This window comes from Salmo salar, chromosome 09 (assembly GCF_965601325.2).
Source record: "Salmo salar chromosome 09, fSalSal1, whole genome shotgun sequence".
Taxonomy (NCBI): Eukaryota; Metazoa; Chordata; class Actinopteri; order Salmoniformes; family Salmonidae; genus Salmo; species Salmo salar.
This window is the reverse complement of record NC_138299.1, coordinates 42,879,876-42,951,964: the sequence shown is the minus strand read 5'-3', so window position 1 is coordinate 42,951,964 and position 72,089 is coordinate 42,879,876. Positions and strand designations below refer to the sequence as shown.

The following is a 72,089-nucleotide window of genomic DNA, read 5'->3' as shown; positions in this document are numbered from 1 at the left end:
AGTGGGGAAGGCGGGTTTCTCTAGGGTAAGCAGTGGGGAAAGCGGGTTTCTCTAGGGTAAGCAGTGGGGAAGGCAGTTTCTCTAGGGTAAGTATTGGGGAGGGCGGGTTTCTCTAGGGTAAACAGTTGGGAAGGCGGGTTTCTCTAGGGTAAGTAGTGCGGAGGGCGGGTTTCTCTAGGGTAAACAGTGGGGAAGGCAGGTTTCTCTAGGGTAAGTAGTGGGGAAGGCGGGTTTCTCTGGGGTAAGTAGTGGGGAGGGTGGGTTTCTCTAGGGTAAGCAGTGGGGAGGGCGGGTTTCTCTAGGGTAAGCAGTGGGGAGGGCGGGTTTCTCTAGGGTAAGTAGTGGGGAGGACGGGTTTCTCTAGGGTAAGTAGTGGGGAGGGCGGGTTTCTCTAGGGTAAGTAGTGGGGAAGGCGGGTTTCTCTAGGGTAAGTAGTGGGGAGGGTGGGTTTTTCTAGGGTAAGCAGTGGGGAGGGCGGGTTTCTCTAGGGTAAGCAGTGGGGAGGGCGGGTTTCTCTAGGGTAAGCAGTGGGGACGGTGGGTTTCTCTAGGGTAAGCAGTGAGGAAGGCGGGTTTCTCTAGGGTAAGCAGTGGGGAAGGCGGGTTTCTCTAGGGTAAGCAGTGGGGAGGGCGGGTTTCTCTAGGGTAAACAGTGGGGAAGGCGGGTTTCTCTAGGGTAAGTAGTGGGGAAGACGGTTTCTCTAGGGTAAGTAGTGGGGAGGGCGGGTTTCTCTAGGGTAAGCAGTGGGGAGGGCGGGTTTCTCTAGGGTAAGCAGTGGGGACGGTGGGTGTCTCTAGGGTAAGCAGTGAGGAAGGCGGGTTTCTCTAGGGTAAGCAGTGGGGAAGGCGGGTTTCTCTAGGGTAAGCAGTGGGGAGGGCGGGTTTCTCTAGGGTAAACAGTGGGGAAGGCGGGTTTCTCTAGGGTAAGTAGTGGGGAAGGCGGTTTCTCTAGGGTAAGTAGTGGGGAGGGTGGGTTTCTCTAGGGTAAGCAGTGGGGAGGGCGGGTTTCTCTAGGGTAAGCAGTGGGGAGGGCGGGTTTCTCTAGGGTAAGCAGTGGGGACGGCGGGTTTCTCTAGGGTAAGCAGTGGGGAAGGCGGGTTTCTCTAGGGTAAGCAGTGGGGAAGGCGGGTTTCTCTAGGGTAAGCAGTGGGGAGGGCGGGTTTCTCTAGGGTAAACAGTGGGGAAGGCGGGTTTCTCTAGGGTAAGTAGTGGGGAAGGCGGGTTTCTATAGGGTAAGTAGTGGGGAGGGCGGGTTTCTCTAGGGTAAGCAGTGGGGAGGGCGGGTTTCTCTAGGGTAAGCAGTGGGGAGGGCGGGTTTCTCTAGGGTAAACAGTGGGGAAGGCGGGTTTCTCTAGGGTAAGCAGTGGGGAGGGCGGGTTTCTCTGGGGTAAGCAGTGGGGAAGGCGGGTTTCTCTAGGGTAAGCAGTGGGGAGGGCAGGTTTCTCTAGGGTAAGTAGTGGGGATGGCGGGTTTCTCTAGGGTAAGCAGTGGGGAAGGCGGGTTTCTCTAGGGTAAGTAGTGGGGAGGGTGGGTTTCTCTAGGGTAAGTAGTGGGGAAGGTGGGTTTCTCTAGGGTAAGCAGTGGGGAGGGTGGGTTTCTCTAGGGTAAACAGTGGGGAAGGCGGGTTTCTCTAGGGTAAGCAGTGGGGAGGGTGGGTTTCTCTAGGGTAAACAGTGGGGAAGGCGGGTTTCTCTAGGGTAAGCAGTGGGGAGGGTGGGTTTCTCTAGGGTAAACAGTGGGGAAGGCGGGTTTCTCTAGGGTAAGTAGTGGGGAGGGCGGGTTTCTCTAGGGTAAACAGTGGGGAAGGCGGGTTTCTCTAGGGTAAGTAGTGGGGAAGGCGGGTTTCTCTAGGGTAAGTAGTGGGGAGGGTGGGTTTCTCTAGGGTAAGCAGTGGGGAGGGCGGGTTTCTCTAGGGTAAGCAGTGGGGAGGGCGGGTTTCTCTAGGGTAAACAGTGGGGAAGGCGGGTTTCTCTAGGGTAAGTAGTGGGGAGGGCGGGTTTCTCTAGGGTAAACAGTGGGGAAGGCGGGTTTATCTAGGGTAAGTAGTGGGGAAGGCGGGTTTCTCTAGGGTAAGTAGTGGGGAGGGTGGGTTTCTCTAGGGTAAGTAGTGGGGAGGGCGGGTTTCTCTAGGGTAAACAGTGGGGAAGGCGGGTTTCTCTAGGGTAAGTAGTGCGGAGGGCGGGTTTCTCTAGGGTAAACAGTGGGGAAGGCAGGTTTCTCTAGGGTAAGTAGTGGGGAAGGCGGGTTTCTCTGGGGTAAGTATTGGGGAGGGTGGGTTTCTCTAGGGTAAGCAGTGGGGAGGGCGGGTTTCTCTAGGCTAAGCAGTGGGGAGGGCGGGTTTCTCTAGGGTAAGTAGTGGGGAGGGCGGGTTTCTCTAGGGTAAGTATTGGGGAGGGCGGGTTTCTCTAGGGTAAGTAGTGGGGAAGGCGGGTTTCTCTAGGGTAAGTAGTGGTGAGGGTGGGTTTTTCTAGGGTAAGCAGTGGGGAGGGCGGGTTTCTCTAGGGTAAGCAGTGGGGAGGGCGGGTTTCTCTAGGGTAAGCAGTGGGGACGGCGGGTTTCTCTAGGGTAAGCAGTGGGGAAGGCGGGTTTCTCTAGGGTAAGCAGTGGGGAAGGCGGGTTTCTCTAGGGTAAGCAGTGGGGAGGGCGGGTTTCTCTAGGGTAAACAGTGGGGAAGGCGGGTTTCTCTAGGGTAAGTAGTGGGGAGGGCGGGTTTCTCTAGGGTAAGCAGTGGGGAAGGCGGGTTTCTCTAGGGTAAGTAGTGGGGAGGGTGGGTTTCTCTAGGGTAAGTAGTGGGGAAGGTGGGTTTCTCTAGGGTAAGCAGTGGGGAGGGTGGGTTTCTCTAGGGTAAACAGTGGGGAAGGCGGGTTTCTCTAGGGTAAGCAGTGGGGAGGGTGGGTTTCTCTAGGGTAGACAATGGGGAAGGCGGGTTTTTCTAGGGTAAGCAGTGGGGAGGGTGGGTTTCTCTAGGGTAAACAGTGGGGAAGGCGGGTTTCTCTAGGGTAAGTAGTGGGGAGGGCGGGTTTCTCTAGGGTAAACAGTGGGGAAGGCGGGTTTCTCTAGGGTAAGTAGTGGGGAAGGCGGGTTTCTCTAGGGTAAGTAGTGGGGAGGGTGGGTTTCTTTAGGGTAAGCAGTGGGGAGGGCGGGTTTCTCTAGGGTAAGCAGTGGGGAGGGCGGGTTTCTCTAGGGTAAACAGTGGGGAAGGCGGGTTTCTCTAGGGTAAGTAGTGGGGAGGGCGGGTTTCTCTAGGGTAAACAGTGGGGAAGGCGGGTTTCTCTAGGGTAAGCAGTGGGGAAGGCGGGTTTCTCTAGGGTAAGCAGTGGGGAAGGCGGGTTTCTCTAGGGTAAGTAGTGGGGAGGGCGGGTTTCTCTAGGGTAAACAGTGGGGAAGGCGGGTTTCTCTAGGGTAAGTAGTGCGGAGGGCGGGTTTCTCTAGGGTAAACAGTGGGGAAGGCAGGTTTCTCTAGGGTAAGTAGTGGGGAAGGCGGGTTTCTCTGGGGTAAGTAGTGGGGAGGGTGGGTTTCTCTAGGGTAAGCAGTGGGGAAGACGGGTTTCTCTAGGGTAAGTAGTGGGGAGGGCGGGTTTCTCTAGGGTAAACAGTGGGGAAGGCTGGTTTCTCTAGGGTAAGTAGTGCGGAGGGCGGGTTTCTCTAGGGTAAACAGTGGGGAAGGCAGGTTTCTCTAGGGTAAGTAGTGGGGAAGGCGGGTTTCTCTGGGGTAAGTAGTGGGTAGGGTGGGTTTCTCTAGGGTAAGCAGTGGGGAGGGCGGGTTTCTCTAGGGTAAGCAGTGGGGAGGGCGGGTTTCTCTAGGGTAAGTAGTGGGGAGGGCGGGTTTCTCTAGGGTAAGTAGTGGGGAGGGCGGGTTTCTCTAGGGTAAGTAGTGGGGAAGGCGGGTTTCTCTAGGGTAAGTAGTGGGGAGGGTGGGTTTTTCTAGCGTAAGCAGTGGGGAGGGCGGGTTTCTCTAGGGAAAGCCGTGGGGAGGGCGGGTTTCTCTAGGGTAAGCAGTGGGGACGGTGGGTTTCTCTAGGGTAAGCAGTGAGGAAGGCGGGTTTCTCTAGGGTAAGCAGTGGGGAGGGCGGGTTTCTCTAGGGTAAGCAGTGGGGAGGGCGGGTTTCTCTAGGGTAAACAGTGGGGATGGCGGGTTTCTCTAGGGTAAGTAGTGGGGAAGGCGGGTTTCTCTAGGGTAAGTAGTGGGGAGGGTGGGTTTCTCTAGGGTAAGCAGTGGGGAAGGCGGGTTTCTCTAGGGTAAGTAGTGGGGAGGGCGGGTTTCTCTAGGGTAAACAGTGGGGAAGTTAGGTTTCTCTAGGGTAAGTAGTGCGGAGGGCGGGTTTCTCTAGGGTAAACAGTGGGGAAGGCAGGTTTCTCTAGGGTAAGTAGTGGGGAAGGCGGGTTTCTCTGGGGTAAGTAGTGGGGAGGGTGGGTTTCTCTAGGGTAAGCAGTGGGGAGGGCGGGTTTCTCTAGGGTAAGCAGTGGGGAGGGCGGGTTTCTCTAGGGTAAGTAGTGGGGAGGGCGGGTTTCTCTAGGGTAAGTAGTGGGGAGGGCGGGTTTCTCTAGGGTAAGTAGTGGGGTTTCTCTAGGGTAAGTAGTGGGGAGGGTGGGTTTTTCTAGCGTAAGCAGTGGGGAGGGCGGGTTTCTCTAGGGTAAGCAGTGGGGAGGGCGGGTTTCTCTAGGGTAAGCAGTGGGGACGGTGGGTTTCTCTAGGGTAAGCAGTGAGGAAGGCGGGTTTCTCTAGGGTAAGCAGTGGGGAAGGCAGGTTTCTCTAGGGTAAGCAGTGGGGAGGGCGGGTTTCTCTAGGGTAAACAGTGGGGAAGGCGGGTTTCTCTAGGGTAAGTAGTGGGGAAGGCGGGTTTCTCTAGGGTAAGTAGTGGGGAGGGTGGGTTTCTCTAGGGTAAGCAGTGGGGAGGGCGGGTTTCTCTAGGGTAAGCAGTGGGGAGGGCGGGTTTCTCTAGGGTAAACAGTGGGGACGGCGGGTTTCTCTAGGGTAAGCAGTGGGGAAGGCGGGTTTCTCTAGGGTAAGCAGTGGGGAAGGCGGGTTTCTCTAGGGTAAGCAGTGGGGAGGGCGGGTATCTCTAGGGTAAACAGTGGGGAAGGCGGGTTTCTCTAGGGTAAGTAGTGGGGAAGGCAGGTTTCTATAGGGTAAGTAGTGGGGAGGGCGGGTTTCTCTAGGGTAAGCAGTGGGGAGGGCGGGTTTCTCTAGGGTAAGCAGTGGGGAGGGCGGGTTTCTCTAGGGTAAACAGTGGGGAAGGCGGGTTTCTCTAGGGTAAGCAGTGGGGAGGGCGGGTTTCTCTGGGGTAAGCAGTGGGGAAGGCGGGTTTCTCTAGGGTAAGCAGTGGGGAGGGCAGGTTTCTCTAGGGTAAGTAGTGGGGAGGGCGGGTTTCTCTAGGGTAAGCAGTGGGGAAGGCGGGTTTCTCTAGGGTAAGTAGTGGGGAGGGTGGGTTTCTCTAGGGTAAGTAGTGGGGAAGGTGGGTTTCTCTAGGGTAAGCAGTGGGGAGGGTGGGTTTCTCTAGGGTAAACAGTGGGGAAGGCGGGTTTCTCTAGGGTAAGCAGTGGGGAGGGTGGGTTTCTCTAGGGTAAACAGTGGGGAAGGCGGGTTTCTCTAGGGTAAGCAGTGGGGAGGGTGGGTTTCTCTAGGGTAAACAGTGGGGAAGGCGGGTTTCTCTAGGGTAAGTAGTGGGGAGGGCGTGTTTCTCTAGGGTAAACAGTGGGGAAGGCGGGTTTCTCTAGGGTAAGTAGTGGGGAAGGCGGGTTTCTCTAGGGTAAGTAGTGGGGAGGGTGGGTTTCTCTAGGGTAAGCAGTGGGGAGGGCGGGTTTCTCTAGGGTAAGCAGTGGGGAGGGCGGGTTTCTCTAGGGTAAAAAGTGGGGAAGGCGGGTTTCTCTAGGGTAAGTAGTGGGGAGGGCGGGTTTCTCTAGGGTAAACAGTGGGGAATGCGGGTTTCTCTAGGGTAAGTAGTGGGGAAGGCGGGTTTCTCTAGGGTAAGTAGTGGGGAGGGTGGGTTTCTCTAGGGTAAGCAGTGGGGAGGGTGGGTTTCTTTAGGGTAAGCAGTGGGGAGGGCGGGTTTCTCTAGGGTAAGAAGTGGGGACGGCCGGTTTCTCTAGGGTAAGCAGTGGGGAAGGCGGGTTTCTCTAGGGTAAGCAGTGGGGAAGGTGGGTTTCTCTAGGGTAAGTAGTGGGGAGGGCGGGTTTCTCTAGGGTAAACAGTGGGGAAGGCGGGTTTCTCTAGGGTAAGTAGTGCGGAGGGCGGGTTTCTCTAGGGTAAGCAGTGGGGAGGGTGGGTTTCTCTAGGGTAAACAGTGGGGAAGGCGGGTTTCTCTAGGGTAAGCAGTGCGGAGGGCGGGTTTCTCTAGGGTAAACAGTGGGGAAGGCGGGTTTCTATAGGGTAAGTAGTGGGGAGGGCGGGTTTCTCTAGGGTAAGCAGTGGGGAGGGCGGGTTTCTCTAGGGTAAGCAGTGGGGAGGGCGGGTTTCTCTAGGGTAAACTGTGGGGAAGGCGGGTTTCTCTAGGGTAAGCAGTGGGGAGGGCGGGTTTCTCCGGTGTAAGCAGTGGGGAAGGTGGGTTTCTCTAGGGTAAGCAGTGGGGAGGGCAGGTTTCTCTAGGGTAAGTAGTGGGGAGGGCGGGTTTCTCTAGGGTAAGCAGTGGGGAAGGCGGGTTTCTCTAGGGTAAGTAGTGGGGAGGGTGGGTTTCTCTAGGGTAAGCAGTGGGGAGGGCGGGTTTCTCTAGGGTAAACAGTGGGGAAGGCGGGTTTCTCTAGGGTAAGCAGTGGGGAGGGCGGGTTTCTCTGGGGTAAGCAGTGGGGAAGGTGGGTTTCTCTAGGGTAAGCAGTGGGGAGGGCAGGTTTCTCTAGGGTAAGTAGTGGGGAGGGCGGGTTTCTCTAGGGTAAGCAGTGGGGAAGGCGGGTTTCTCTAGGGTAAGTAGTGGGGAGGGTGGGTTTCTCTAGGGTAAGTAGTGGGGAAGGTGGGTTTCTCTAGGGTAAGCAGTGGGGAGGGTGGGTTTCTCTAGGGTAAACAGTGGGGAAGGCGGGTTTCTCTAGGGTAAGCAGTGGGGAGGGTGGGTTTCTCTAGGGTAAACAGTGGGGAAGGCGGGTTTCTCTAGGGTAAGCAGTGGGGAGGGTGGGTTTCTCTAGGGTAAACAGTGGGGAAGGCGGGTTTCTCTAGGGTAAGCAGTGGGGAGGGTGGGTTTCTCTAGGGTAAACAGTGGGGAAGGCGGGTGTCTCTAGGGTAAGTAGTGGGGAGGGCGGGTTTCTCTAGGGTAAACAGTGGGGAAGGCGGGTTTCTCTAGGGTAAGTAGTGGGGAAGGCGGGTTTCTCTAGGGTAAGTAGTGGGGAGGGTGGGTTTCTCTAGGGTAAGCAGTGGGGAGGGCGGGTTTCTCTAGGGTAAGCAGTGGGGAGGGCGGGTTTCTCTAGGGTAAACAGTGGGGAAGGCGGGTTTCTCTAGGGTAAGTAGTGGGGAGGGCGGGTTTCTCTAGGGTAAACAGTGGGGAAGACGGGTTTCTCTAGGGTATGTAGTGGGGAAGGCGGGTTTCTCTAGGGTAAGTAGTGGGGAGGGTGGGTTTCTCTAGGGTAAGCAGTGGGGAGGGCGGGTTTCTTTAGGGTAAGCAGTGGGGAGGGCGGGTTTCTCTAGGGTAAGCAGTGGGGACGGCGGGTTTCTCTAGGGTAAGCAGTGGGGAAGGCGGGTTTCTCTAGGGTAAGCAGTGGGGAAGGCGGGTTTCTCTAGGGTAAGTAGTGAGGAGGGCGGGTTTCTCTAGGGTAAACAGTGGGGAAGGCGGGTTTCTCTAGGGTAAGTAGTGCGGAGGGCGGGTTTCTCTAGGGTAAACAGTGGGGAAGGCGGGTTTCTCTAGGGTAAGTAGTGGGGAAGGCGGGTTTCTATAGGGTAAGTAGTGGGGAGGGTGGGTTTCTCTAGGGTAAGCAGTGGGGAGGGCGGGTTTCTCTAGGGTAAGCAGTGGGGAGGGCGGGTTTCTCTAGGGTAAACAGTGGGGAAGGCGGGTTTCTCTAGGGTAAGTAGTGGGGAAGGCGGGTTTCTATAGGGTAAGTAGTGGGGAGGGTGGGTTTCTCTAGGGTAAGCAGTGGGGAGGGCGGGTTTCTCTAGGGTAAGCAGTGGGGACGGCGGGTTTCTCTAGGGTAAGCAGTGGGGAAGGCGGGTTTCTCTAGGGTAAGCAGTGGGGAAGGCGGGTTTCTCTAGGGTAAGCAGTGGGGAAGGCGGGTTTCTCTAGGGTAAGCAGTGGGGAGGGCGGGTTTCTCTAGGGTAAACAGTGGGGAAGGCGGGTTTCTCTAGGGTAAGTAGTGGGGAAGGCGGGTTTCTCTAGGGTAAGTAGTGGGGAGGGCGGGTTTCTCTAGGGTAAGTAGTGGGGAGGGTGGGTTTCTCTAGGGTAAGCAGTGGGGAAGGCGGGTTTCTCTAGGGTAAGTAGATGGGAGGGCGGGTTTCTCTAGGGTAAGTAGTGGGGAGGGCGGGTTGCTCTAGGGTAAGTAGTGGGGAGGGTGGGTTTCTCTAGGGTAAGTAGTGGGGAAGGTGGGTTTCTCTAGGGTAAGTAGTGAGGAGGGCGGGTTTCTCTAGGGTAAGTAGTGGGGAGGGCGGGTTTCTCTAGGGTAAGCAGTGGGGAGGGTGGGTTTCTCTAGGGTAAGCAGTGGGGAGGGTGGGTTTCTCTAGGGTAAGTAGTGGGGAGGGCGGGTTTCTCTAGGGTAAGTAGTGGGGAGGGCGGGTTTCTCTAGGGTAAGCAGTGGGGAAGGCGGGTTTCTCTAGGGTAAGCAGTGGGGAAGGCGGGTTTCTCTAGGGTAAGCAGTGGGGAGGGTGGGTTTCTCTAGGGTAAGTAGTGGGGAAGGCGGGTTTCTCTAGGGTAAGTAGTGGGGAGTGCGGGTTTCTCTAGGGTAAGCAGTGGGGAAGCCGGGTTTCTCCGGGGAAACAGTTGGGGGGGTGGGAGGTACATCATAGTATCAGGGAACATTAACTCTTTCCCTATCACACTATTGAACGTCTATGGCCCAAACATTGATGACCCATATTTCTTTAATAATGTTCTTGATTGACTCCCAGATCAGAGTAGCACTAATCTAATAATCAGAGTCGATTTTAATTGTTACCTTGATCCGTATCTTGACAGACTGTCCACACATACTGCACCAAATATCACCTCTGTCCAGGTTCTGAATAATCTAATCAAATCCAGGAATCTAGTGGACATCTGGAGACTGCAACATCCCACAGACAAAGACTACTCATTCTACTGTCATGTTCACATGTCTTATTCTGGAATCGTCTTCTTCCTAATAGATTCCAAATTGATACCCAATGTGCTCAATTCGAAATACCACAGCACCTTAATAACTGATCACAGTCCAATTATGCTGTCCCTAAATGTTTCTTTACCAAAACAGAACTACAGTTGGTGTTTCAACCCCTCCTTGCTCACAGACCAAGCATTCAATGACTGCATGACAGCCAAGCTGAATGAGTTCCTCGAGACTAATGACACAGGAGTGGTATCTGATTCAACACTGTGGGAAACTTTAAAGTGGTTATGAGAGGTCATATTATTTCATATGAGTCTGCCATTAAAAAAAAAATGGAATCGCATGCAACTGGATAAGATAGGAAAAAAAGCTCCCAGCTTCGGAGGAGACATACAGAACTTCACACTCTCAGGTTGACTACAACAATATTTTGAAATTGAAATATGAATACAATTCTATTCTTGGTTCTCAGGTCAGTAACCTCCTATTTAAAGCTGAGACAGAAACGATTTGAACAAGGGGACAACCCGGAAAGGTTTTAGGCTAGACAAGTAAAGGGAGCAGGCAAATAGAGCAATCCAGCATGTCCTGTCTAAGGCCAGCACCTTGCTGACAGATCCTACAGAGACGTTTTAATTTTTACCTTTATTTAACTAGGCAAGTCAATTAAGAACAAATTATTATTTTCAATGACAGCCTAGGAACAGTGGGTTAACTGCTTTGTTCAGGGGTAGAACAACAGATTTTTACCTTGTCAGCTAAGGGATTCAATCTTGAAGCCTTTTGGTTACAAGTCCAACACTCTAACCAATAGGCTGCCTAAACAACTGCTTCAAAGAATTGTACTCATAGTTATTGTCTTCCAGATCCAATGGTTCTGGTTCTGATCCGATGCTTCTGGTGGTTCTGATCCGATGATTCTGGTTCTGATCCAATGCTTCTGGTTCTGATCCGATGCTTCTGGTTCTGATGTATCAGCCTTCTTTGACTCCCTCAGCCTGCCAAAACTTGATGATCGTGCCAAAAAAGAATTGAACTCAAATTTCACAACAAAGGAAATAATTGAGGCAGTAAAAGCTTTGCCACCTGGAAAAGCTGCAGGCCCTGATGGTTTCAGCTGTGATTTTTAGAAAACCTTCAGTGAAGCTCTCGCTCCCTTCTTACTCAGGATGATCACTGATTCAACAGAAAATTATATTTTGCCGAAATCATTGCATGAAGCCAATATTTGCCTTATGATAAAAAAAAGGCAGAGAAGTAACAGATACCGCAAATTATAGACCAATAGCATTGCTTAATTTCGATACTAAAAGAATCACCAAAGTGCTTGCTAATAGGATGAACAAACCTGTAACAACCACTATTCATCCGGATCAGACAGGCTTTATCCCCGGCAGGTTCTCTTTTTCTAATGTGCGCAGGCTGCTGAACATTCTATATGCAAATCATGGGAAAGGTTCCAAGGTGGCTATTATATCGCTAGATGGTCAAAAAAGAGTTTTACCAAATAGAATGGTGATACATGTTCGAAGCACTCACTTGGTTTGGATTTGGCGACTAATTTATCGCCTGGGTCAAAATGCTCTATGCCTACCCAACTTCCTCTATTCTGACCATCAGCGACAAATCCAGTCCCCTTGAACTACACAGATCTGTCCTGCAGATCTATCCAGTCCTTTGTTCTTTGCTGTCGTCCTTCAACCCCTGGAGATACAAATAAGGGATCATCCTAATATCCAAGGCCTTAAAGAAACATAGAAAGCCACATTTCATTATATGCAGACAATGTGCTTCTATACCTCAGTAGCCTCTGTCCCTAGCCTACCAGACTTAATCAATTCATTTGGCAAACTATCTGGCTATTCAATCAGTTGGGGAAAAAGTGATCACATGTGTATCTCAGATACTATTGCATCTAGAGAGGATACCATTTAAAGATGTGCATGACTTACCTGGGACTAAAAATACCTAGAAATCCAAAGCTCATCTTCAAGTTTAACTACAGTGAGTTAAAACAAAACTTAGAGAACTGGAGAGTATTCCCTCTTTCTTTCTATGATGGGGTGCATTAATACAATAACAAATGGTTTATCTTCCCAGGTTCCTTTTTCTTTGGCAGAATCTTCAAACCCATCGTATTTGTAAAGCCCACTTGCAAATGCCCAAGGAAAGTGTCGGTTTAGGCCTACCCATCTTTAGGCATTATTACTGGAGACGGCAAATGCCAGGGCATTAGCATACTGGCAACTGGCTTTCCCTGATAAATTGGACACGGTTTCTCCCCTGTGGCTAAATATGGAAGTCAGGTCTGTAACAAATTCCTCTCTTCTAACCATGCTTTTCTCCAAAGCAGTGCCCAAACAAACTGAGCAACAACTTGGTTGGAGAATTTAAAAAATATATGTTTTAAACCAGATTTAGCATGTTTATAAGGTGCCTGATACCCCGATATGCTTTAATCCCTGATATGCTTTAATCCCCGATATGCTTTAATCCCCGATATGCTTTAATCTCCGATATGCTTTAATCCCCGATATGCTTTAATCCCTGATACACTTTAATCCCCAATATGCTTTAAAACCAGATATGTTTTAATCCCAGATATGCTTTAATCCCCGATATGCTTTAATCCCCGATGTGATTTAATCCCCGATATGCTTTAATCCCTGATGTGATTTAATCCCCGATGTGATTTAATCCCCGATGTGTTTTAATCCCCGATATGCTTTAATCCCCGATATGCTTTAATCATTATTTTTCTCCATCTCGGTCTGGGTGTTTGTTGAATGGAGGGAGAAGGGACTGGCCGCAACTGAAGACTTATACATAGTTAAGCAATTAGCACCATTCATCCAATTAATCAATAAATTCAAATTCTCCCATTCACATTTTTCATATTATTTAGAAGTCAGACACTATATCAAAGGGAAAATTCTAAATGTTGATACCCTCCCTATATAACATTAGTTTAATGATCTCTACAGCACTCTCCCAACTCAAAACACCTCATCTCACAGTTTGTCTCCTTTTTCTCCAACTACACAGAGACCTCTACTAGTCAGGGACACCTGGGGTAAAGAGTTACAAATAGACATATCCGATGATCTATAGGGAGAAGCCCTATCTAGAATTCACTCCTGTTCCATCAATGCCATATATTAATTGATAGAACACAAAGTCATGCATAGACTTCATTACTCCAAAACCAAATGAAATATACTTTACCCCCAGGTCTCCCCACTGTGTGACAGATGTAAACCCTCAGAGGGTTCACTCAGAACTTTTTTGGCTCTGCCCCCTACTTAATCATTTCTCAGAGGAACACCTTTGAATGGAATTCAAAGATATATAAGAGGGCCATTTGAACCTGACCCAGAACTTGCTCTCTTTGGCTGCTCAGAGTCTGTTCTAAGATCGTCCTACGAAGAACAACAAGCTCTGATGTTTGGAATGGTGTCTGAAAAAAACAAAATCCTCACAGAATGGAAGTCAGCCACCCCCCCTTGCTTCTGTAGATGGCTAGCAGAAACTCCTCCAGCAGATTAACTCCTCCAGCACTAACTCCTCCAGGACTAACTCCTCCGGCAGATTAACTCATCCAGGACTAACTCCTCCAGGACTAACTCCTTCATCAGATTAACTCCTCCAGGACTAACTCCTCCAGCAGATTAACTCCTCCAGGACTAACTCCTCCAGGACTAACTCATCCAGCAGATTAACTCCTCCAGGACTAACTCCTCCAGCAGATTAACTCCTCCAGGACTAACTCCTCCAGCAGATTAACTCCTCCAGCAGATTAACTACTCCAGGACTAACTCCTCCAGCAGATTAACTCCTCCAGCAGATTAACTCCTCCAGGACTAACTCCTCCAGCAGATTAACTCCTCCAGGACTAACTCCTCCAGGACTAAATCCTCCAGCAGATTAACTCTTCCAGGACTAACTCCTCCAGGACTAACTCCTCCAGCAGATTAACTCTTCCAGGACTAGCTCCTCCAGGACTAACTCCTCCAGCAGATTAACTCTTCCAGGACTAACTCCTCCAGCAGATTAACTCTTCCAGGACTAACTCCTCCAGGACTAACTCCTCCAGCAGATTAACTCCTCCAGGACTAACTCCTCGAGAACTAACACCTCCAGCATATTTGTCAAGATTGTGGGTCCCTTTCTGGACCTTCTGGACAGAGATTGTGAACACCAACTAGGAACGCTTATTGTTCTTGAAAATGTCATTGTTCCTCTATTCTTGTCCCACGTCACAGATGTTTTAAATATATACAATACCAGTCAAAAGTTTGGACACACCTACTCATTCCTGGGTTTTTCTTTATTTTTACTATATTCTACATTGAAGAATAATAGTGAAGAAATCAAAACTATGAAATAACACATATGGAATCATGTAGTAACCAAAAAAGTGTTAAACAAATCAAAATATATATTATATTTGAGATTCTTCAAAGTAGCCACCCTTTGCCTTGATAACAGCTTTGCACACTCTCTCAACTAGATTCATGAGGTAGTCACCTGGAATGCTTTCCCAACAGTCTTGAAGAAGTTCCCAGATACGTTAAGTGCTTGTTGGCTGCTTTTCCTTCACTGTGTGGTCCAACTCATCCCAAACCATCTCAATTAGGTTGAATTCTGGTGATTGTGGAGGCCAGGTCATCTGATGCAGCACCCCATCACTCTCCTTCTTGGTCAAACAGCCTTACACAGCCTGGAGGTGTGTTTTGGGTCATTGTCCTGTTGAAAAACAAATGATAGTCCCCCTAAGTGCAAACCAGATGGGATGGGGTATTGCTGCAGAATGCTGTGGTAGCCATGCTGGTTAAGTGTGCCTTGAATTCTAAATAAATCACTGACAGTGTCACCAGCAAAGCACCCCCACACCATCACACCACCTCCTCCATGCTTCACATGGAAACCACAAATGCAGAAATCATCCGTTCATCTACTCTGCATCTCACAAAAATCTCAAATTTGGAATCATCAGACCAAAGGACATATTTCCACCGGCCGAATGTCTATTTCTCGTGTTTCTTAGACAAAGCAAGTCTCTTCTTCTTATTGGTGTCCTTTGGTAGTGATTTCGTTGCAGCAATTCAACCATGAAGGCCTGATTCACCCAGTCTCCTCTGAACAGTTAATGTTGAGATGTGTATGTTACTTGAACTCTGTGAAGCATGTATTTGGGCTGAAATCTGAGGTGCAGTTAACTCTAATGAACTTATCCTCTGCAGCAGAGGTAACTCTGGGTCTTCCTTTCCTGTGGCGGTCCTCATGAGAGCCAGTTTCTTCATAGCGCTTGATGGTTTTCGATTTGTACTTGTATAGTTGTACTTTTGATTCTTAAGTATCTTTTAGCAATTACATTTATTTTTGATACTTAAGTATATTTAAAAAACAAATAATTTAGACTTCTACTCAAATAGTATTTTACTGGGTGACTTTCACATTTACTTGAGTCATATTCTATTAGGGTATCTTTACTTTTACTCAAGTATAACAGTTGGGTACTTTTTCCACCACCTCAGAAGAGGGTGAGTAAAGAGGGAAAAGTGATGGAGGTGGAGTGTGAGCAGCAGCTACATAGAAGAAAATGTCTGTGTAAAATAACATCAAATCAAATCAAATGTATTTGTAAAGGCCTTCTTTGTAAAGCCCATAAAAACGTATGCTGGAGCGAGTGGTCGTGCTGCACCTCGCTGCACCTCGCTCCGCGGGTAATATTACATTTCATTACATTACATTGGAACGATTTGATTAGTGTATTGTTAGCTAGCTACATAGTTGTATCTGCTGTCTTTGTATCAAGGATAAAGGTGTAGCTCTGAGGAACTAACAAGGTTAGCTAGCCAGCTATATTCGTTCGTTCGCACCGTTTTCCAAACGGCGTCAACACCACAACACCACAGCCACTGCTAGCTAGCCAACTTTACCAATTAGCAGTACTGTAGAAACTATATACATTACAACGGAACGATTTGACTAGTGTAATGTTAGCTAGCTATATAGTTGTCTTTGTATCAAGATAAAGGCGTAGTACAGAGTAACTATCGAGGTTAGCTAGCCAGCTACATTTTCTAACATAGTCTACAACACCCCCACTGCTAACTAGCTAACCCTACCAGCTAGCTGTATCATTTTTAGTCAATAAGATTTTTGCAACGTAAGCTTAACTTTCTGAACATTCGAGATGTGTAGTCCACTTGTGAAGCTAGCAGGACTGACTTTGTGTTAGCTAGCCAACGTTTAATTACTTCTGCGTTATGAACTAGACACGGACACGAATGATCCATTGGTAGCTTGTTGTTACCAAGTATTGGTGCTAACCGTGTGTTATAGGATGCTAGCATGCTAGTTAGCTAGTTAGATACGGCGTCATAGGACACGGTGCACTAGGTGGGTTTTCACGGAAGAATACTGTACCAAGTTATCTAGCGGAATAAACTAAGTTTGAGCCTATTCCTGGAAACATTGATCCACTGTAGTTTACATACATTTTCATTTCTAGTGGTAGCTAGAAAAGTTATATTCTAGCGTTTTAGTGTTTCAGTGAATTGTTAGTGAAGGAGGCCCTGCTCTCTCGCTTCCCCAGTTGTTTAGTTAATTTTTCATGCCAATCTCCTTTGCATTAGCGTAGCCTCTCCTGTAGCCTATCAACTATGTGTCGGTCTATCCCTGTTCTCTCCTCTCTGCACAGGCCATACAAACGCTTCACATCGCGTGGCCGCTGCCACTCTAACCTGGTGGTCCCAGTGCGCACGACCCACGTGGAGTTCCAGCCTCTGGAACTGCCGGTCTGCGGCCAACAAGGCAGAGTTCATCTCAGCCTATGCTACACTCCAGTCCCTCGACTTCTTGGCGCTGACGCTTGGCGCTGACATGATTTACCACAGAAAACACTGCTACTCCTACTGCTCTCTCCTCGTCTGACCACGTGTTCTCGCACACTCCGAGAGCATCTGGTCAGCGGGGTGGTGGCACTGGAATCCTCATCTCTCCCAAGTGGACATTCTCTCTTTCTCCCCTGACCCATCTGTCTATCTCCTCCTTTGAATTCCATGTTGTCACAATCACTAGCCCATTCAAGCTTAACATCCTTACCATTTATCGCCCTCCAGGTTCCCTTGGAGAGTTCATCAACGAGCTTGACGCCTTGATAAGTTCCTTTCCTGAGGATGGCTCACCCCTCACAGTTCTGGGTGACTTTAACCTCCCTACATCTACCTTTGACTCATTTCTCTCTGCCTCCTTCTTTCCACTCCTCTCCTCTTTTGACCTCACCCTCTCACCGTCCCCCCCTACTCACAAGGCAGGCAATACGCTTGACCTCATTTTCACTAGATGCTGTTCTTCTACTAATCTCACTGCAACTCCCCTCCAAGTCTCCGATCACTACCTTGTATCCTTTTCCCTCTCGCTCTCCTCCAACACTACTCACTCTGCCCCTACTCAGATGGTATTGCGCCGTCGCAACCTTCGCTCTCTCTCTCCTGCTACTCTCTCCTCTTCCATCCTATCATCTCTTCCCTCTGCTCAATCCTTCTCCAACCAATCTCCTGATTCTGCCTCCTTAACCCTCCTCTCTTCCCTTTCTGCATCCTTTGACTCTCTATGTCCCCTATCCTCCCGACCGGCTCGGTCCTCCCCTCCTGCTCCGTGGCTTGACGACTCATTGCGAGCTCACAGAACAGGGCTCCGGGCAGCCGAGCGGAAATGGAGGAAAACCAGCCTCCCTGCGGACATGGCATCTTTTCACTCCCTCTCTACATTTTCCTCCTCTGTTTCTGCTGCTAAAGCCACTTTCTACCACTCTAACTTCCAAGCATCTGCCTCTAACCCTAGGAAGCTCTTTGCCACCTTCTCCTCCCTCCTGAATCCTCATCCCCCTCCCCCCTCCTCCCTCTCTGCGGATGACTTCGTCAACCATTTTGAAAAGAAGGTCAATGACATCCAATCCTCGTTTGTTAAGTCAAACGACACTGCTGGTCCTGCTCACATTGCCCTACCCTATGCTTTGACCTCTTTCTCCCCTCTCTCTAAAGATGAAATCTTGCGTCTTGTGACGGCCGGCCACCCAACAACCTGCCCGCTTGACCCTATCCCCTCCTCTCTTCTCCAGACCATTTCCGGAGACCTTCTCCCTTACCTCACCTCGCTTATCAACTCATCCTTGACTGCTGGCTACGTCCCTTCCGTCTTCAAGAGAGCGAGAGTTGCACCCCTTCTCAAAAAACCTACACTCGATCCCTCCGATGTCAACAACTACAGACCAGTATCCCTTCTTTCTTTTCTCTCCAAAACTCTTGAACGTGCCATCCTTGGCCAGCTCTCCTGCTATCTCTCTCAGAATGACCTTCTCGATCCAAATCAGTCAGGTTTCAAGGCTGGTCATTCAACTGAGACTGCTCTTCTCTGTGTCACGGTGGCTCTCCGCACTGCTAAAGCTAACTCTCTCTCCTCTGCTCTCATCCTTCTAGACCTATCTGCTGCCTTTGATACTGTGAACCATCAGATCCTCCTCTCCACCCTCTCCGAGTTGGGTATCTCCGGCGCGGCTCACTCTTGGATTGCGTCCCACCTGACAGGTCGCTCCTACCAGGTGGCGTGGCGAGAATCCGTCTCCGCACCACGTGCTCTCAGCACTGGTGTCCCCCAGGGCTCAGTTCTAGGCCCTCTCCTATTCTCGCTATACACCAAGTCACTTGGCTCTGTCATATCCTCACATGGTCTCTCCTATCATTGCTACGCAGACAACACACAATTAATCTTCTCCTTTCCCCCTTCTGATAACCAGGTGGCGAATCGCATCTCTGCATGTCTGGCAGACATATCAGTGTGGATGACGGATCACCACCTCAAGCTGAACCTCGGCAAGACGGAGCTGCTCTTCCTCCCGGGGAAGGACTGCCCTTTCCATGATCTCGCCATCACGGTGGACAACTCCATTGTGTCCTCCTCCCAGAGTGCTAAGAGCCTCGGCGTCACCCTGGACAACACCCTGTCGTTCTCCGCTAACATCAAGGCGGTGTCCCGATCCTGTATGTTCATGCTATACAACATTCGCAGAGTACGACCCTGCCCGATCCTGATCAGGCCCTACACCCAAACAAGGGCACTGCGTTCATCCACCTCTGGCTTGCTGGCCCCCCTACCTCTGCGGAAGCACAGTTCCCGCTCAGCCCAGTCAAAACGGTTCGCTGCTCTGGCACCCCAATGGTGGAACAAGCTCCCTCACGACGCCAGGACAGTGGAGTCAATCACCACCTTCCGTAGACACCTGAAACCCCACCTCTTTAAGGAATACCTGGGATAGGATAAAGTAATCCTTCTAACCTCCCCCCCCCCCAAAAAAAAAAAGATATAGATGTACTATTGTAAAGTGGTTGTTCCACTGGATATCATAAGGTGAATGCACCAATTTGTAAGTCGCTCTGGATAAGAGCGTCTGCTAAATGACGTAAATGTAAATGTTCTTACATCAGCTGATGTCACAAAGTGCTGTACAGAAACCCAGCCTAAAACCCCAAACAGCAAGCAATGCAGGTGTAGAAGCACGGTGTCTCGGAAAAACTCCTTAGAAAGGCCGGAACCTAGGAAAAAATCTAGAGGAACCAGGCTATGCGGGGTGGCCAGTCCACTTCTCACTGTGCCGGGTGGAGATTATAACAGAACATGGCCAAGATGTTCAAATGTTCATAGATGACCAGCAGGATAAAATAATAATTATCACAGTGGTTGTAGAGGGTGCAACAGGTCAGCACCTTAGGAGTAAATGTCAGTTGGCTTTTCATAGCCAATCATTCAGAGTATCTCTACCGCTCCTGCTGTCTCTAGAGAGTTGAACACAGAAGGTCTGGGACAGGTAGCAAGTCCGGTGAACAGGTCAGGATTCCATAGCCGCAGGCAGAAGAGTTGAAACTGGAGCACAACCAGGTGGACTGGGGACAGCAACGAGTCCTCAGGCCAGGTAGTCCTGAGGCATTGTCCTAGTGCTCATGTCCTCCAAGAAAGAAAGAAAGAAAGAAGGAAAGAAAGAATGAAAGAAAGACAGAAAGAAAGAAAGAATTAGAGAGAGCATACTTAAATTCAAACTGGACACCGGATAAGACGGGAGAAATACTCCAGATATAACAGACTGACCCTAGCCCCCTGACACATAAACCATTGCAGTATAAATACTGGAGGCTGAGAAAGGAGGGGTCGGGAAACACTGTGGCACCGTCCGACGATACACCCGGACAGGGCCAAACAGGCAGGATATAACCCCACCCACTTTGCCAAAGCACAGCCCCCACACCACTAGAGGGATATCTTCAACCACCAACCTACTACCCTGAGACAAATCCAAGTATAGCCCACGAAGATCTCCCCCACGGTACGAACCCGAGGGGGTGCCAACCCGGACAGGAAGATCACGTCAGTGACTCAACCCACTCAAGTGACGCACCCCTCCTAGGGACGGCATGGAAGAGCACCAGTAAGCCAAACACTGTAATAGGGTTTGAGGCAGAGAATCCCAGTGAAGATAGGGGAACAACATGCTCAGAGACAACATGGCAGAGACAACATGCTCAGAATGTGATCTGTAGCTTTGAGAAAGGGGTTTCCAGAGGGGCTGGGCGGGAGCGAACGCGAAACTCAGTATTCACAGTCACAGGCTTGGCTATATTCTTGGGGTGGCAGGTAGCCTAGTGGTTAGAGTGTTGGACTAGTAACCAAAAGGTTGCAAGATCAAATCACTGAGCTGACGAGGTAAAAATCTGTCATTCTGTCCATGAACACGGCAGTTAAACCACTGTTCCTAGGCCATCATTGAAAATAAGAATTTCTTCTTAACTGACTTGCCTTGTTAAATTAAGGTAAAATATGTTTTTTTATTCTTCAAGAATCAATGGGTGCATATAATTAATAATGAATCCAAACATCGATGTAGCTACTGCAGATGGCCTGTAAATGTCTTTAACGGGGCAATAGGCAACCCAATTTAAGCAGGAGACAGTATTCTGATTATTGGCTGATGCCTACCAACCCCAAAAAATACCCACTGGGTTGACTACTTTCAAATGGTGGAAGCCCTCAATGGCAAGGTCTATTCTAAAATGTGTTAAATGCACCTGGAGCCCTCTTTCTACCTCTATGGGACAAACCAATGGCAAAACAGAATGTCACCTCGTGATATCTGGGCCCGGTTTCCCAAAAGCATCTTTCTAAGTTTATCATTAGAACCTTCATAAGAGCATCTTTAACTATCCGAGCCATTTCCCAAAACCATCTTTATTAACACTGCACTTGAAATCTCTCCTTATGCCTGCCTCAGACCACTAATAGAACAGCTAAGTGTGTACTTAGATCATCGTTTGCCCTCCCACATCAATTTACACACTAAAGACAGAATGAAGATGTTTGTGACCAATGATCCTAGAAGACTTCATATAAATAGCCTAAACGTTTTGCAATGTTATAAACAAGCAAAGCAAGGATGCATTTAAAAAAAAAAAAGGAAATCCGAAATATCCGAAATATAATAGCTAGATTATTAGGCTAAATATTGACATCACTTTCAAATACACTACATATGTGGAGACGTGCTCGTCAAACATTTCATTCCAAAATCATGGGTATTAATATGGAGTTGGTCCCCCCTTTGCTGCTTTAACAGCCTCCACTCTTCTGGAAAGGCTTTCCACTAGATGTTGGAACATTGCTGCAGGGACTTTCTTCCATTCAGCCACGAGAGCATTAGTGAGATTGGGCACTGATGTTTGGCGATTAGGCCTGGCTCGCAGGCAGCATTCCAATTCATCCCAAACGTGTTTGATGCGGTTCTGGACAGGCCAGTCAAGTTCTTCCACACTGATCTTGACAAACCATTTCTGTATGGGCCTTGCGTTGTGCACGGGGGAATTGTCATGCTGATGTCATTGTATGCTGTAGCGTTAAGATTCCCCTTCACTGGAGCTAAGGGACCTAGCCCAAACCATGAAAAACAGCCCCAGACCATTATTCCTCCTCCACCAAACTTTACAGTTGGCACTATGCATTCCGGCAGGTAGCGTTCTGCTGGCATCCACCAAACCCAGATTCGTCAGTGGGACTGCCAGATCACTCCAGAGTACGCGTTTCCATTGCTCCAGGGTCCAATGTTTTGGACCCTGGAGCTTTACACCACTCCAGTCAATGCTTGGCATTGCGCATGGTGATCTTAGGCTTGTGTGCGGAAACCCATTTCATGAAGCTCCCGACGGACAGTTCTTGTTCTGACATTACTTTCAAAGACAGTTTGGAACTCGGAAATGAGTATTGCAACCAAGGACAGACGAGTTTCACATGCTATGCTCTTTGGCAGTTGGCAGTGCCGTTCCGTTAGCTTGTATGGCCTACCACTTCGTGGCTGAGGCATTGTTGTTCCTAGACGTTTCCACTTCACAATAACAGCACTTACAGTTGACCAGGGCAGCTCTAGCAGGACAGAAATTTGACCAACTGATTCGTTGGAAAGGTGGCATCCTTTCACTGAGCTCTTCATTCATTCATTCATTCATTCATTCATTCATTCATTCGTTCATTCAAGGCCATTCTACTGCCAATGTTTGACTATGGAGATTACATGGCTGTGTACTCAATTTTATACATCTGTCAGCAACGGGTGTGGCTGAAATAGCCGAATCCACTAATTTGATGGGACGTCCACATACTTTTGTATATATATATTGTATGTGCAATCGATAGACCAACCTAGTATTAAGTCATACGGCTACACCTGAGCCACTTCAATATTTGTTTCTATAGGGCTTATAGGCTACTATCATCTAAAAGGTCACCCATTTCACTGTAGCCTAACCAGTAGCTTAAAGGTCAACATATTAGGTTTCATGGCAACACGCAACTTGCTACTTCATGTTTAATAATTTGGTATGACTCAATTGTATAATATCTGTAGGCCTACATGAGGCTCAATTCCTGCCTGCCATTAGGCTACAACGATTTGTTGAGCAATTACGAAAACCGTTGTCATCATATTCTAGTTTTAGCTCATGTTGATATTTTCGATTTAGATTTCATTCATTCTTGCTCACAGTTTACACAAACTGAAGAAATTCAGAGTTCACATAAATCAAACATTGCATAGAAAATAGCACGAGAAAATACTTACAATACATAGCACATTGCAAACATATAGTACAGACAAATACATAACAGGCTACAGAACATTTATTCTATGTAAAAAAAAAAAAAGAATATAAAAAAAAAGATAACTTTGAATAGCTATACTCTAAAGAGCTACAGATAACTCTTTAGCCTTTATTCCAGAATCATTGTCAGCATTGGACAGCTCTTGTAACGACACAGGTTTATTTCAGTTTGTATCGAGTGCACTACGTGGTGTTTTGGGAAACGTGTGTGACGTCTACAGCCGTTATTTTGTACAATGCATCGTCATCGGGAAATCTTGCCTGGATGGTTCGTATAAATCTACAAATCTCCTGTCCCCAGATCCTACAATCTGTCCAATATTAAAATATTATTGGAACTGTATATCCCCAATAAATTACCTACAGTACCACGCACAGAAAAGTACAAATAACTCACCCTCCCCATACGGTGTGATTCAGCCATGTTCAACGCACGCAAGTTTCATATGAACGGAACGCCCCCATACCGCATCTCTATCAAATTTGACATCGATTTAACTTGGGAGTACATGTCTTCATGAGATGCTATACGGGCGAATACAACTTTAATATACCTTGACATTGGAAATTAAACTTTAATGTGCCGAATATGCGTTCATAGGCTTCACGCAATACCAAATAATGAGCGAGGATATCCATTCAGTAATATATCTGAAAATGAATCTGATTATTCGTATGTTTATACTTTTCATCGCTTCACCGGTCGATACAACTGATAACATCGACGTTTGCCCAACTTTTTGCGACTGCACCAAATGGGACATTACGAAAACAGTGTCATGCTTCGAAATTGACGTCCTACCTGCATTCCATCCCAGCACTAAAGAGTTGTAAGTACACTCGTTTCCGTATCTTTCTAGTGTTTCTTTTTACCTGCCCTGTCAGTCAGTCGAAGTGATGCTGATTTAAAGGAATAACTCAGCAAAAGAGAAGTTCACTTAATTGACATACGACGAATAATACCTGGTAGTGGGATTTAGTTTTAAACTACAGTCTGGGATTCAAGAAATCTGTTCAACTGGTGATTTGAATTGTTTATATTTACGTATTGGTTCTTATCTCATGGGTTTAACACAGCTGTCTGTTTTTATCATTACCCAACATACATAGAAGGTATTCTCATCTTGTAAATGTGTATAATCTATTATTATTATTATTATTATTATTAATCAGCTTCTATTGGATACTATGTCGACAGAACAATCCCTCTCTCTCTCTGCAGATCTACACTGACCAGTAACCATCATCCCATAGCCCCAGAATATGTTTATATTATCTATATAATGTCTATGGATGTGACAGGTCAGGCAATAGTTACTTTGTATTTGCAGATAACTAAATTAGAACAAAGAAAAAAAGCTAATGCGGTATAATAATGGGTTGCAGGGATATTATAGAGATGTGAAAACTAGAATGGATACCTTTACACGCACAACACAAATGAAATGAAAAGCACTATACAAATGCAACAGATTATCGATGTATTATCACAACAGGTGGCTTGTGGAGACAAGACTGACCTCCATATCTCAGGATGCCTTCGCCAACTTGATCAACATCTCTCACATGTAGGTTATTGTTTGTAACATATGCTACTATGTTATATCTGTAGTAGTAAAAGTATAATATCATAGAACTGAACAGCCCGTCATTGATTATCTCACTTCCATACACTTCCATAGGGCCTACAGGGGAACAGCCAGGGACGGATATAGATGTAGCTGTTTACAATGTACTACTATCCAATCTGTTCTTGCAGTGAAAAAGTTCTACATTTCCATTCTATATTTTCCCAATCAGTTACATCTCAGATGATGAAAGTCTGACGAGTCTGGAGAGACATTCCTTTCACAAGCTGCCCAAGGCTATCCACATGTAAGTACAGTAGGTTAGGCGGCCCCGCCACAGTCTCTCTTTTTTCTTCGGAAACCCATCTCTCTCTTATCTCATATATCTATCTACCTCAGTTTAGGGTTGCAGCGCATATAGAGCCTCCAATCTACCATCCAGAGTTTGTGTTTTAGCCCAACGGTATGTGGTTTGGAATTGGAGGCTCTTTTAGCCCAACCATGTGGTTTGGAATTGGAACAGGAGGTGCCTGAATCGTTGTTTAGCCTAAAAGGTTTAGACGGGGAAATATCAAATTACATGACCAAACGAGAGACTGAATAATTATTGGATGCATGCATTTACATGAATTCTCAACGGCTGGCACAGAGGCAGGGCCCGGATTACCGACCGGATTGCATGCCCCGGGGCCCCAGGTGACATCCACTGATTTTGTTATAATGTTTCAGTCACTCAGATAACATAAGAAAAAGGCATAAGCCATGTCGAAATGTGTAAATCTACAGGAAATATAAGCACATTTATCTCTCAGCCCAAAGGCAAAATGTGTAGAATTGCAGGAATTTAGTTTTAAAACAGCAAACATTTCTTTCTGCCGCCAAGAGTACGGGGTTCTAAAGAGTACGGGGTTCTAAAGATTACGGGGTTCTAAAGAGTACGGGGTTCTAAAGAGTACAGGGTTCTAAAGAGTACGGGGTTCTAAAGAGTACGGGGTTCTAAAATGTTAATGCCCAGGGCCCCAGATTTGGTTAGTCCGGCCCTGTACATAGCTGTTTTTGTTGTGGTTTGAATGGTTGCAGTCTCCCAGACAGCCACGGTAGACATGCACAGACTCTGGGTTGTGGCTTAAGGAAAGGGAAAGGGGATACCTACTCAGTTGCACAACTGACTACATTCGACTGAAATGTGTCTTCTCAAGAGGCAATATACAGCTGCTACATCCTTTTTTTGACTTCTAAGTTAATGATATGTACCCATTGATTCTTAGTGAACATAACTTATAAATGTCTCATGAGCTTAGTTCAGCTGTTGTACCCCATCAGAACCCAAAATAGAAGCTTGTTTTACCCCAATGTTTGTAAACATATTAAATGTAAACAAACACTATATAGCCTCAGAACATGGTTAAAACTATACTTTGGATATCATGGATGGTCAGTCCTTGCATCCGTAGCTCTGTCTATGAATTTGAGAGTGTTTACATTTCTCTAGCCCCATCCTTCAGCTTTTTACCAAAACAGGGGCGAGGATTACTGATCCAACCCAATCTTTTCTCTTCCTGGGTGATTATGATTACATTCCAGTTTGGTAGAAATGTGTTTGGCACTGGCAACATGGTAACATAGAACATGGTAACATGGTAACATAGAACATGGTAACATGGTAACATAGAACATAGTAACATGGTAACATAGAACATGGTAACATGCTAACATAGAACATGGTGACATGGTAACATAGAACATGGTAACATAGAACATTTTAACATGGTAACATAGAACATGGTAACATAGAACATGGTAAAATAGAACATGGTAACACAGAACAGGGTGACATGGTAACATAGTACATGGTAACATAGAACATTTTAACATGGTAACATAGAACATGGTAACATAGAACATGGTAACATAGAACATTTTAACATGGTAACATAGAACATGGTAACATAGAACATGGTAAAATAGAACATGGTAACACAGAACAGGGTGACATGGTAACATAGTACATGGTAACATAGAACATGGTGACATAGAACATGGTAACATAGAACATGGTAACATGGTAACATAGAACATGGTAACATGGAAATGTGGTAACATGGTAACATAGAACATGATAACATGGTGACATGGTAACATAGAACATGGTAACATAAAACATGGTAACATGGCAACATAGAAAATGGTAACATGGCAACATGGCAACATGGTAACATAGAACATGGCAACATGGTAACATAGAACATGGTAACATGGTAACATGGCAACATGGTAATATGGTAACATAGAACATGGTAACATGGTAACTTGGTAACATGGCAACATGGTAACATGGTAACTTGGTAACATGGCAACATGGTAACATGGTAACATAGAACATGGTAACATAGAACATGGCAAAAAGGCAACATAGAACATGGTAACATCGCAACATAGAACATGGTAACATAGAACATGGTAACATAGAACATGGTGACATGGTAACATAGAACATGGTAACATGGTAACATTGAACATAGAACATGGTAACATAGAACATGGTAACAAGGTAACATAGAACATGGTAACATGGTAACATAGAACATGGTAACATAGAACATGGTAACATGGTAACATTGAACATAGAACATGGTAACATGGTAACAAGGTAACATAGAACATGGTAACATGGTAACATAGAACATGGTAACGTGGTAACATAGAACATGGTAACATGGTAACATGGTAACATAGAACATGGTAACGTGGTAACATAGAACATGGTTACATGGTAACATAGTACATGGTAACATAGTAACATTGAACATAGAACATGGTAACATTGCACATGGTAACATAGAACATGGTAACATGGTCACATAGAACATGGTAACATGGTCAAATAGAACATGGTAACATGGTAACATAGAACATGGTGACATGGTAACATGGTAACATAGAACATGGTAACATGGAAATGTGGTTACATGGTAACATAGAACATTGTAACATGGTGACATGATAACATGGTAACATAGAACATGGTAACATAAAACATGGTAACATGGCAACATGGTAGCATAGAACATGGTAACATGGCGACATGGTAACATTGAACATGGTAACATGGCAACAAGGTAACATTGAACATGGTAACATGGCAACAAGGTAACATAGAACATGGTAACATAGAACATGACAACATGGTAACATAGAAAATGGTAACATGGCAACATGGTAACATAGAACATGGTAACATAAAACATGGTAACATGGCAACATGGTAGCATAGAACATGGTAACATGGCGACATGGTAACATTGAACATGGTAACATTGCACATGGTAACATAGAACATGGTAACATGGTAACATAGACCATGGTAACATAGAACGTGGTAACATAGAACATGGTAACGTGGTAACATAGAACATGGTAACATGGTAACATAGAACATGGTAACATAGTACATGGTAACGTGGTAACATAGAACATGGTTACATGGTAACATAGAACATGGTAACATAGTAACATAGAACATGGTAACATTGCACATGGTAACATTGCACATGGTAACATGTAACATGGTAACATAGAACATGGTAATGTGGTAACATAGAACATGGTTACATGGTAACATAGAACATGGTAACATAGTAACATTGAACATAGAACATGGTAACATTGCACATGGTAACATAGAACATGGTAAAATAGAACATGGTAACGTGGTAACATAGAACATGGTAACAAGGTAACATGTTCTATGTTACCACATTACCATGTTCTATGTTACCATGTTCTATGTTACCATGTTCTATGTTACCACGTTGCCATGTTCTATGTTACCATGTTCTATGTTACCACGTTACCATGTTCTATGTTACCACGTTACCATGTTCTATGTTACCATGTTCTATGTTACCACATTACCATGTTCTATGTTACCATGTTCTATGTTACCATGTTCTTTGTTACCATGTTACCATGTTTTATGTTACCATGTTCTATGTTACCTCGTTACCATGTTCTATGTTACCATGTTACCATGTTCTATGTTACCATGTGCAATGTTACCATGTTCTATGTTCAATGTTACCATGTTCTATGTTACCATGTAACCATGTTCTATGTTACCACGTTACCATGTTCTATGTCACCATGTTCTATGTTACCATGTGCAATGTTACCATGTTCTATGTTCAATGTTACTATGTTACCATGTTCTATGTTACCATGTAACCATGTTCTATGTTACCATGTTCTATGTTACCATGTTCTATGTTACCACGTTACCATGTTCTATGTTACCATGTTCTATGTTACCACGTTACCATGTTCTATGTTACCATGTTCTATGTTACCACGTTACCATGTTCTATGTTACCATGTTCTATGTTACCATGTTCTATGTTACCACATTACCATGTTCTATGTTACCATGTTCTATGTTACCATGTTCTTTGTTACCATGCTCTATGTTACCATGTTCTATGTTACCTCGTTACCATGTTCTATGTTACCATGTTCTATGTTACCATGTTACCATGTTCTATGTTACCATGTGCAATGTTACCATGTTCTATGTTCAATGTTACCATGTTCTATGTTACCATGTAACCATGTTCCTTGTTACCACGTTACCATGTTCTATGTTACCATGTGCAATGTTACCATGTTCTATGTTCAATGTTACCATGTTACCATGTTCTATGTTACCATGTAACCATGTTCTATGTTACCATGTTCTATGTTACCACGTTACCATGTTCTATGTTACCATGTTCTATGTTACCATGTTCTATGTTACCTTGTTACCATGTTCTATGTTACCATGTTCTATGTTCAATGTTACCATGTTCTATGTTACCACGTTACCATGTTCTATGTTACCATGTTACCATGGTAACATAGAACATGGTAACATGGTAACATAGAACATGGTAACATAGTAACATTATGGACATTTTGGACTGTGTGATGTGGTGTTGGTTGTTGTTCAATTGTGTGCGCATCACATTCATTTGCTGTGTGTGTGTGTGTGTGTGTGTGTGTGTGTGTGTGTGTGTGTGTGTGTGTGTGTGTGTGTGTGTGTGTGTGTGTGTGTGTTTGTCACAGAGAAATAAGGAGTATCAGGAGCCTGTCTTACATTGACCCAGAGGCATTCAAGGACCTCACAAACTTAAAGTACCTGTAAGTGGGGGAAATTATTTCATTTAATTTATTTACCCTTATTTTACCAGGTAAGTTGACTAAGAATCTATTTTGATGCAACCATTAACTGTCATGGCAGCTTCGGACCTTATTCACATAAAAAAATGTTTGACGTTCATCATTTTTTATGGGGTAAGAATCAATGTGCTGCCATGCATAAACCCTGCAGATCGAAAACCGCTTCACACCGCAACGATTATTATTTGTATTTGGATACTCGTAAAAAACATTGTAGTCTGTGATGGTTTTTAAAAAGACCCAACCGTTTATCAGCTACCCACACCAGCTGTTTATGGTAGAACATTCTGCTGTGAATAAGGTCCATTACCCCTTAAGAAAGATGCAAACCACCTCTGCTACAATAGAAGTCAAGTAAAAACTCAGGTGCTTCCATAAAAGTCAAGTAAAAACTTCCACACGTGTTCAAGAAAAGGAAGAAGCAGAGAACTGTGTTATGGCTAAAATAATCAATGGTCCAGTCACTTAGTGAATGTCTCCCAGGAGCCCTTTCAGCGATGAAGTGTTGTCTTGTTCATGTTGGTATTCTCCTGTCCTTTTAGAGGACGATGCATTAGTTTCAGGCTTCACTTAGGCTACCTAATTTATAATCATTTTATTTAATCATTTATGCCATTTAGCAGACACTTTTATCCCAAGCAACTTACTTTCATGTGCGCACCATGCTCCATGCTCTACCAACTGAGCTACCTGGTCCCATGGTTGTCTTGGCAGCACCTCTATACATAAAGTAAATTATACTTTATCATATATAATTTACCGGTTAGTATAAGTGGCTGAATGACAAATTGTTGATTATAGTGGTGTGCAGGAATTCTTGGAACGCTGCAATTACTTCAGGTTTTTTTCGTTAAAGGGGTACTCCTGATGACATCATAGATGTAACTTTTCTTAGGATCTTTTCATCAAATCACATCAAATTGTATTTGTCACATGCTTTGTAAACAAAAGGTGTAGACTCACAGTGAAATGCTTACTTACGGTTGCCTGGCTAAACAAACTCCTACGCCACGCTCACAGACATTAGTTTCTTATCCGCAATGAGTCTGGATCTGAGTACCTCCCCGACAATATCTAGAATGGAAATCCATTCTAGACCGTCTGATTGGTCCCAGAAACCGATGGGATGGGCCAGAGCCAAAACGTACGTGGGTGAAACACTGTTTTAGAAATGTGTCATTGGCTTTGATACTCTAATTGGTTAGAAATGATCCAATCGCTGATGACTTTGTTTTGTACAACCATAGAGATCCTATTCAATTACTCATTATTAGTATTCTAATTCCTAATTCTATGTGTACAACGCCCCTTATTCTGACGTCACCACAAACAACTTAAATGACGTCAGCCTCAGACTGAAGTATTTAGCGGATGATAGTGCAGCAGATTAATTCAGTTTGAGTCGTCAGGCAATACGGGTCCCCTTCCAACAACGCAGAGTTAAAGATAAAGATGAAACAAATAAAAATAGAAACACCAGGAATAAATACACAGTGAATAACAATAACGAAAATAAAATGGCTATATACAGGAAGTACCAGGTAATAACATGGCTATATACAGGGAGTACCAGGTAATAACATGGCTATGTACAGGGAGTACCAGGTAATAACATGGCTATATATATAGGGAGTACCAGGTAATAACATGGCTATATACAGGGAGTACCAGGTAATAACATGGTTATATACAGGAAGTACCAGGTAATAACATGGCTATATACAGGGAGTACCAGGTAATAACATGGCTATGTACAGGGAGTACCAGGTAATAACATGGCTATATATATAGGGAGTACCAGGTAATAACATGGCTATATACAGGGAGTACCAGGTAATAACATGGCTATATACAGGGAGTACCAGGTAATAACATGGCTATATACAGGGAGTACCAGTACTGAGATGATGTGCAGGTATACGAATGCTTAGCAGGACAGGAAAATTGTCTAATTCACACACTTATCAAGAGCACATCCCTGGTCATCCCTACTGCCTCTGATCTGGCAGACTCACTAAACACAAATGCTTCGTTTGTAAATTATGTCTGACTGTTGAACTGTGTCCCTGGCTATCCGTAAATTTAAAAAAACAAGAAACTCATGCCGTCTGGTTTGCTTAATATAAGGAAATAGAAATTATTTATACTTTTACATTTGATAATTAAGTATATTTAAAACCAAATACTTTGACTTTTTCTAAAGTAGTATTTTACTGGGTGACTTTCACTTTTACTTGAGTCATTTTCCTTCAAGGTATCTTTGCGTTTACTCAAGTACGACAATTGGGTACTTTTTCCACCACTGCGAGTCAATGTGCAGGGATACGAGGTAATACCATGGCTATATACAGTGAGTACCAGTACCGAGTCGATGTGCAGGGATATGAGGTAATAACATGGTAATATACAGGGAGTACCAGTACTGAGTCAATGTGCAGGGGTACGAGGTAATAACATGACTATATACATGCAGTGGTGGAAAAAGTACCCAATTGTCATACTTCAGTAAAAGTAAAGATACCTTAATAGAAAATGACTCAAGTACCGTAAAAGTCGTCCAGTAAAATACTACATGAGTCAAAAGTCTAAAAGTATTTGGTTTTAAATATACTTAAGTATCAAAAGTAAAAGTACAAGTATAAATCATATCAACTTCCTTATATTAAACAAACCAGACGGCACCATTGTCTAGTTTCTATTTATTTACAGATAGCCAAGGGAACACTACAACACTCAGACATCATTTACAGATAGCCAGGGGCACACTCCAACAGTCAGACATAATTTACAAACAAAGCATGTGTTTAGTGAGTCTGCCAGATCAGAGGCAATAGGGATGACCAGGGATGTTCTCTTGATACGTGTGTGAATTAGACCCCTTTCCTGTCCTGCTAAACCTTCAAAATGTAACAAGTACTTTTGCGTGTCAGGGAAAATGTAAGTAGTAAAAAGTACATTATTTTCTTCAGGAATGTAGTGACATAAAAGTTAAAGTTGTAAAAAATATGAATAGTAAAGTACAAATACCCCCAAAAATATCTTAAGTAGTACTTGAAATTATTTTTACTTAATTACTTTACACCACTGTATACAGGGAGTACTAGTGCCGAGTTGATGTGCAGGGGTACGAGGTAATTAAGGAAGATATGTAAATATAGGTGGCAACAGGATTGACAATAGACTGAGCTATAGCAGCAGCATACATTGCCTTGCAAAAGTATTCACCCCTCTTGGCGTTTTTCCTATTTTGTTGCATTACAACCTGTAATTTAAATTGATTTTTATTTGGATTTCATGTAATGGACATACACAAAATAGTCAAAATTGGTGAAGTGAAATGAAAAAAAGACTTTTTTTTTAAAAAATCATAAAAAAACAAAAACGGAAAAGTGGTGCTTCTGTATGTATTCACCCCCTTTGCTATGAAGCCCCTAAATAAGATCTGGTGCAACCAATTACCTTTAGAAGTCACATAATTAATTAAATACCGTCCACCTGTGTGCAATCTAAGTGTCACATGATCTGTCACATGATCTCAGTATATATACATCTGTTCTGAAAGGTCCCAGAGTCAGCAACACTACCAAGCAAGCGGCACCATGAAGACCAAGGAGCTCTCCAAACAGGTCAGGGACAAAGTTGTGGAGAAGTACAGATCAGGGTTGGGTTATAAAAAAAATAACAGAAACTTTGAAAATCCCACGGAGCACCATTAAATCCATTACTAAAAAGTGGAAAGAATATGACGCAACAAACCTGCCAAGAGAAGGCCGCCCACCAAAACTCATGGACCAGGCTAGGAGGGCATTAATCAGAGAGGCAACAAAGAGACCAAAGATAACCCTGAAGGAGCTGCAAAGCTCCACAGTGGAGATTGGAGTATCTGTCCATAGGACCACTTTAAGCCGTACACTCCACAGGGCTGGGCTTTAGGGAGGAGTGGCCAGAAAAAAGCCATTGCTTAAAGAAAAAAATAAGCAAACACGTTTGGTGTTCGCCAAAAGGCATGTGGAAGACTCCCCAGCATATGGAAGAAGGTACTCTTGTCAGATGAGACAAAAAAATTGCTTATTGGACATCAAGGAAAACACTAAGTCTGGCACAAACCCAACACCTCTCATCACCCTGAGAACACCATCCCCACAGTGAAGCATGGTGGTGGCAGCATCATGCTGTGGAGATGTTTTTCATTGGCAGGGACTGGGAAACTGGTCAGAATTGAAGGATTGATGGATGGCGCTAAATACAAGGAAATTCTTGAGGGAAACCTGTTTCAGTCTTCCAGAGATTTGAGACTGGGACGGAGGTTCACCTTCCAGCAGGACAATGACCCTAAGCATACTGCTAAAGAAACACTCGAGTGGTTTAAGGGGAAACATTTAATTGTCTTGAATGGCCAAGTCAAAGCCCAGACTTCAATCCAATTGAGAATCTGTGGTATGACTTAAAGATTGCTGTACACCAGCAGGAGCTCATCCAACTTGAAGGAGCTGGAGCAGTTTTGAATTGAAGAATGGGCAAAATCCCAGTGGCTTGAAGTACCAAGCTGATAGAGATATATCCCAAGAGACTTGTAGCTGTAATTGCTGCAAAAAGGTGTCTCTACAAAGTATTGACTTTGGAGGGTGAATAGTTATGAACGCTCAAGTTTTCAGTTTCTTTGTCTTATGTCTTGTTTGTTTCACAATAAGAAATATATTCCATCTTCAAAGTGGTTTGCATGTTGTGTAAATCAAATGATACAAACCCCCCCAAAAATCAATTTTAATTCCAGGTTGTAAGGCAACATAATAGGAAAAATGCCAAGGGAGGTGAATACTTTTGCAAGGCACTGTATGTGGTGAATGTTGTGTGTGTGTGTGTGTGTGTGTGTGTGTGTGTGTGTGTGTGTGTGTGTGTGTGTGTGTGTGTGTGTGTGTGTGTTTGTCACAGAGAAATAAGGAGTATCAGGAGCCTGTCTTACATTGACCCAGAGGCATTCAAGGACCTCACAAACTTAAAGTACCTGTAAGTGGGGGAAATTATTTCATTTAATTTATTTACCCTTATTTTACCAGGTAAGTTGACTAAGAATCTATTTTGATGCAACCATTAACTGTCATGGCAGCTTCGGACCTTATTCACATAAAAAAATGTAAGTATGTGTGATAGTATGGGTAGAGACCAGTGTGTGTGCGTAGAGTCAGTGCAAGGGAGTTTGTTAAATAAAATGTTGTTTCGCAGTCTTGTCGTTTTTTTTTTTTTTTACCATATTTTTTGTACATAATGTAGACAATCACTTTTTTTTATCGATGGAGAAACTGGGTATATGGTGCTAGAGATAATTAATGTGAAGTTATTAGCTTGAGCTTGCATGCCCAGTTAGGTGGATTTTATTAGCTCAGTTGGTAAGTCATTAGCAGAGTTACGTGTGCATGGTGCTCGTTTGTAAATAAACCCTGCCGTGTCACTCCAAGACCTTGGTCATACCTGTAGGGTTGACTCACAGAACACTAGATAAAACCCTAGAATGGAAATTGTCATCCGGGCGACTACACCACGGCCATCTTGGTTTATATTGGATCTCTATGGGTAGCCTAGCCCTGATGGAGACTGATACAGTATTTGTTCCACTGCAGGGGTATCTTCAACACTGGCCTGCCCTCCTTCCCTGCTCTGGGCCAGATCCGTTCCAGCCAGGACGACTTCATCTTGTAAGTGTTTGGTCCTTTCGGCTGAGCTTTTCTATTATATCACCCCCACACCACCACCCCAATTATCATCACCACCACCACGACCACCACCACCACCATCACCACCACCAATATCACCACCATCACCACCACCATCACCACCATCATCACCACCAATACCATCATCACCACCACCACCATCAACACCACCACCACCAGTACCATCACCATCATCACCACCATCATTACCACCAATACCATCCTCACCATCATCACCACCATCATCACCACCATCACCATCATCACCACCATCATCACCACCAATACCATCATCATCACCACCATCATCACCTTAACCATCATCACCACCAATACCATCACCATCATCACCACCATCACCATCATCACCACCAATACCATCATCACCATCACCACCATCATCACCACCCCCATCATCACCACTCCCATCATTACCACCATCACAACCACCACCCCCACCAACATCACCACCATCACCCCCCCAATCATCATCACTACCATCACAACCACCATCACCACCACCACCACCCCATCATCACAACCACCACCAACCCCACCACCAACACAACCACCAATACCAACCCCACCACCACAACCCCATCATCACCGCCACCACCCCATCATCACCGCCACCATCCCCATCATCACCACTACCACACCCATCATCACCGCCATCCCCCCCACCAACACCATCACCACCTCCATCATCACCACCACCGTCTCCCCCATGATCACCACCACCACCAACCCCAACATCCCCACCCCCAACATCACCACCATCGTCACCATCACCACCAACCCCAACATGACTGCCACCATCCCCATCATCACCACCACCATCCCCATCATCCCCATCATCACCACCACCACCCCCATCATCACCGCCGTCACCCCCATCAAAACCACCCCATCATCCCCACCACCACCCCATCATCACCACCACCACCACCCCCATCATCACTGCCATCACCCCCATCAACACCATCCCCATCATCACCACCACCCCCATCACCACCACCACCACCACGCTTTCAGTAGAACATGACTCAAATGTTCTGTCCTTGCTAACATAAGAAATGAAAGGGAAAAATATCAACACATAATCTTCTCCATTGAGAAAAACTGCCCAAATGGACATTTAATTGCCCAGCCTTTGTGCGCTGTTTTTTCCCTTAATGTGAATGGCTGTCTGTCTATCTGTCTCTCTCTGTGTGTGTGTGTGTGTGTGTGTGTGTGTGTGTGTGTGTGTGTGTGTGTGTGTGTGTGTGTGTGTGTGTGTGTGTGTGTGTGTGTGTGTCTGTGTGTGTGTGTGGTGTGTGTGTGTGTGTGGTGTGTGTGTGAACCGCATGCAGACAGAGATAGGTAGAGTTCTGCGATGAGACAAATGATGGGGATCAGAAGAAAGGGTTATTTATAGGAAATGAATTATCAATAAAAGGTATCATCTTGTTATTATTAGACTATAGTCCCCATTACTAACAGTATGGTCCCCATCACCTAACAGTACGGTCCCCATCACCTAACAGTGCGGTCCCCATCACCTAACATTATGGTCCCCATCACCTAACAGTATGGTCCCCATCATCTAACAGTATGGTCCCCATCATCTAACAGTATGGTCCCCATCACCTAACAGTATGGTCCCCATCACCTAACAGTATGGTCCCCATCACTAACAGCTTAGTCCCCATCACCTAACAGTATGGTCACCATCACCTAACAGTATGGTCCCCATCACTAACAGCTTAGTCTCCATCACCTAACAGTATGGTCCCCATCACATAACAGTATGGTCCCCATCACCTAACAATATGGTCCCCATCACCTAACAGTATGGTCCCCATCACCTAACAGTATGGTCCCCATCACCTAACAGCATAGTCCCCATCACCTAACAGTATGGTCCCCATCACCTAACAGTATAGTCCCCATCACTAACATTATGGTCCCCATCACCTAACATTATGGTCCCCATCACCTAACAGCATAGTCCCCATCACCTAACAGTATAGTCCCCATAACTAACATTATGGTCCCCATCACCTAACAATATGGTCCCCATCACCTAACAGTATAGTCCCCATCACCTAACAGTATAGTCCCCATCACCTAACAGTATGGTCCCCATCACCTAACAGCATAGTCCCCATCACCTAACAGTATGGTCCCCATCACCTAACAGTATGGTCCCCATCACCTAACATTATGGTCCCCATCACCTAACAGCATAGTCCCCATCACCTAACAGTATAGTCCCCATAACTAACATTATGGTCCCCATCACCTAACAATATGGTCCCCATCACCTAACAGTATAGTCCCCATCACCTAACAGTATGGTCCCCATCACCTAACAGTATGGTCCCCATCACCTAACAGTATGGTCCCCATCACCTAACATTATGGTCCCCATCACCTAACATTATGGTCCCCATCACCTAACAGTATGGTCCCCATCACCTAACAGTATAGTCCCCATCACCTAACAGTATGGTCACCATCACCTAACAGTATGGTCCCCATCATCTAACTGTATAGTCCCCATCATCTAACATTATGGTCCCCATCACCGAACAGTATGGTCCCCATCACCTAACAGTATGGTCCCCATCACCTAACAGTATGGTCCCCATCACCTTACAGCATAGTCCCCATCACCTAACAGCTTAGTCCCCATCACCTAACAGTATGGTCCCCATCACCTAACATTATGGTCCCCATCACCTAATAGTATGGTCCCCATCACCTAACAGTATGGTCCCCATCACCTAACAGTATAGTCCCCATCACCTAACAGTATAGTCCCCATCACCTAACAGTATAGTCCCCATCACCTAACATTAAGGTCCCCATCACCTAACAGCATAGTCCCCATCACCTAACAGTATGGTCCCCATCACCTAACAGTATGGTCCCCATCACCTAACAGTATAGTCCCCATCACCTAACAGTATAGTCCCCATCACCTAACAGTATGGTCCCCATCACCTTACAGCATAGTCCCCATCACCTAACAGTATAGTCCCCATCACCTAACAGTATGGTCCCCATCACCTAACAGTATGGTCCCCATCACCTAACAGTATAGTCCCCATCACCTAACAGTATAGTCCCCATCACCTAACAGTATAGTCCCCATCACCTAACATTAAGGTCCCCATCACCTAACAGCATAGTCCCCATCACCTAACAGTATGGTCCCCATCACCTAACAGTATGGTCCCCATCACCTAACAGTATAGTCCCCATCACCTAACAGTATAGTCCCCATCACCTAACAGTATGGTCCCCATCACCTTACAGCATAGTCCCCATCACCTAACAGTATAGTCCCCATCACCTAACAGTATGGTCCCCATCACCTAACATTATGGTCCCCATCACCTAACAGTATGGTCCCCATCACCTAACAGTATGGTCCCCATCACCTAACAGTATGGTCCCCATCACCTAACAGTATAGTCCCCATCACCTAACAGTATAGTCCCCATCACCTAACATTAAGGTCCCCATCACCTAACAGCATAGTCCCCATCACCTAACAGTATAGTCCCCATCACCTAACAGTATGGTCCCCATCACCTAACAGTATAGTCCCCATCACCTAACAGTATGGTCCCCATCACCTAACATTATGGTCCCCATCACCTAACAGTATAGTCCCCATCACCTAACAGTATGGTCCCCATCCGTGTGAAGTTTTAGATTCAAGATCGGGATAGGAGATGGCAGGATCATCAGTCCACAGTAATGGGCAGTACAGGAATAGTTATAAACTGAGGGGGGGGGGGGGGGGGTCGAAATACTGTATGGGGGGTTGTAGAAATACTGTATGGGGGTGTAGAAATACTGTGTGGGGGGATGTAGAAATACTGTATGGGGTGTAGAAATACTGTATGGGGGGATGTAGAAATACTGTCTGGGGTGTAGATATACTGTATGGGGGGGATGTAGAAATACTGCATGGGGTGTAGAAATACTGTATGGGGGGGATGTAGAAATACTGTATGGGGTGTAGAAATACTGTATGGGGGGGATGTAGAAATACTGTATGGGGTGTAGAAATACTGTATGGGGGATGTAGAAATACTGTATGGGGGTGTAGAAATACTGTATGGGGGGATGTAGAAATACTGTATGGGGGGATGTAGAAATACTGTATGGGGGGATGTAGAAATACTGTATGGGGTGTAGAAATACTGTATGGGGGGATGTATAAATACTGTATGGGGGTGTAGAAATACTGTATGGGGGGTGTCGAAATACTGTATGGGGGGATGTAGAAATACTGTATGGGAGGATGTAGAAATACTGTATGGGGGTGTAGAAATACTGTATGGGGGGGTGTAGAAATACTGTATGGGGGGGATGTAGAAATACTGTATGGGGGGGATGTAGAAATACTGTATGGGGGGTGTAGAAATACTGTATGGGGGGGATATAGAAATACTGTATGGGGGTGTTGAAATACTGTATGGGGGGATGTAGAAATACTGTATGGGGTGTAGAAATACTGTATGGGGGGGGATGTAGAAATACTGTATGGGGTGTAGAAATACTGTATGGGGGGATGTAGAAATACTGTATGGGGTGTAGAAATACTGTATGCGGGGGATGTAGAAATACTGTATGGGGGGGGATGTAGAAATACTGTATGGGGGGTGTAGAAATACTGTATGGGGGGGATATAGAAATACTGTATGGGGGGATGTAGAAATACTGTATGGGGGTGTAGAAATACTGTATGGGGGGTTGTAGAAATACTGTATGGGGGGATGTAGAAATACTGTATGGGGGGATGTAGAAATACTGTATGGGGGTGTAGAAATACTGTATGGGGGTGTAGAAATACTGTATGGGGGGGTGTAGAAATACTGTATGTCATGTGTGGAGCATTTTTTTTAAACAAATTAACTGTGTAGGCCTAATATAGTGGATTTAATACAAATCGAAAAAAAAAAATAATGGTAATTTCCCCCCTCCCCTTCCTTCGGCTCACTCTCGCTCCTCACTCAAGTTATAGCCGGTCACTAATTTACGTCAGTGAATGTTGCAGCGTCTTGTTGCAGCCAAGGACCCATCACTAACATTAAAGACATTTCAAAGAAAGAGTAATGTTTTAACAAAATGTATTACAGTTGTCTTTGGCATGAAGGAACCGAGTACGCAGCAGCGGTTTAATCAAGTAACAGCGCCCTGAAGCGGCGTAGCTAGCTGTTCTAATACCAACAACGTTGCCGGTCAAGCCTAATTGTTCCTTCGAAATGCACTCGGAGACAATTGCACATGTCCATATCATGAGTTCATCTGACTGAGTAAGTATAAGAGGGCTGCCTTCATTGCCAAAATCTGGTAATGTGTTTGTTATCAGCTGTGTGTGCAGGGCAGGCTACTGTCTTGTGATTAGTGAGCAGCAGCCAAACAGAGCAGTTGCTATGGTTACTCACTATTCTGTCAGGGTCTGCCGGTTTTGATTAGCATCTTGCTAGCAGGTTAGGAGAACATACGCAGCAGGTTAGGATCATTAGGTTAAGGTTAAGAAAAGGGTTAGGGCTAGCTAAAATGTCAAAATTGTCCACGACGCCACTTGAACTTAATGTATCTAGCTACAACCAGATCTGCTCTGAGAACAGTCTTGGTTCTTGATTCTGCACGCAGAGCGGGGACAGAGGAGCAGCTACAGAGAAAGTTATTTCTGATGGGATGGGAGTGATTTTTATCTGGACGGACAAGAAAGTATAGACCTGTTGCGGGATCATGACCATACGGGATTTTTTTTTTTACAAGAATTCTATTTTTACTCCCATTGTGTCAACCTCTAGACCCGATGTCTTAATGTCTTGCTACTCCAGCCACTTAAGCCAATTGTAGACAGGTAAAATAAAGGCCGTGGTGCTGAGACCCAGGAGTATCTCTATCCCGTAGAGATCCTATTAAATTACTAGAGGGGCTATGTCATAAACCCTCATATTGGTCAGGGAGAAATCCAAACAGGTCAAGTTGGAATGAATGGCAGTAGAGGCATAATCCTGATTTTACTATGCAGGAGAATAAAAGTGATGTATCAGAAGTGGTATAATATAATTATTGTCAACTTAATATTGTCATATAATATAAATATAGTTTATACAGCTAATTGAGCTAATTGAAGCGAAGGTAGCCTACTCTTTTCCGACGTGCAAAATGTTATGATCCTAAAACTGTCTGGCAAGCTAGCTAACAAACAGAGTGCATTTGAAAAAACCATGGTTGACCAAAATGGCTGACCTTTATTTACACTTTAGTCATTTAGCGGATGTTCTTATCCAGAGCGACTTACAGGAGAGATTTTTTACCTAGTCGGCTTGGGGCTAGGCTACCTGCCGCCACATTTATCCCGTCATAAGTAGGTTGATGACCATTCTACTATTCTAATTCCAAGCTCTATCCCCCCTCTGTTCACCGTCCACCATGGAATTTCCTCTTTGTGAAAGAATAGAATCTGTAGTTGAGCCAGTGATTTAAAACAATGTTTCCAGTCATTGCATCAATAACATTGTTGCATTACTAGCTCAATAAAGATTGGCCATTGGGACTGGTAGATAATAATCAGAACAGACATTCACCAACAGACATTGATTGTATGTCATTCGTCATTTCTCTCTCTCTCTCTCTCTCTCTCTCTCTCTCTCTCTCTCTCTCTCTCTCTCTCTCTCTCTCTCTTTCTCTCTCTCTCTATCTCTCTCTTTCTCTCTCTCTCTCTCTCTCTCTCTCCCTCTCTATCTCTCTCTCTTTCTCTCTCTATCTCAGGGAAATTGTGGATAACCTCTTCATCAGAGAAATTCCTGCCAACTCATTCAATGGGATCTCAGAGAATGAAATCACCCTGTAAGTGAACTGTGGATTGTTTAATCTGGTTTTGAGTCTGCTGTACATACTATGTGTATGATTGGAGCTTGGCCTATTTGATGATCCATTTCCTCTGGTCGTTAACATACCAACTCAACAGCTCTGTCCTAGTAGGTGGTATCACAAATGTTCTCTCAGAGAATTACTATTACATCATGTCAGGGTTTAACAGGTCAGTGCAACCTAGCTACAGTATATCTCTCTGGCCAGATGGCTGTGTATGTAACAGAAGAAACTAGGAAGATGAAAGACGATGCTGTAACTCTAGTCAACACCTGTATTTGTATTTGTATTTATTATGGATCCCCATTAGCTGCTGTGTTGTTTGGCAGGATGCTGAACAGCAACGGTCTGACGGACATCCAACCCTACGCCTTCAATGGAACCAGACTGGAGGAAGTGTATGTAGTAATAGTAGTAATACTAATGGATGCATATAGCGCCTTTCAACCAACTGTACTTTAAATAGTAACGGGGAATCTCACCTATGTGTGGCACCCACCTGGGTGATGCATGGCAACTATTATTGTGCCAGAACGCTCAGCACACAACAGCTAGCATGGTGAAGAGGTGAGTAGTGACAATGTGATTTGCGGAAGGGGAGGGGGGGGGGGGGATATGAAAAAGACTATCTGGAGATCTCTTTAGACAATTTGCCTGAGTATTTTACTGACAGAAACTCTTACTGGCAGAAATAAAACTATTGGTTTAAAGGCAGGGGTTATAAAGCATTATCATGACAGGGGTTATAAAGCATTATCATGGCAGGGGTTATAAAGAATTATAACAGCAGGGGTTATAAAGCATTATAACTGCAGGAGTTATAAAGCATTATAATGGCAGGGGTTATAAATTATTATAACTGCAGGCTTTAAGTAAAGTGTGACACAACTGTTTACTCTCACTGTCTTTGTGAAGCCGGCATCAGTGTGCTAACTTAGCAGTATTAGCTTAGCAGTATTAGCTTAGCAGAAGCTGTTCTTCTCTCCATTACATTAATAACCCTTTCTTCCATTCTACACTCTTCTCCTCTCTTTCACGTTCTGTCCATCTTTTCTATTTAGGTACCTCTATAGGAATGTGGATCTGGTGCGGTTGGACGAGAGGACATTTTCTGGCGTGATCAGCGGGCCAACTCTTCTGTGAGTGAAAGGCTTTTACTCTTGACCTCTTAAGGATCCGACCATTTTTTTCAATTTTCGCCTAAAATGACCTGAAGCAAGAATATGCATATTCTTGATACCATTTGAAAGGAAACACTTTGAAGTTTGTGGAAATGTGAAATTAATGTAGGAGAATATAACACATTAGATCTGGTACCATCATCTTTTAAATGCAAGAGAAATGCAATAATGTATTATTCCAGCCCAGGCGTCATTTTTATTTTGGCCACTAGATGGCAGCAGTGTATGTGCAACGTTTTAGACTGATCCAATGAACCATTGCATATCTGTTCAAAATGTTGTATCGAGACTGCCCAAATATGCCTAATTGGTTGATTAATACATTTTCAAGTTCATAATTGTGCCCTCTCCTCAAACAGTAGCATGGTGTTTTTTCATTGTAATAGCTACTGTACATTGGACAGTGCAGTTAGAGTAACAAGAATTTATGCTTTCTGTCCATATCAGATATGTCTATGTCCTGGGAATTTGTTTTGTTACTTACAACCTCATGCTAATCACATTTGCCTACGTTAGCTCAACCGTCCCGCAGGGGGGACACCGATCCCGTAGAGGTTTTAAGAAATCGGAAAGATGTTGGAAAGACATCAAGCCATGCAACTGTGCCAAAGTCCCCTAATCCCTTTCAGGAGCCTTTTTATTCAACTTTGTCTGAAAAGTTTTCCATTCAAAAGTGCAGGAAGTGGCCTCCCAAGTGGCGCAGCGGTCTAAGGCACTGCATCGCAGTGCTAGACTTGTCACCACAGATCTGGGTTTTAATCCCGGGCTGTGTTGCAGGTGGCCGTGACAGGGAGACCCATGAGGCGTCACACATTCGGCCCAGCGTCGTCTCGGTTAGGGGAGGGTTTGACTGGCTGGGATGTCCTTGTCCCATCGTGCTCTAGCGACTCCTTTTGGCAGCCGGACACAGTGCACGCTGACTTCGGTTGCCAGTTGTACGGTGTTTCTTCCTACAAATTGGTGCGGCTGGCTTCCGGGTTAAGCAAGCAGTGTGTCAAGAAGCAGTGCGGCATGTCAAGGTCATGTTTCTGAGGATGCAAGGCTCTCGACCTTCGCCTCTCCCAAGTCTGTATGGGAGTTGCAGCGATGGGACAAGACTGTAACTACCAATTGGATGTCACGCAATTGGGGAACAAAAAGGGGTAAAATGTACAACAATAAAAAATGAAGTGCAGGAAAACACAGGAGATTTCACATTCAAACTGGAAACAACCAAAACACATCATTGTTGTTGGGTTTTGTTGTGAGCTGAGAATAGAAAGTGAATTCCGCTCCCCTCTTCTGTTCCCCCCAGAGACGTTTCCGAATCGAGAGTGAACTCCTTACCCACAATGGGTCTGGAGGCTGTTCAGAAACTGAAAGCTAAAAACACTTGGGCCCTCAAGAAACTACCCCCCCTGAGGGCCTTCCAGCATCTGCAGAGTGCTGAGCTCACCTACCCCAGTCACTGCTGTGGACTGAGCAAAGTGAAGAGGAGGAGAGGGTAAGAAATAAATAACTTTTATACAACAGACCAGTTTCCCACGCTCCTGTTTACCGCTTCTTTCACCGATGTGTGTACATGTGTGTGTGTGCACGTGTCTGTGTGTACACGTGTGTGTGTGCATGTGTCTGTGTGTGTGTGTGTGTCTGTGTACACTGTGTGTGTGTGTGTGTGTGTGTGTGTGTGTGTGTGTGTGTGTGTGTGTGTGTGTGTGTGTGTGTGTGTGTGTGTGTGTGTGTGTGTGTGTGTGTGTGTGTGTGTGTGTTGGGGGATGCTGAATTGGGTACTCAGAATAGGGAGAACAAAATAACTCTTAAAATAACTCACTACGATCTACAGATGCTGTCAAGTGTGGTTTAAACGTTACAAAACAGTTTTTTAGTAAAACACACATGGGAGCATGTGTGAAAAAGTGTATAAAAGTCCTCTTTTATATTTTTGCCGTACATATTATTTGACCTTTGAAATCAGTGGATGTGTGGATATCATATTTTGTTAGTTGCTTTAAATGAGGATTTCCCAACCCTGTTTCCTGGAGAGCTGCACTCCTGTAGATTTTCAATCCAGCATCAGTAATAACTAACCTGATTCAGTTTATCAACCAGTTAAACATTAGAATGTTAGAAAGGTGTGCTAGATAAGGTTTGGAACAGCAAAACTAAGTGACAATAGCTCTCCAGGAAAAGGGTTGGGCAGCCCTGCTCTAATTAAACATTAAGTCCCAGTGTCCATGGATGAATTATTTATCCCGACCTTACATTATGCAGGAAGGTGTCATCAAGCAACATGTATCCAGCTCATTGACTACTATAGAGCCAGCCTCTCCATATCCATATACCTCTCCTCTTTTCCTATACATTAAGAATGAGGAGTCATTTGTGGTGGAATTATTGTAATCAAGAAAAATTGACTTTTAACATTTCTTCAAAACAATCAAACTGTATTATTTAATTAGCGCAGTAATGGAGCTGGTCCTTAATCACTCCTGGAGGTGATCACTGAGAACTCAACCAGCTGGTCGGTAATCACACCTGGAGGTGATCACTGAGAACTCAACCAGCTGATCGGTAATCACACCTGGAGGTGATCACTGAGAACTCCACCAGCTGGTCGGTAATCACCCCTGGAGGTGATCACTGAGAACTCAACCAGCTGGTCGGTAATCACCCCTGGAGGTGATCACTGAGAACTCAACCAGCTGGTCGGTAATCACCCCTGGAGGTGATCACTGAGAACTCAACCAGCTGGTCGGTAATCACCCCTGGAGGTGATCACTGAGAACTCAACCAGCTGGTCGGTAATCACCCCTGGAGGTGATCACTGAGAACTCAACCAGCTGGTCGGTAATCACACCTGGAGGTGATCACTGAGAACTCATCCAGCTGGTCGGTAATCACCCCTGGAGGTGATCACTGAGAACTCAACCTGCTGGTCGGTAATCACCCCTGGAGGTGATCACTGAGAACTCAACCAGCTGGTCGGTAATCACACCTGGAGGTGATCACTGAGAACTCAACCAGCTGGTCGGTAATCACCCCTGGAGGTGATCACTGAGAACTCAACCAGCTAGTCGGTAATCACACCTGGAGGTGATCACTGAGAACTCAACCAGCTGGTTTGAGCCACAGCATTTTATAGCAAAGTCCATCCTCCTTCAGTTTACATGACACAACAACAGATGTATGGAATGGGTCACAAGGTTAAGATTTGTATGAAAGATACTTATAATTCACAGCAGACAGAATCTGCTGTAAAAAAGATGAGAACTCATTGTGTAGAGACCAGTGTCTTCCCCCCCAACTCCATACTGGAGCCATCTCTCCCTGATTACTGTATAGAACAGAAACATTAACTCATGCACCAGAATGCGGTATCCCCAAAGACATGGTAAATCTCCCAGAGGCCCATCCTCAGTAGAACACACACAGATGAGCGTTCTAACAACCCCTTATTCTGTTGCAATAAAACAACCATTTGATGCAATAAAAGTATTTTTAACATAATCTTGCAATTTTGCTTTCACATTCCCCCGTTTTGAGAGTCCTCTCAACTTAAAAGAACATTTCGAGATTTAAGAACATTCATTCACATGTAGAAAATGCATACATTCTACATTAACCAAGAAGCATAAAAGCAATAACTCATTGTATGGGTTCCTGCACATGACCAGCTGCTATAGCACTGGCTTAGCCTCCTCCCAAGAAACTTAGCATTGTCTCCCATTTCAACCTCCAACACTTATTCTAAGCACTCTACCAATTTGTCTGGGGAGGTTATGATACACAGTCACCTGCACGAACCCATGAAGAAACACTAAAGATGCATACAGTTTATGAGATTCAAAGCTATATCTTCATAGACAGTGAAAAGCACATATTTAATGCAGTGCATGCAACAATGGAGTTTAATAAAATAAGCTTTAGTTATCTATCACACTCCAATGGATCAGCATGGTATGGTGGAAATAACTATTTCTATCCCGGAAACCAAAATTAGCATATCTTGTTGGACAAATCCAGGTAGTGACTCCTGGTTTAAGTAAAATGTATTCCGTTGGTGCCTAATGAACATGACCCAAGATAAGCATCATGATTCCACTACTTATATGGCAATGCCTATAGACGAAATAGATTAGGATCAGTTTCACTCTCCGGATCAGAGTTCACCCTCTCCATTCACCAGGGAATGCTGAGAATAGTGTTTAATTAATAACATATTACATATTTAATTCTTAACAACAATCAAAACAATCAATCCATAATACATGAATTGCTTCACTCATAATAGTTATTAAAACCTGTTAGGGATAGGGGGCAGTATTTTCACGGCCGGATAAAAAACGTACCTGATTTAATCTGGTTATTACTCCTGCCCAGAAACTAGAATATGCATATAATTAGTAGATTTGGATAGAAAACACCCTAAAGTTTCTAAAACTGTTTGAATGGTGTCTGTGAGTATAACAGAACTCATATGGCAGGCCAAAACCTGAGAAGATTCTATATGGGAAGTGCCCTGTCTGACCATTTCTTGGCCTTCTGTAGCCTCTTTATCGAAAATACAGGATCTCTGCTGTAACGTGACATTTTCTAAGGCTTTCATTGGCTCTCAGAAGGTGCCAGAATGTTGAATGATAACTCTGCAGTCTCTGGGCGAAAAACAGTAGGGGTTTTGGAGAGTGGTACTTCTGAGGACAATGGCACTGGTGCGCGCGTGCATGTGACGACTCCATTTTCTTCTTTCAGTGTTTGAACGGATACAATGTCTCCCGGTTGGAATATTATCGCTATTTTACGAGAAAAATTGCATAAAAATTGATTTTAAACAACGTTTGACATGCTTTGAAGTACGGTAATGGAATATTTTGAAATTTTGTGTCACAAAACGCGCCGGCGCGTCACCCTTCGGATAGTTACCTGAACGCACGAACAAAACGGAGCTATTTGGATATAACTATGGATTATTTGGAACCAAAACAACATTGGGTGTTGAAGTCCTGGGAGTGCATTCTGACGAAGAACAGCAAAGGTAATCCAATTTTTCTTATAGTAAATCTGAGTTTGGTGAGTGCCAAACTTGGTGGGTGTCAAAATAGCTAGCCGTGATGGCCGGGCTATCTACTCAGAATATTGCTAAATGTGCTTTCACCGAAAAGCTATTTTAAAATCGGACACCGCGATTGCATAAAGGAGTTCTGTATCTATAATTCTTAAAATAATTGTTATGTTTTTTGTCAACGTTTATCGGGAGTAATTTAGTAAATTCACCTGAAGTTTTCGGTGGGTATGCTAGTTCTGAACAAAACATGCTAATGTAAAAAGCTGGTTTTTGATATAAATATGAACTTGATTGAACAAAACATGCATGTATTGTATAACATAATGTCCTAGGAGTGTCATCTAATGAAGATCATCAAAGGTTAGTGCTGCATTTAGCTGGGGTTTTGGTTTTTGTGACATATATGGTAGCTTGAAAAATGGGTGTGTGATTATTTCTGTCTGGGTACTCTCCTGACATAATCTAATGTTTTGCTTTCGTTGTAAAGCCTTTTTGAAATCGGACGATGTGGTTAGATAAAGGAGAGTCTTGTCTTTAAAATGGTGAAAAATAGTAATATGTTTGAAAAATTGAAGTTTTTGCATTTTTGAGGTATTTGTAATTCGCGCCACTCTATACCTGTCCCTAACAGGTTATCATACTAAACTCAAATCAATCCTTCAGTTTTAAAAATCATTCAATTTCCAAATCATAATCAAAAACCCAATTCATTATCCAACCCAAATTTAGAATGACATTGCTCAGTGATTCAAATTGGTCCTATCACTCAAAGTCAAAAACCCTCAATTTAACACACATCAACATTGGCAGAATGTACATTTATATTAGCATCCAGTATAATTATTCTATAATTCTACTATTAACTTTCTTATCACGATTATAATACAGATCATATCTTAATGCATTCTTAATCTAAATGACTATAATTGTATGTAGTGTGTAGAACTCTACAATCAACCTGATATCTCCCCTTCAGGCACTCACTCTTCTGGCATCTTCATTGTCTTCTTCTGATAGCTTTACAGTTCAAAGTGGATGGCCCATGATAATGTCCCAATTTCAATGTCTCACCTGGGCCGCCACCACCCATTATGTTTTGTCCATTCATCAACCAGTATACCAGCAACATAAGAGACGTTTGGAACAGATTTCTCCCCATGCCCAATCCACGTGGACTTCTGTCACACTCCTGAGAGAAAAGCAATTGATAGCTCCGATCGGATGCTGTACACTGGTTGCTGGCTGAGGACTCAGGTCTCTTGGTAGAAGTGGTGCGGACAGGGCCGTATTGAACGCCTTTGTCGCTTTTCTTCAGCCCGTTAGAGGGGTTTTTGAGGAACACACACTTTTCGGTCCAATTATCTCTTACATGCATTAACACACTGACTGACGTCACCTTTCATGATAACCTTGAGAGGACAGATCAGAAAAACTGTTCAGTTCAGTTACATTTTGATTCAGGAAATCCAGACAAGCATTAACTATATGATAATTACTTTTACCAATTATTCTTAATACCAATGTCTAAACATGTGTCAAAGAGAATAACAACACATTCTATAAAATGTATTTTTGCAAATTGGCTTATACTCCCCATCACACTGTCAACTTCATCGCAGAGCCACAGGATCAGGAAGTTAGACCTATAACCCAACTGGAGAAATCCCAACAATCCAGCAGACCTAATCTGGTGAGATTTGTATCAAAACAGAACAGAACAAACAACACAAAAATACTCTTCTTCACATATCACTCAATACACTCCTATATATCACTCAAGGCGTGTAAACTTCAATCCAAAACCTCAGAGGACAGTTCCCTCCCCCATTTTGACACATAACTCCCCATGTGAGAAATGTATAAAAAAAAACACTACTACTGGTCAGAAAATAAAACAACATAATTTAAAATAACAAAATCAAATTAAAATCACTACCCTTAAGAACTCCATAAAGAAAAATAATTGTACCAATACGGTCATAGGAAAATAGACTTAAGGCCCTTAGTCAAAGGCAACGCCCTATCCTTCTTCACATTGGTCCAAATCACAAATATGGCTAAGAACTATAAACTTCATCATAATTATTAACATTACAAATGACCTTAAATTCATTATCCAAATGGCTTTCCAATGAGGGTGATCAAACCACACTGGAAAGTCAGGACAGAGGTCAGAGGTCATACAAACCCTTCAAAGACATACATTTCATATATCTCGTATCCCAGGTTTCTAGTACGTTTCTTTATGAAAAGAATTCACGTGTTTAATTAAAATTCAGAAAACAAAAAACATTTCTGTGTGTGCCCCTTTAAGATACCTTGGCACTAAGACAAATGGAAACTCACTAAACCCAAAGGAAATAGAACACACAGTAAATCAAACATAGTATTTTAAAAACACCAACAAATAGTCATAACAAGTGTGTTGTGTGTGGGTATTTGCAAACCTTAAGGTAAAAACACACAAAAATGGCTAGGCCTTATTTCATTTGGTAGTTTCGGCCTCAATCTCACTCCCTGCTCTCTCCAAGACCATAGCCCCGGGAAACATTTCAAAGAGAGACAATGAAACCCCCATTTTCCCAGAAAAAAACACAAAACATTTTGTTAGCATTCCCTCTACTACACCGATTCAGCAACCCAAAAGTTTCAACGACAAACAAAACCGGATAATAATGATAAATCCACTGAACTCCCTCAAATCATTAAATCGTTTGTTTTAGTCTACCTCAATGTTTATGCGCGCTTAATTTAGCATGTTCTACCCTTAGACACGGCAACATGTATCTCGCCACCGAGTCTAACAATTCACTCCCATATTATATTATAAGACTGGTCTCTCTTTTCCGTAACCATATAACATTATCCTGGTACAGTTACTAAATGTAATACTTAATTTTTTTCTGTCGCAAATACAGTACATTTCTGAGCGTAAGGAATCAGTGATATTTGTTCCCAGTGTCACGGTTGTCGTTGGTTAAGGAGGACCAAAATGCCGCAGGTATGTGTAAACTCATCTTCTTTATTATATGGAAAGAAGGAAAACCCAAAATAAACACGTATACAAAAGAAACACACCGACAATAACCAGTCCTGTAAGGCTTGATGCTATACACGGAACAATCTCCCACAATTAAACAGACAAACACACCCAACTAATATTGGACTTCCAATCAAAGGCAACACCACACAGCTGCCTTCAATTGGAAGTCCACCCCAATTAACCAAACATAGACATACAACTAACTAGATCAACATAGAAATACGTAAACAAGGAACAGTGCCCAAAAACCCCGGAATACTTAAATCAAATGCCCTTTTTAGAAAAACACCACCCCTAACCACATAAAACAAATACCCTCTGCCACGTCCTGACCAAACTACAATACCAATTAACCCTTATACTGGCCAGGACGTGACACCCAGGCATTTAATAAAAACTAACTGTTGCCCACTCTTAGCGATGATGTGGGCATGCCCCAAGGGTCAATACTGTTCAGCCTGTACATTAATGATCTGCATTCTGTCTGTACTGGGTCTGAAGTTCAAATGTATGCAGATGATACAGTGACATATGTGCATGCAAAGAGCAAAAAACAAGCTGCACAATAACTCACTAATGTAATGGTCCAGGTTCCAAAGTGGCTCTCATGGACTCATGTTTGCATCTCAATGTAAAAAAAAACAGTTTGCATGTTTCTCACAAAGAGGACAAGTGATGCCACTGAGCCAGATGTCTATGTGTCAGGGGAGAAGCTCCAGGTGGTATCTGATTTTAAGTACCTTGGCATCATACTTGATTCCAACCTCTCTTTTAAAAAGCAGATGAAAAATGTAACTCAAATAACCAAATTCAACCTAGCTAATTTCCAATAAATACGAAATTGTTTGACTACAGAGGTAGCAAAACTGTACTTCAAATCTATGATACTCCCCCACTTAACATACTGCTGGACTAGTTGTGCCCAAGCTTGCGGTACAACATTGAAACTCTTTCAGTCTGTCTGCAAACAGGCTCTCAAAGGGCTCGATAGGAAGCCCAGTAGCCATCATCACTGTTACATTCTCAGAAAGCATGAACTCCTGAATTGGAAAGTACACTGACGCATGTCTTGTATTCAAGATCCTAAATGGCCTGGCTCCCCCTCCTCCCAGTACTTTTGTTAAACAGAAAACCCAAACCTATGGGAAGCAGGTCCACAAGGTCTGCCATGAGATGTGACTGTATAGTCCCCTTAAGGAAAAGCACCTTTAGTCAATATGCTTTCTCTGTGAGAAGTTCCCATGTCTGGAATAACCTGCCATCAGACACACACAACTGTGACTAATGTGCACTGTCCCTGTACAAATACAAATAAACTCAAAGTCAATCCAATCTATAATGACAGGACATTGTTTCACGTAATGGAAACATATTATAATGTTAGAATACATTAACTTCCTGCTCAAATTCACTGGTGTTACCTAAACTATAAAACCAAGCAACAATAATCAGCAACTGTCAAAGAATGTTTCTCATACATCTAGTTCAAATGTCCCACTGCCTGCTCGCTTTCAACCGCAGGTAATCTTTTGTACAATCTCAAGGCTCAATCCCTCTACTCATCATTTAACCTTGTATTGAAACCTCAGCTTTTCAAATTACTAAAATATCACATCATTAGAGCGCTATTAAAAACCCCACTAATAACATATCACCATTCACATTCTGTCAGCACTCGTTAAGTTTACATCAATTGCTCCCAATGATCACTAACCACTAATTCACACTTATGAAATGTCCAAGACTTTAAAAATAACATGTAATGCGCCAAATATATAAAATACATCAGTCAATCCATAAAAATAAAACAAACACATTTCGGTAGGCATAACTCTATCGCAATAACCTCTCCCCCATTATTAGAATTCATTAGATTTAGGTAACTGTCTCTTCTTTGATTCAGTTATGTAAATACAACACCATTCTCAATATGTTATTCCAGCAGACCATGTACAGTGAGGGAAAAAAGTATTGGATCCCCTGCTGATTTTGTATGTTTGCCCACTGACAAAGAAAAGATCAGTCTATAATTTTAATGGTAGGTTTATTTGAACAGTGAGAGACAGAATAACAACAAAAAATCCAGAAAAACGCATGTCAAAAATGTTATAAATTGATTTGCATTTTAATGAGGGAAATAAGTATTTGACCCCTCTCAATCAGAAAGATTTCTGGCTCCCAGGTGTCTTTTATACAGGTAATGAGCTGGGAGCTCCTAATCTCAGTTTGTTACCTGTATAAAAGACACCTGTCCACAGAAGCAATCAATCAATCAGATTCCAAACTCTCCACCATGGCCAAGACCAAAGAGCTCTCCAAGGATGTCAGGGACAAGATTGTAGACCTACACAAGGCTGGAATGGGCTACAAGACCATCGCCAAGCAGCTTGGTGAGAAGGTGACAACATTTGGTGCGATTATTCGCAAATGGAAGAAACAGAAAGAACTGTCAATCTCCCTCGGCCTGGGGCTCCATGCAAGATCTCACCTCGTGGAGTTGCAATGATCATGAGAACGGTGAGGAATCAGCCCAGAACTACACGGAAGGATCTTGTCAATGATCTCAAGGCAGCTGGGACCATAGTCACCAAGAACACAATTGTTAACACTCTAAGCCGTGAAGGACTGAAATCCTGCAGTGCCCGCAAGGTCCCCCTGCTCAAGAAAGCACATGTACATGCTCGTTTGAAGTTTGCCAATGAACATCTGAATGATTCAGAGGACAACTGGTGAAAGTGTTGTGGTCAGATGAGACCAAAATGGAGCTCTTTGGCCTCAACTCAACTCGCCGTGTTTGGAGGAGGAGGAATGCTGCCTATGACCCCAAGAACACCATCCCCACCATCAAACATGGAGGTGTAAACATTATGCTTTGGGGGGGTTTTTCTGCTAAGGGGACAGGACAACTTCACCGCATCAAAGGGACGATGGACGGGGCCATGTACCGTCAAATCTTGGGTGAGAACCTCCTTCCCTCAGCCAGGGCATTGAAAATGGGTTGTGGATGGGTATTCCAGCATGAGAATGACCCAAAACACACGGCCAAGGCAACAAAGGAGTGGCTCAAGAAGAAGCACATTAAGGTCCTGGAGTGGCCTAGCCAGTCTCCAGACCTTAATCCCATAGAAAATCTGTGGAGGGAGCTGAAGGTTTCGAGTTGCCAAACATCAGCCTCGAAACCTTAATGACTTGGAGAAGATCTGCAAAGAGGAGTGGGACAAAATCGAAATTGTCTCGCTATTTATGTTGAATAAATGAATCTTTCAATTTGAACTAAACAAGTTGTTAAAACGTTCAGTTTATATCTTAATCAAACACTGGCGGCCGCATGTATCCAAGAAAAACATACCAATAGTTGAATTACAATCTTTAACCCAGATTGTATTAAGTACCATAGACCCAATGCTATTGAAATGACGAAGAAATCCTGCAAATAACCCAATTTACAATTGTCTGTAGTCGTAACGTCAGGCACATAATAACGACACAATTCCCTGAAAAATAGCCTTAATTAAAGGTCCAAGCGTTTACCCGCAGAGATTCTCACATGCGCAAAAGGAATAGATTAGCAGTCAAACAAATTAAATCAACATCCATTGACTCAAATCCAGATCTTGCACCTTGTAATAAAAGCAGATCATCTTTTCTTTAGGCTTTAAGGGCAGTTTTCTCTAAATGTAATACCTGGACAGAAAATAATCCCATAAGAATTTAGACAATCATCTAAAGCGTTAACTTTATCTCTTATCAAATGATCCATAAAGAGGACCAACTCAGAAAACTTGTATTTATTATTTTCCCACCCGATGTACGTCTATGTCTGCGTGCGCAAGTTAGTACATTATTAATCATTTAGCTCCATCATTACTTCATCAAATCTCTAGTAATCGATTATACAGTTGAAGTCGGAAGTTTACATACACCTATACATTTAACCTCAGTTTTTGACAATTCCTGACATTTAGTCCTAGTAAAAATTCCCTGTCTTAGGTCAGTTAGGATCACCACTTTTTTTTTTAAGAATGTGAAATGTCATAGAGAATGATTTATTTCAGCTTTTATTGCTTTCATCACATTCCCAGTGGGTCAGAAGTTTACATACACTCAATTAGTATTTGGTAACGTTTCCTTTAAATTGTTTAACTTGGGTCAAATGTTTTGGGTAGTCTTCCACAAGCTTGCCACAATAAGTTGGGTGAGTTTTGGCCCATTCCTCCTGACAGAGCTGGTGTAACTGAGTCAGGTTTGTAGGCCTCCTTGCTTGCACACGCTTTTTCAGTTCTGCCCACAATCTTCTATAGGATTGAGGTCAGGGCTTTGTGATGGCCACTCCAAAACCTTGACATTGTTGTCCTTAAGCCATTTTGCCACATCTTTTGAAGTATGCTTGTGGTCATTGTCCATTTGGAAGACCCATTTGCGACCAAGCTTAAACTTCCTGACTGATGTCTTGAGATGTTGCTTCAATATATCCACATCATTTTCCGTCCTCATGATGACATCTATTTTGTGTAGTGCACCAGTCCCTTCTGCAGCAAAGCACCCCCACAACATGATGCTGCCACCCTGTGCTTCAGAGTTGGGATGGTGTTCTTCGGCATGCAAGCCTCCCCCTTTTTCCTCCAAACATAACGATGATCATTATGGCCAATCAGTTCTGTTTCTGTTTCATCAGACCAGAGGACATTTTTCCAAAAAGTACAATCTTTGTCCCCATGTGCAGTTGCAAACCGTAGTCTTGGAGCAGTGGCTTCTTCCATGCTGAGCGGCCTTTCAGGTTATGTCGATATAGGACTCGTTTTACTGTGGATATAGATACTTTTGTATCTGTTTTCTCCAGCATCTTCACAAGGTCCTTTGCTGTTGTTCTGGTATTGATTTGCACTTTTCGCACCAAAATACATTCATCTCTCGGAGACAGAACGCGTCTCCTTCCTGAGCGGTATGACGGCTGTGTGGTCCCATGGTGTTTATACGTGCGTACTATTGTTTGTACAGATGAACGTGGTACCTTCAGGCATTTGGAAATTGCTCCCAAGGATGAACCAGACTTTCTGAGGTCCTGGCTGGTTTATTTAGATTTTCCCACGATGTCAAGCAAAGAGGCACTGAGTTTGAAGGTAATACGTCCACAGGTACACCTCCAATTGATTCAAATTATGTCAATTAGCCTATCAGAAGCTTCTAAAGCCATGACATCATTTTCTTGATTTTTCCAAGCTGTTTAAAGGCACAGTCAACTTAGTGTATGTAAACTTCTGACGCACTGGAATTATGATACAGTGAATTATAAGTGATAAAGTCTGTCTTTAAATAATTGTTGGAAAAATGACTTGTGTCATGCACAAATTGGATGTCCTAACCAATTTGCCAAAACTGTAGTTTGTTAACATGAAATTTGTGGAGTGGTTGAAAAATGAGTTTTACTGACTCCAACCTAAGTGTATGTAAACTTCCGACATCAACTGTAGACTGGTTTTTGGAGAGGTGCAGGGGGCTGCCACACTGGACACTCAGGCAGCTTTGTTGTGGGGGGGGTTACATGCCTTGCTCAAGGGAACAACAGTAAGCAATTACAGCTAGGATTTGATACCAGCATCCCTTTGGTTGCCAGCTCATTTCCTGCCAGATTTGGTGGCTCTCGTGTTGAGAGAATGCCAAAAGTATGCAAAGCTGTCATCAAGGCAAAGGGTGGCTACCTTGAAGAATCTAAAATCTAAAATATATTTTGATTTGTTTCATCTTTTTTTGTTACTACATGATTCCATATGCCTTATTTCATAGTTTTGATGTATTCACTATAATTCTACAATGTAGAAAATAGTACAAATTAAGAAAAACCCTTGAATGAGTAGGCGTCTCCAAACTTTTGACTGGTATTGTATAACAAGAGACAATTCTTTATGTAGTAAAAAACGGGTTAGCATGACTAATTTTGTAATCTTCCACCACAAATCTGATGGGTGTCGGAAACTTCCTTCTTGTGCTTTTTGAGGTGGAACGATTCTATACTGATTTAACTTATTAACCTCATTGTATGGGACCATGCTCATGTAGATATTTCATCTTCTAGACACGTGGAGTCCGTCATTTGCAACCTGACCAGATCTACAAGACGACAGCGATCAACTAGGCCCTCTGGATCCCCCTCTGAGGCCTACGAGGGGCAGCACCCCCAGCACCCTCATCCCACCTGCAGCAACCCCTCCCCCCGAGACCCCCAGCACCTCCATCCCACCAGAAGCAGCCCCTCCCACCGAGACCCCCAGCACCTCCATCCCACCAGAAGCAGCCCCTCCCCCCGAGACCCCCAGCACCATCATTCCACCAGAATCAGCCCCTCCCATCGAGACCCCCAGCACCTTCATCCCACCAGCAGCAACCTCTCCCCCCGAGACCCCCAGCACCATCATCCCACCAGCAGCAGCCCCTTCCCCTACGACTACCAATACTACTACGATAACTACAGCTGTCCCCCCTCCGGTGAGTGCTTCTACATAGTATTCCCTACGGAGGGCCCAGACGAAGGCTTTGACTACACCCTGTGCGATGACGACAGAGAAGACCAGGGTGTCCCCTGCACCCCTCTGCCCGATGCCTTCAACCCCTGTGAGGACGTGATGAGCCTGGGCTTCCTGCGGGTGTCTGTTTGGCTGGTTAGTTTGCTTGCCGTTCTGGCTAACCTCTTGGTCCTGTTCATCCTGCTGACCAGCCACTACAAACTGACCATCACCCGCTTCCTCCTGTGCAACCTGGCCATGGCAGATCTCTTCATGGGCGTGTACCTCTTGCTCATCGCGTCTGTGGACCTCTACACGCGCTCCCAGTACCACCACTATGCCATCGACTGGCAGACTGGTGCCGGATGCCAACTGGCTGGGGTGTTCACAGTGTTCGCCAGCGAGCTGTCGGTCTACACGCTGACTGCCATTACTCTCCAGCGCTGGCACGCCATCACCTTCGCCATGAGGCCCGAGAGGAAAGTGCGACTACGCCACATAGTGGTGCTAATGCTAGCCGGATGGCTGATGTGCCTGGTGTTAGCTGTGCTACCGCTAGCTGGTGTTAGCAGCTACCAGAGGGTTAGCATTTGCTTGCCCATGGACACAGACTCAACCGCGGCCATGGTCTACGTTGTCACCCTGCTAATGCTGAACGTGCTCGCATTCTTGTTGGTGAGCGTGTGCTACGTACACATCTACTGCATGGTGCACAACCCACAGCACCCGTCGAGCCGAGGGGACGCCAGCATGGCCAAACGCATGGCCGTGCTTATCTTCACCAATTTCCTGTGTCTGGCACCCATTTCCTTCTATGGCCTGTCTGCTGCGCTGCACCACCCACTCATCACCGTCACCGACTCCAAGGTCCTCCACATCACTCCTTTTTTTAATCCATTTATTCATCCTCTCATCATCCATCCATCCTATCATCATCCATCCATCCTCTCATCATCATCCATCCTATCATCATCCATCCATCCTCTCATCATTATCTATCCTATCATCATCCATCCATCCTCTCATCATCATCCATCCTATCATCATCCATCCATCCTATCATCATCCATCCATCCTATCATCATCCATCCATCCTCTCATCATTATCTATCCTATCATCATCCATCCATCCTATCATCATCCATCCATCCTATCATCATCCATCCATCCTATCATCATCCATCCATCTTATCATCATCATCATCCATCCTCTCTTTACCATCAGCGTCATCCATCATCATCCATCCATTCTCTCATCATCATCATCATCATCATCAATCCTCTCATCTTCATCATCAACTTAATAAATCTGCTCATCATCATCCTCATTTATTGACTCATCTTTTTATCTGTCTATCTCTTCCAGGTGCTGCTGGTGCTATTTTACCCATTGAACTCATGTGCCAACCCCTTCCTGTACGGTATCCTGACGCGAGCCTTCCACGGGGACGTCTTGATTCTGCTGAGCCGCTTGGGGCTGTGTCAACGTCAGGCCCAGCTCTTCTGAGGAGCGCAGTCCAACGTGGGCAGCCCCACAGGGGGCAAGAGGCGCCAAGGGGTCCCCCGTCTTGGAGCCCACATACTCCAGATCCTGGAGCTCCACAAGAGGCAGAAACCGTCAAGACACCAAGGAGCAGGTCATCGAACTGGAGGGTCCCAACATGATGCCAAGCACCAGGGAGGAATACAACCACAGCTGAGAGGCTGGATTTTGTTGGTTTTCCAGTTGAACGGTGGTTCCCGTACCTGTCAGACAGACAAAACCATGTTTCAGGTCCCAATTAAGGGCTGGATTCAATCCATATTGCGGAAGTATCACGGACGGTCTGCATTCAAATGTAAAGGTAATTTTTGTATGAGCCGACATATGCAGCATTTATAGTGAATGCGGTCTCTGTGAACGCGGGTACATTGCCTTTAAATTTTAATGTGTATCTTTCGCGATACTTCCACAATATGGATTGAATTGAGCCCTTAGTCTTTATCCGTGATCTAAGCTTGAATGGTCATGATGACCAACCAGGAATTGTAAATTGAGGAATTGGACATGGAATGGAAATGCCCCTTTAATTTAAATATTGTGTATGTTTTTAAATTCATGTTGTATATTGCATTTCTGAGTTAACAAGAATGAAACTGAAGCAGAGGTGCTACTCACCTTGTTTGAGGAACATTGCAGAGAACCAACTAGAGGTGTGTAGTAGAGAACCAACTAGAGGTGTGTAGGAGAGAACCAACTAGAGGTGTGTAGTAGAGAACCAACTAGAGGTGTGTAGTAGAGAACCAACTAGAGGTGTGTAGTAGAGAACCAACTAGAGGTGTGTAGTAGAGAACCAGCATGAATCCTCGGACTGTCTAACTAAGTGTGTTCGGTATTGAATTTTTGCAGGGGCTTTACGGGGGCTCTCGTACCACGTGGAATTTGAATTGTGTGCCCTCATAATTTACATGGATGAAATTGACAGCAAAGCTATAGGCTTCTGTAGGGCTAAACCTGCAGAGTCGATGTATCCGCTTCAAAACGTTTTAATTATAGTCTATGCCCAGGCTTTTTTTGTCATGTTAAATATTGGCCACTATCGGGAGCCACCCTCAGTAATACCCACATACATTTGTAACGGTCACTTTACTTACATTTACATTTTAATTATTTATCAGACACTCTTATCAAGAGTGACTTACAGTTAGTGCATTCATCTTAAGATAGCTAGGTGGGACAACCACATACATATCACAGGCATAGAAATGACATTTTTACTCAATAATGTAGCTATCAGTAGAGTCAGAGCCAGAAGGTCTTGTAGTGGATACGAGCTTCGACTGGAAGCCAGTGGAGTGTGCGGAGAAGCAGGGTGACATGAGAGAACTTTAGAAAGTTGAAAACCAGGGGTTTGATGGCACAAGCAGGGAGCCCAGCCAACAGTGAGTTGCAGTAGTCCAGACGGGAGATGACAGGTGCCTGGATTAGGACCTGCACCGCTTCCTGTGTGAGGTAGGGTCGTACTCTACGGATGTTGTAGAGCATGAACCTGCAGGAGTGAGTCACTGCTTTGATGTTTTACAGAGAACGACACAGTGTTGTCCAGGGTCACGCCAAGGTTCTTTACACTCTGGGAGGGCGACACTGGAGTTGTCAACCGTGATGGAGAGGTCTTCTTCAATTTGTACCTTTAGCATCATACCTTTAACCTTTCTTTCCTCTGTCACGTCTGTGTCATTGTTCCTGAGGCTCACTAGCATTAGTGGATTATATTAGGCTAACGTTGTGTAGTAATTTAGGACATGTAGCCCATTTTGAATCATTATGGAACTCAGACCACCACATAGCAGGTTAAACCTGGAACCTGGCTAACGGTTCACAACGACTGGAACGTTGCCATACAGTTCCATGATTGGTGAGAATTAGGGTAGATTTATAGGACTATTGTTCAACCCCAATTTACATTTTTGATCCACCTTCCAATATTATATGGATTGAATTTGAATATGATAACTTTCAGGATGAATCAAACCACTGTGTTTTTTATTCATCAATATATTTCTTGCGTAAATGATCTCAAAGCCAGTTTTATTTCATGAATTATACATACTATCCTAACCCTAAAATGTCCCTAAATAATGTACAAAATCAGTGTCTACAGAGACAAATATGCATAGATGGCATTCTTTCATTGATCCCTATTTTTTGAACCCATTCTCCCCCCAAAAATGTTGTGTGTGTTGACAACATTCAAATTAAAATGTATACCGTATTTAAAGGGATGGCTTAAAATAAATGTACTGAAATCCCTACTGAATGAAAACTCCACGAGAAAATCTGTTGGCCAGCAAGTGGGAGGGTTTTCAGCAGTTGAATGCCATTTATTCGGCATGCAAAATGGAACCACGCCTGCAAATCCTGTTATGTACTTTCATAAGGTAAGTCTCAATACAAACTACTGAGAAGTGCGTAATAAATTTCCCAATCCTTCCCTTTATGAACACAGGTGAGAAAGTGAAGGTGAGAAAGTGAGGTTCAAAAATCATACCCCCCCAAGACATGTGTTTTGTATGGTCTTTATTCTATACAAGAGCGCGTTAATGTTGATTAACATCACTGTGTAGCATGCATACATCTCCATTCAGTGCATAGTAAGTAATGCCTAACTTGGCTCACTCGTACTATATGGTATCACACTCAGATACACATATCAGCGGCGCCATCTATTGGCTTGGCAACATCTCATAACGTCTTCCTTCACACAACAAATGAAGATAACTCCTCATAAACTCATAAACAGGAGAACTGGGGTTAGACCCTTGCCAGTGAAAACATTACACTGGTAACAAAAACATATAACTGTGTTCTTATTTAAAGTACTTTCAATAAGCATCAACTTTTAAGTCAATAAGTAGGCTACCCTCTTATATATAGAATCTTTTAGATTAAACAAAAGTCTCTGGAGTATCTCACAGGCGGCCTGATATTTGCCTGGTGCTGGTGTGTCTCAGAGTAGCACTACCGTTCAAAAGTTTGGGGTCACTTAGAAATGTCCTTGTTTTCGAAAGAAAAGCACATTTGTTTGTCCATTAAAATAAAATAAAATTGATCAGAAATACAGCGTAGACATTGTTAATGTTGTAAATGACTATTGTAGCTGGAAACAGCAGATTTTTTTATGGAATATCTACATAGGCGTACAGAGGCTCATTATCAGCAACCATCACTCCTGTGTTCCAATGGCATGTTGTGTTAGCTAATCCAAGTTTATCATTTGAAAAGGCTAATTTATCATTAGAAAACCCTTTTGCAATTATGTTAGCACAGCTGAAAACTGTTGTCCTGATTAAAGAAGCAATAAAACTGGCCTTCTTTAGACTAGTTGAGTATCTGGACCATCACCATTTCTGGGTTCGATTACAGCCTCAAAATGATGACCTCAGTGGATGTGGTGCTTGGGGTGTCGACGTGATGTAACACATGGCTGTGGTTCACATGTAGTAGGCTGAGCTGTTCACACGTGTCAGGTGACAGCAGAGGAAGCTGGGATGTCTCCATAACCTGACATTTTATATGAAACATTTTTCCATCATTATCTGATTTGAGATTGCATTCTCCTGTTGGCTTTATCAGTGTGCCATCATATAGCTTGAGTGTAGCTTTGCTGGGTTGGAGAACTGGATTGTCGTGGTCACGCCCTGACCATAGAGAGCCTTTTTATTCTCTATTTTGGTTAGGTCGGGGTGTGACTGGGGGGGGGGGGGGGGGGGGGGGTTTCTATCTAGTCGTTCTGTTTCTATGTTGGCCTGGTATGGTTCCCAATCAGAGGCAGCTGTTTATCGTTGTCTCTGATTGGGGATCGTATTTAGGCAACCATTTCCCCACTATGTTTTGTGGGATCTTGTTTATGTGTGAGTGCCTGTGAGCACTGCAGTAGCGTCACGTTACGTTTTGTTTGGATTTTTGTGCTGTTCACCTATAATTAAAAGATGTCGAACCGATTCCACGCTGCACTTTGGTCCGAATGTTCCTATGACGTCCGTGACAGTCGTCTTGCATGACTCGCTGTACAGTAGGTTGCCATAGCTTATGGCATTCACTTTTGATGCTCTGTCTAGTTGACATTTCATTCTATGGCTGGGGTCATATGTCAATGGCTCATCACTGAGTGGAGCTAGCTTAAGGTTAATTAAAAAAAAAAATGTTTTGCCTGGTCTCTCACAGAATTAACCTGTGAGATGTAACACATTATTGTTCAACCTTCTATTGCATCTGTTGTTTGGTCATTTGACTCATTATCTTCCTCTACATCAGTGGTTCCCAAACTTTTTATAGTCCCGTACCCCTTCAAACATTCAACCTCCAGCTGCATACCCCCTCTAGCACCAGGGTCAGCGCACTCTCAAATGATGTTTTTTGGCATCATTGTAAGCCTGCCTCGCACACACTATATGATACGTTTGTGTGAGTTTTTGAGTGTGAGTTTTTGTCACAACCCGGCTCGTGAGAAGTGACAGGATCAGAGCATAAATAATAATAATCAATAATTTTGCTCTTTATTTAGCCATCTTACATATAAAACCTTATTTGTTCATCGAACATTGTGAATAACTCACCACAGGTTAATGAGAATGGTGTGCTTGAAAGGATGTACATAGCTCTGCAATGTTGGGTTGTATTGGAGAGAGTCTCAGTCTTAAATCATTTTCCACACACAGTATGTACCTGTATTTAGTTTTCATGCTAGTGAGGGCCAAGAATCCACTCTCAAAGGGCATCAGTGTCTTAACAGCGCGATTTGCTAAGGCAAGAAACTCTGAGTGCAGCCCTATCCAGGAGTCTGGCAGTGGCTTCTAATTAAATTCAATTTTCATAGAACAGCTTGTTGCAATTTTGATGAGGCTCTCTTGTTCAGATATCAGTAAGTGGACTGGAGGCAGGTCATGAAAGGGATAATGAATCCAGTTGTTTGTATCCTCCATTTCGGGAAAGTACCTGCATAATTGCGCACCCAACTCACTCAGGTTCTTTCCTATATCACATTTGACATTGTCCGTAAGCTTGAGTTCATTTGCACATAAAAAATCATACAATGATGGAAAGACCTGTGTGTTGTCCTTGTTATGCAGACAAAAAAAGAGCTCCAACTTCTTAATCATAGCCTCAATTTTGTCCTGTACATTGAATATAGTTGCGGAGAGTCCCTGTAATCCTAGATACCGATCATTCAGGCGAGAAAAAACATCACCCAGATAGGCCAGTCGTGTTAGAAACTCGTCATCATGCAAGTGGTCAGACAAGTGAAAATTATGTTCAGTAAAGAAAACTTTAAGTTTGTCTCTCAATTAAAAAGAAACGTTTCAATACTTTGCCCCTTGATAACCTGCACACTTCTGTGAAGCTGGAGACTCATATCTCCCTCACTAGCTTTAATCACCAGCTGTCAGAGCAGCTCACAGATCACTACACCTGTACATAGCCCATCTGTAAATAGCCCATCCAACTACCTCATCCCCATACTGTATTTATTTATTTATCTTGCTCCTTGGCACCCCAGTATCTCTACTTGTACATTCATCTTCTGCACATCTATCACTCCAGTGTTTAATTTGCTATATTGTAGTTACTTCGCCACTACGACCTATTTATTGCCTTACCTCCCTTAACTTACCTCATTTGCACACACTGTATATAGACTTTTTTCTACTGTATTATTGACTGTATGTTTGTTTATTCCATGTGTAACTCTGTGTTGTTGTATTTGTCGAACTACTTTGCTTTATCTTGGCCAGGTCGCAGTTGTAAATGAGAACTTGTTCTCAACTAGCTTACCTGGTTAAATAATGGTGAAATAAAAAATAAATAAAAATGTTACATGGTCGCTGCCCATATCATTGCATAATGCAGGAAATACACGAGTATCTGTAGTGTCCAAAAAGTCTTTCAAGCTGTCAGGCATTCCCTTGGCAGCAAGAGCCTCTCAGAGGATGCTGCAGTGTACCCAAGTAGCGTAGGGAGCAACTGCTTGCACGCGCGTTACCACTCCACTATGTCTCCCTGTCATGGCTTTTGCGCGATCAGTACAGATGCCAACACAGCTTGACCACCAAGATCCATTTGATGTCACAAAGCTGTCCAGTACTTAAAAAATATCCTCTCCTGTTGTCCTGGTTTCCAGTGGTTTGCAGATGTATTCCTTAATTGACCCCCCACAAACGTAACAAACATATACCAGGAGCTGTGCCAGGCCCGCCATGTCTGTTGACTCATCCAGCTGTAACATATAATTCACTGGCTTGTATGCGAAGCAGTAATTGTTTCAAAACATCTCCTGCCATGTCACTGATGTGTCGTGAAACACTGTTGTTTGATGAAGGCATTGTCTGTATAGTTTTTGGGGCCATTTCCCCCAGAATTGTCTCAGCCATATCCGCGGCAGCAGGAAGAATTAAGTCCTCTACAATAGTATGGGGCTTGTCTGTCCTAGCCACTCGGTAGCTCATCATATAAGACGCTTCTAGCCCCTTCCTATTAATGGTATCTGTTGCTTTTATACATGTCTTACTTCTCAAAAGTCTTCTTTATTCTCGCTAAAAAAAAATCCTTATTTTTCAAATTGTCATGTTTCGTTTCTAAATGTTTCCCACGAGAGAGTAACGGTTAATGTGATTGGATGTTAATTATTTGACTAGGCTACCTGTATTTGACATTGTGTTGTTATTTCACTGAACACTAGATGGTTACATTTTATTTTTGGCAGTGAAACGAGGCTACTCAGGCGAGAAAAAAACCTCACCAAAATGTACAGCCCCTTTGGAAAATATATAAATGGACTGTTTGAAAATGTGAAGATTTTTTGGGGAATGTGAATCACATTTTTATTTGGCGTACCCCCGACAGCATTGCGCGTACCCCCCCAGTCTGGGAATACCTGCTCTAATAGATTGAGTTGAGGTTTGTGTTGTGCTTGTTTACAAACTCTGGCAAAATGGTTTCATTTGCCACATGCTTTACAGGTGACACCGTATGCTGGGCATTTGACTTTGGCATGTACTGAACCACAGTAATGACAGGTTAAGTCGTTTGGCATTCTATGTTTGTTATTATCCCCTGTCTACGACAGACAGATACACATAACAGCAGCGCCATCTATTGGCTTGGCGACATCTCGTAACAACATGCTAACCTCTCGCCCTTTCCAATAACAGGAGGTTAGCATGTCATGGGTGTATGATCTTTGACCCTCTAACTTTATCACGCATCATTATTCATCATTATTCTGGATTATCAGTAATCATAGTAGCATCCAAATTAATGTAGTATTTAGAACCATTATATACTTATTTACAATAAAAGTGACTCCAAAATGACACAATACCTTTACCATGCATTCCTATTGGGCACAAAACTATCTGAGACAACCAGAACGAACTGTATGCATTCAAAAAGTTTGTAGTCGCAAGTTGGATGTAGTCATTGCGTGCTAGGAATATGGGATCAAATAAACTTTTGACTATTGTATTTATAAGAATATTTAGGGTTGTCAATCATTTTGACCTCTACCTTTTTGAGCAAAAATGTATTACTTGTGAAACAACTTCTCTTTATCTGAAGCAATTATATTAGTATAAAAAAATATAATTTCCCCCATGCATTTGAACAAACAATATAGATCAGTATTATTGCTCATCTTTATTAAGGGTGTCAATAGTTGTCAATAATTTCAGATAACACTGTATATTAATACAGAGCACCCACTCTTCCAAAACAACTGGTGGAGAGTTCAAAAATCTGAAAAAGCAATACTAAAAATAAAAATATATATTTAGTTGTTTTTTTCAGTTTGAAGTATCAACACGTTCATCAAATATGCTGTACCTCTTTAGCGGTCTTGAGTTCTCCAGTTGGGTCTGTGGAGAGGAACAGATTATATCTTCATTGTGTTGCATGTGTAACAGTGTAGGTTCCGTCCCTCTCTTCGCCCCAACCCGGGCTCGAACCAGGGACCCTTGCACACATCAACAACTGACACCCACCGAAGCATCGTTACCCATCGCGCCACAAAAGCCGCGACCCCTTGCAACGCAAGGGGAAACCCTACTTCAAGTCTCAGAGCGAGTGACATCACTGATTGAAATGCTATTAGCGCTACTAACTAGCCATTTCACATCGGTTACACTCACCCCCCCTTTGACCTCCTCCTTTTCCGCAGCAACCAATGTAACAGTGTAGGTTCCGTCCCTCTCTTCGCCCCAACCTGGGCTCGAACCAGGGACCCTTGCACACATCAACAACTGACACCCACCGAAGCATCGTTACCCATCGCGCCACAAAAGCCGCAGCCCTTGCAACGCAAGGGGAAACCCTACTTCAAGTCTCAGAGCGAGTGACGTCACTGATTGAAATGCTATTAGCGCGCACCACCGCTAACTAACTAGCCATTTCACATCGGTTACACATGGGGGGGATTATTATTGGAACAATTTACAGATTTCTCTGAAATGAGATGTTCTGTCCCCCCTCGGTCAGTTCAGAGAAGTGATCAGAGACCTCTATGTTGATAAATGTGTCTGTTTTTCTTCATATATTTTGTAATTTTGTATATGTTTGATGTATTTATTTATCTTCTATAAAAGAGATACTAGTCTCAGTATTAATTCCCTGTCAAAATAAATGTTGAATAAACAAATAAAATGTACAGGTTGCAACTACTAATATAAACAGTTGCAAATTACAAAACACAAAACCTTGTTACCATGACAGACTGATCCCATGTCCCTGAATACATCTATTCAGGGTACAAGTACACAAAATCAGAGCACAATCAATTACAGTACCTATAAGGAAGTTGTCATGAAGAACAGAAATTCCATAGAATTGCCAGACTGCATCAGTTATTGTGGTTGATTCATTTACTTTGAAGTTGACGTTTTTGTAAAACCATTGAAATGTACTTGGCTTATACAACAGGCTTTTGTTAGAAAATCGATCTTTGAGGTCTCAAAAGAGTGGAAAAAGTCGAAATATAAGAATTAAAAATGCTCTATTGTACGTCATTCTCTGGACTCATTTCCATCCAGATCTGTATTTACCCAAAAATAAGATCTTTATTTTTACTGTCTCAGAGACCGTTAAGACAGACATTCTATTTTCTAACATTCCACTCAGGACTTACTCTATTTTATAGGTACAAAATGTAATGAATTGTCTCATACAGTTATAAACAAAACCTTTTTTAGAAAAAAACTATCCTAGTAGAAAAGCTATTTACAGTATATAATAACTCATGTTTTATTGTAACAAGAACACATTGTGCCAACCTAAACAGCAACAATCCCCCTTATCGATACATTTGTTGAGTTTGATTTATTGCGCTGTTGAGAACCAAATTCCCTCTGCAAGAGATGTTTCGAGATGCTTAAACTAGGGCACACAGAACACTTTTTTGCACACAATGTACCATCTGAAAGATGAAAGTAACCTACAGTAGTAACCAGCTAACAGCAGGTGAAAACAGTTCACATCTCTGTGTAGACCTATAGACAATGTCCAGTGCAGCATATACAGTATTTCAATTGTTGTTCATACAGTATCTCGTTCACAATGAGTCAATGAGTCAATATTAGTAGTATGGATGCACATTGTACATGTAAAACAAAAAATAAACTTTACAAAGCATGATCCCTAAAAAGAGATGAATTAATACAAAAAAATTCTGCAATTTTCATTATATTACCAAGTATAGCCAAAAGAAAAACGATGTTCTAATCAACGTATTACAACTCTGTCTGCAGCGTAAAGCTGGGACAATAAACCGAAAATTATCAAGACCATACCAATCACTTATCACAGGCATTTTGCTTATATTGTTCATTATGAGAAGTAGCCTATACTAGAAAAATGTGAAGTTAGAAATGAAATAGGTTTTCTAATGTGGGTGATTGTTAATGGGACAATTTATGGCTACAACCATCAAACTAGTTGTAGTTTAAAGGATAGCAGTTTTATAGCTCATCTTATGCTACACATTTTGCAATGAGGCTGAGAGAATTTATCATTTTTAAAGCTACACTAAACAAAAATATAGACGCAACATGTAAAGTGTTGGTCCCATGTTTCAAGAGCTGAAATTAAAGATTGCATATATTTTCCATTAGCACAAAAAGCTTTTCCCTCAAATGTTGTGCACACATTTATTTACATCCCTGTTAGTGAGCATTTCTCATTTGCCAAGATAATCCATCCACCTGACAGGTGTGGCATATCAAGAAGCTGATTAAACAGCATGATCATTACTCAGGTGCACCTTGTGCTGGAGACAATAAAAAGACACTAAAATGTGCAGTTTTGTCACACAACACAATGCTACAGATGTCTCAAGTTGAGGGAGCGTTCCAATTGGAATGATGACTACAGGAATGTCCACCAGAGCTGTTATCAGATAATTTAATGTTAATTTCTGTACCACAAGCCACCTCCATCATCGTTTTAGTGAATTTTTCAGTACGTCCAACCGGCCTCACATCCGCAGATCATGTAACCATGCCAGCCCAGGACCTCCACATCTGCAGGATTGTCTGAGACCAGCCACCCAGACAGCTGATGAAACTGTGTGTTTGCACAACCAAAGAATTTCTGCACGAACTGTCAGAAACAGTCTCAGGGAAGCTCATCTGCATGTAGAGAAGGGGGGGCACCTTCATATTGGCTGGCTTCCAACAATAGCTGAATTTGCAAAGCTAGCGAGCACCAATTCAGTTTCAGTTGTGTTTGCTATAATCTTTGCTACCCGGGTTAAATAAAGGTGAAATAAAATAAATAAATAAAAGTTCCCTTGCGACAATTTAGCTTTTGCAACGAGACCATGAAATATATTTAAGACAATGGTAGAAGAGAGTGTAGTTCTGTTCAGTTTGGACTTCAGTTTATCGCCAACCTTATCACAGGGACTTTGAAGCACTAACTTACATCATCTGCATGCTGATCTTGGAATAAATTGACGATAGCAAAGATTCCATCTTTGACGATGCCACATAAATGGAATAGGTACTAGCTAGCTTAACCTCTTGACGGTCGCCTAGGATAGGGGGCGCCACAGCGCATTTTCAAAAAAATTAGTGCCCATTTTAAACGGCCTACTACTCAAACTCAGAGGCTAGGATATGCATATAATTAATACTTGTCGATAGAAAACACCATAAAGTTTCTAAAACTGTTTGAATGGTGTCTGTGAGTATAACAGAACTCATATGGCAGTCAAAACCCCGAGACAGATCGAAACAGGAAGTGGAATTCTGAATTGCGAACTCAACTTCATCACGTTGCCTATTAATCACACCGTGAGCTATGGTTCATTGAGCACCTCCTATTGCTTCCACTAGATGTCCCCAGTCTTTACAAAGTGATTTGAGTCTCCTACTGTGAAAACTGACAGAATGACACGTTGTGGAACGTGGTCACACGGAGAGGGTCATCACCATTATGACGCCGGCGCCCCTGGTTACCCTCCCCTTTCGAAACGTTTTGAAACACAATGCAATCGTCCTCCTCGAATCTTATTGGAGCTCTGGTTGAAAAACGCCCTAAAGATTTATGTTATACAACGTTTGACATGTTTGAACGAACGTAAATAAGAAAAAAATGCATTTTGTTGAAAGAGTAGCCCCGCGCACGTCGGAACTTTTGGTGCAGCCTTCAGAACGCGCTAACAACAACAAGCTAATGGAACATAAAGGCTGAACTTTTTCGAACGAAAATACATTTGTTGTGGACCTGGGATTTCTGGAAGTGCCTAAGGATGAAGATAATCAAAGGTAAGGGATTATTGACAATAGTATACATGACTAGATTTCATATGCGAATGTTCCAAGATGGCTAGCCTATTGCTATTGCTAGCCTATTGTTCTGAGTATCGCATCCCCTTTTATCGCAAAGTGTGATTACCCAGTAAAGTTATTTTTAAATCTGGCATTACAGGTGCTTTCAAGAGATATTCATCTATAAATCTTAGAATGACAATATTACATTTTAAAAATGTTTTCGAATAGTAATTTAGTAAATTGTAGCGCTGTTTCATCGGATGCATTTGAGGGAAAATAGTTAGTCAACGTTACGCACCGATGTAAAATGCTGTTTTTATATATAAATATGAACTTTATCGAACAAAAGAATGCATGTATTGTGTAACATGATGTCCTAGGTGTGTCATCTGATGAAGATTGTCAAAGGTTAGTGCTGCATTTAGCTGTTTTTTGGTTATTTGTGATGCATGTGGTTGGTCGGAAAATGGCTATGTGGCTACTTTTACGATATACTCCTCTAACATAATCTAATGTTTTGCTTTTGCTGTAAAGCCTTTTTGAAATCGGACAACGTGGTTCGATTCAGGAGAGGTGTATCTATAAAACGCTATAATTTGAAAAATAAATTGAAAAAAAAAAATATTTAATTTTGTTATGCTAATGGTGATAGGATTTTTCGCTGGATGTCCGTCCCGTATGGGACGGAGGCCGCACAGGGGTTAATAGTTAATATTTGCGCGCTAGCTCTGCATATTCAGCTAGTGTGTGTGCGCGATTGACTAGATTAACCTCACGTCAGTTACGTTCATTGAGTGCCTTTCAGACTGTAGATACAACCCCTCTGTTACCTTGCCAACTAAGGAACTGGCAGTGGATCAAACCATTGTGAGGCAAAGGGTGGGGGGTCGCAATCTTTTGAAACTTAAAAACGCGCTATTAAGTGTCTATAATCAGCACAATTGCTTTCATTGCGTATTATTAATATTATTTAAATTACATAGTTATGTTTCAGTGATATATTGGGGGGGACAAATCATATTTTTCCCAGGATGGGGGGGTCGTGTCCCCCCCGTCCCCCCCGGGATTTCCGCCCCTGAGGTTTCAAGGTCTACTCTGCATGAAAGGAGCCCCGCCTGGGCTCTTCAATATAACACTTTGATAAAAGATCCTCAAAGCTCTATTATGCAAACTAATATCAGCCCCTTTTAAATCTATTGAGAATTGTGTGGATGGCATATGATCACT

At 43.7% G+C, this 72,089-nt stretch overlaps 1 protein-coding gene across 2 annotated transcripts; it reads left to right on the top strand.

Annotated features, from left to right (window-relative positions):
- Positions 1-22,834: 22,834 nt before the first annotated feature.
- LOC106575145 (thyrotropin receptor) lies at positions 22,835-59,658 on the top strand. Of its 2 annotated transcripts, XM_045723680.2 has the most exons (11): positions 22,835-23,244; positions 23,911-23,982; positions 24,215-24,289; positions 29,083-29,157; positions 34,815-34,889; positions 41,697-41,774; positions 42,128-42,196; positions 42,860-42,937; positions 44,274-44,462; positions 57,137-58,430; positions 58,930-59,180. In XM_045723680.2, exons 1-11 carry the CDS (start codon positions 23,036-23,038, stop codon positions 59,068-59,070), a joined length of 2,355 nt encoding a protein of 784 aa, XP_045579636.1. In that variant the 5' UTR covers positions 22,835-23,035; the 3' UTR covers positions 59,071-59,180. The 2 variants fall into 2 exon arrangements, with proteins under 2 accessions (XP_045579636.1, XP_082811918.1); XM_082955792.1 differs by lacking the exons at positions 22,835-23,244; positions 23,911-23,982; positions 24,215-24,289; positions 29,083-29,157 and having other exon boundaries at positions 34,577-34,889; positions 57,137-59,658.
- The last annotated feature ends 12,431 nt before the right edge of the window (positions 59,659-72,089 follow it).

Bases quoted from the DNA above. Each gene is read 5' to 3' on its own strand.
- LOC106575145 (XM_082955792.1), top strand. From the start codon at position 42,129: ATGCTGAACAGCAACGGTCTGACGGACATCCAACCCTACGCCTTCAAT. The intron at 42,197-42,859 runs GTATGTAGTAAT...TTTTCTATTTAG, and splicing joins GGAACCAGACTGGAGGAAGT to GTACCTCTATAGGAATGTGG. The intron at 44,463-57,136 runs GTAAGAAATAAA...TTCATCTTCTAG, and splicing joins AAAGTGAAGAGGAGGAGAGG to ACACGTGGAGTCCGTCATTT.